The 72,089-nt window shown below is 43.4% G+C and overlaps 1 protein-coding gene and 1 non-coding gene across 2 annotated transcripts; one reads left to right on the top strand and one right to left on the bottom strand.

Annotated features, from left to right (window-relative positions):
* Nucleotides 1-7,382: 7,382 nt before the first annotated feature.
* On the top strand, nt 7,383-9,662 carry LOC121567052 (somatostatin-1A). Its single transcript, XM_041876992.2, has 2 exons — nt 7,383-7,717; nt 9,154-9,662. Exons 1-2 carry the CDS (start codon nt 7,580-7,582, stop codon nt 9,358-9,360), a joined length of 345 nt encoding a protein of 114 aa, XP_041732926.1. The 5' UTR covers nt 7,383-7,579; the 3' UTR covers nt 9,361-9,662.
* Nucleotides 9,663-49,321: 39,659 nt separating this feature from the next.
* Nucleotides 49,322-49,475, bottom strand: LOC121567224. The gene has a single exon (XR_006001075.1). It is a non-coding gene; the product is annotated as a 5.8S ribosomal RNA (ribosomal RNA).
* Between the last annotated feature and the right edge of the window lie 22,614 nt (nt 49,476-72,089).

The following is a 72,089-nucleotide window of genomic DNA, read 5'->3' as shown; positions in this document are numbered from 1 at the left end:
GTGCGCCTCCCATAGTTTGTTCTAGACTTGGGGATTATGAAGAGACCTCTGGTTGCATGTCTTGTGGAGTATGTATGGGTGTCCGAGCAGTGTGCTAGTAGTTTAAACAGACAGCTCGGTGCATTCAACATGTCAATACAAGTTGTGATGAAGTCAATCTCTCCTCTATTTTGAGCCATGAGATATTGACATGCATATTATTAAGGTTATCTCTCCATGTACATTTAAGGGCCAGTCGTGCTGCCCTGTTCTGAGCCAATTGTAATTTTCCTAAAGCCCTCTTTGTGGCACCTGTCCACGACTGTACAGTAGTCCAGGTGTGACAAAACTAGGGTCTGTAGGACCTGCCTTGTTGATAGTGCTGTTAAGAAGGCAGAGTAGCGCTTTATTATGGACAGACTTCATCCCATCTTAGCAATTTTTACATCAACATGTTTTGACCATGACAGTATACAATCCAGGGTTACTCCAAGCAGTTTAGTCACCTCAACTTGCTCAGTTTCCATATTATTCATTACAAGATTTAGTTAAGGTTTAGGGTTTAGTGAATAATTTGTCCCAAAAACAATGCTATCATCAATTTCTATCAGCCAATCATCAGTCATTTGTGTAAGTGCCATGCATGGAAAAAATGTCCTTCCCTATTAGCATGCTGAAAGTCTTTTGTTTATTTGTTTACTGTAACATAGCATTGTATCTGGTCAAAAACTATTTTTTCCCAAAGTTTACTAAGGGTTGTTAACAGGCTGATTGGTCGGCTATTTGAGCCAGTAAAGGGGGCTTTACTATTTTTGGGTAGCGGAAAGACTTTTGCTTCACTCCAGGCATGAGGGCACACACTTTCTTGTAGGCTTAGATTGAAGATATGGCAAATAGGAGTGGCAACATCGTCCGCTTTTATCCTCAGTAATTTTCCATCCACGTTGTCAGACCCAGGTGGCTTGTCATTGTTTATAGACAACAATATTTTTTTCACCTCTTCCACACTCACTTTACCTAATTCAAAATTACAACGCTTGTCTTTCATAATTTGGTCAGTTATATTTGGATGTGTAGTGTGAGCGTTTGTTGCTGGCAAGTCATAAAAAATGATTAAAGTGGTTGGCAATATCAGTGTTGTTATGAATGAGCCATCTGATTCAATAAATGATGGAGCAGAGTTTGCCTTTTTGCCCAATATTTCATTGAAGGTGCTCCAAAGCTTTTTTACTATCATTCTTTATATCATTTCTCTTTGTTTCATAGTATAGTTCTGCAGGGGTACGAGGTAATTGAGGTAGCTATGTACTGTACACATAAGTATGGGTAAAATGACTAGTAGCAGCGTATGTGGTGAGTGTGAAAGTGTGTGTGTGTTTGTGTGTGTGTGTGCATAAAACAGTTGAAGTCTGAAGTTTACATACACCTTAGCCAAATACATTTAAACTCTGTTTTTCACAATTCCTGACATTTAATCCTAGTAAGAAATTCCCTGTCTTAGGTCAGTTAGGATCACCACTTTATTTTAAGAATGTGAAATGTCAGAATAATAGTAGAGAGAATGATTTATTTCAGTTTCATCACATTCCCAGTGGGTCAGAGGTTTACATACACTCAATTAGTATTTGGTAGCATTGCCTTTAAATTGTTTAATTTGGGTCCAACGTTTTGGGTAGCCTTCCACAAGCTTCCCACAATAAGTTGGGTGAATTTTGTCCCATTCCTCCTGACAGAGCTGGTGTAATTGAGTCAGGTTTGTAGGCCTCCTTGCACACACATGCTTTTTCAGTTCTGCCCACAAATTTTCTATAGGATTGAGGTCATGGCTTTGCGATGGCCACTCCAATACTTTGACTTTGTTGTCCTTAAGCCATTTTGCCACAACTTTGGAAGTATGCTTGGGGTCATTGTCCATTTGGAAGACCCATTTGCGACCAAGCTTTAACTTCCTGACTGATGTCTTGAGATGTTGCTTCAATATATCCACATAATTTTCCTTCCTCATGATGCCATCTATTTTGTGAAGTGCACCAGTCCCTCCTGCAGCAAAGCACCCCCACAGCATGATGCTGCCACCCCCGTGCTTCACGGTTGGGATGGTGTTCTTCGGCTTGCAAGCCTTCCCCTTTTTCCTCCAAACATAACGATGCTTATTGTGGCCAAACCGTTATATTTTGGTTTCATTAGACCAGAGGACATTTCTCCAAAAAGTACGATCTTTGTCCCCATGTCCAGTTGCAAATCGTAGTCTAGCTTTTTTATGGCGGTTTTGGAGCAGTGGCTTCTTCCTTGCTGAGTGGCCTTTCAGGTAATGTCGATATAGGACTAGTTTTCTGGGATTGATTTGCACTTTTCGCACCAAAGTACGTTCATCTCCAGGAGACAGAATGCGTCTCCTTCCTGAGCGGTATGATGGCTGTGTGGTCCCATGGTGTTTATACTTGTGCACTATTGTTTGTACAGATGAACGTTGTACCTTCAGGCGTTTGGAAATTGCTCCCAAGGATGAACCAGATTTGTGGAGGTCTACAATTTTTTTCTGAAGTCTTGGCTGATTTCTTTTGATTTTCCCATGATGTCAAGCAAAGAGGCACTGAGTTTGAAGGTAGGCCTTGAAATACATCCACAGATACACCTCCAATTGACTCAAATTATGTCAATTAGCCTATCAGAAGCTTCTAATGCCATGACATCATTTTCTGGAATTTTCAAGCTGTTTAAAGGCACAGTCAACTTAGTGTATGTAAACTTCTGACCCACTGGAATTGTGATACAGTGAATGATAAGTGAAATAATCTGTCTGTAAACAATTGTTGGAAAAATGACTTGTGTCATGCACAAAGTAGATGTCCTAACCGACTTGCCAAAACGATAGTTTGTTAACTAGAAATGTGTGGAGTGGTTGAAAAACGAGTTTTAATGTCTCCAACCTCAGTGTATGTAAACTTTTGACTTCAACTGTATATACAGCTGCGGAAAAAATTAAGAGACCACTGCAAATGTATCAGTTTTTCTGGTTTTACTATTTATAGGTACAGTGAGGAAAAAAGTATTTGATCCCCTGCTGATTTTGAACGTTTGCCCACTGACAAAGAAATGATCAGTCTATAATTTTAATGGTAGGTTTATTTGAACAGTGAGAGACAGAATAACAACAACAATATCCAGAAAAATGCATGTCAAAAATGTTATAAATTGATTTGCATTTTAATGAGGGAAATAAGTATTTGACCCCCTCTCAATCAGAAAGATTTCTGGCTCCCAGGTGTCTTTTATACAGGTAACGAGCTGAGATTAGGAGCACACTCTTAAAGGGAGTGCTCCTAATCTCAGTTTGTTACCTGTATAAAAGACACCTGTCCACAGAAGCAATCAATCAATCAGATTCCAAACTCTCCACCATGGCCAAGACCAAAGAGCTCTCCAAGGATGTCAGGGACAAGATTGTAGACCTACACAAGGCTGGAACGGGCTACAAGACCATCGCCAAGCAGCTTGGTGAGAAGGTGACAACAGTTGGTGCGATTATTCGCAAATGGAAGAAACACAAAAGACTGTCAATCACCCTCGGCCTGGGGCTCCATGCAAAATCTCACCTCGTGGAGTTGCAATGATCATGAGAACAGTGAGGAATCAGCCCAGAACTACACGGGAGGATCTTGTCAATGATCTCAAGGCAGCTGGGACCATAGTCACCAAGAAAACAATTGGTAACACACTAAGCCGTGAAGGACTGAAATCCTGCAGCTCCCGCAAGATCCCCCTGCTCAAGAAAGCACATATATAGGGACGTCTGAAGTTTGCCAATGAACATCTGAATGATTCAGAGGAGAACTGGGTGAAAGTGTTGTGGTCAGATGAGAACAAAATCGAGCTCTTTGCCATCAACTCAACTCGCCGTGTTCGGAGGAGGAGGAATGCTGCCTATGACCCAAAGAACACCATCCCCACTGTCAAACATAGAGGTGGAAACATTATGCTTTGGGGGTGTTTTTCTGCTAAGGGGACAGGACAACTTCACCGCATCAAAGGGACAATGGACGGGCCATGTACCGTCCAATCTTGGGTGAGAACCTCCTTCACTCAGCCAGGGCATTGAAAATGGGTCGTGGATGGGTATTCCAGCATGACAATGACCCAAAATACACGGCCAAGGCAACAAAGGAGTGGCTCAAGAAGAAGCACATTAAGGTCCTGGAGTGGCCTAGCCAGTCTCCAGACCTTAATCCCATAGAAAATCTGTGGAGGGAGCTGAAGGTTCGAGTTGCCAAACGTCAGCCTCGAAACCTTAATGACTTGGAGAAGATCTGCAAAGAGGAGTGGAGCAAAATCCCTCCTGAGATGTGTGCAAACCTGGTGGCCAACTACAAGAAACGTCTGACCTCTGTGATTGCCAACAAGGGTTTTGCCACCAAGTACTAAGTCATGTTTTGCAGAGGGGTCAAATACTTATTTCCCTCATTAAAATGCAAATCAATTGATAACATTTTTGACATGCGTTTTTCTGGATTTTTTGTTTTTGTTATTCTGTCTCTCACTGTTCAAATAAACCTACCATTAAAATTATAGACTGATCATGTCTTTGTCAGTGGGCAAACGTACAAAATCAGCAGGGGATCAAATACTTTTTTCCCTCACTGTATGTTTTTGGGTAAAAATAACAATTTTGTTTTATCCTATAAACTACTGACAACATTTCTCCCAAATTCCAAATAAAAATATTGTCATTTAGAGCATTTATTTGCAGAAAATCACAACTGGTCAAAATAACAAAAAATATGCAGTGTTGTCAGACCTCGAATAATGCAAAGAAAATAAGTTCATTTTTAAACAACACAATAGTAATGTTTTAACTTAGGAAGAGTTCAGAAATCAATATTTGGTGGAATAACCCTGATTTTCAATCACAGCTTTCATGCGTTTTGGCATGCTCTCCACCAGTCTTTCACATTGATTTTGGGTGACTTTATGCCACTCCTGGCGCAAAAATTCAAACAGCTCGGCTTTTTTTGATGGCTTGTGACCATCCATCTTCCTCTTCATCACATTCCAGAGGTTTTCAATGGGGTTCAGGTCTGGAGATTGGGCTGGCCATGACAGGGTCTTGATCTGGTGGTCCTCCATCCACACCTTGATTGACCTGGCTGTGTGGCATGGCACATTGTCCTGCTGGAAAAACCAATCCTCAGAGTTGGGGAACAATGTCAGAGCAAAAGGAAGCAAGTTTTCTTCCAGGACAACCTTGTATGTGGCTTGATTCATGCGTCCTTCACAAAGACAAATCTGCCCGATTCCAGCCTTGCTGAAGCACCCCCAGATCATCACCGATCCTCCACCAAATTTCACAGTGGGTGCGAGACACTGTGGCTTGTAGGCCTCTCCAGGTCTCCGTCTACCCATTAGACGACCAGGTGTTGGGCAAAGCTGAAAATTGGACTCATCAGAGAAGATGACCTTACTCCAGTCCTCTATGGTCCAATCCTTATGGTCTTTTGCAAACCTCAGCCTGGCTCTTCTTTGCTTCTCATTGATGAAGGGCTTTTTTCTAGCTTTCACGACTTCAGCCCTGCCCCTAGGAGCCTGTTTCGAACCGTCCTCGCCGTGCACTTCATCCCAGCTGCCGTTTGCCATTATTTTTGTAGGTCACTCTATGTCATCCTATGGTTGTTGAGTGACATTCGAATGAGTTGGCGGTCATCCCGGTCAGTAGAGAGTCGTTTTCGCCCTCTGCCGGTCTGTAGCTTTGTTGTCCCCAATATCTGCTGCTTGACCTTGTTCTTATGAACCGCCGTCTTTCAAATGTTAAAGATGGAAGCAACCTGACGCTCACTGTATCCCTCTGCCAGTAAAGCCAGAATTGAACCTTTCTTTCTTCACTCAAAACTTTCCTTTTCAACTCTTTTGGCATGGTCAATAGTTATTTTTTGATTAATATTACTTTTGAGGTACTATTAGCACTGTTTTTGCCATCCAGGTGGTCCTAATGCAAGAGGATAGTGATGACCACAGCAGTGGTTTTTATACTTCTCCCCGTTAAATAAGATTTGATTCAGGTGATCACCTAATCAGTACCTAATTCAGTAGAATGAGGTGTGCCTGTGTTGGAATTCAACAGACACTGGAATGGAATGGCTGTCATACATGTCTTCTCTTAATTTTTTCCAGAGCTGTATGTGTGTTTGGGTATCAGTGTATGTGTGAGTGTGTTGGTAGAATACAGCGTGTGTGCATAGAGTCAGTGCAAGAGAGTTAGTGCAAAAAGGGTAAATGCGGGTAGTCTTGGTAGCCATTTGATTAGCTATTTAGCAGTCTTCTTTCGAAGTCTTATTAGAATGGCTTAGAAGGTCAACGCTAGAAATAGAGCCTATTGCGCACCTACGACTCTTTACACATGCAGGCAAGACATCTGGAAGCTCATAAGTTTGGCAAGCAAATATAACACCAGTATTTGGTCTAATTAAGTCTCTGCATATATAGGCCACGAAATGTCAAACAGTGGTGACAGTATGTGACTATCAAAAGGGATATTACGTTGGAAAGAATGTGTGCTACAGTATTAATTGCAGTAAGTAAATGGGATAGTATATATTCTGAGGATTCCACCGGGCTTCAGAAGAACTCGTCCACGAAACGCACTCCACATCCATTGCAGGTCAACATGAGTCTTTTCTTGTAGGTGTGTGCCGATAAATAAATTAAATGAATAAGAATTAAATCCATATTTCAAATAAAAGTGTCCCTTTTATATAATACAAAAAAACTGCAGGCCTAAATTAAATCCATTTGCTTCTTCACTAGTTTTATTCCAATGTAGGCATATTTGTCTCATTTGGAGATATTCATACTGGTATTTTGTTCGATAATAATTCAATTGTTGTAAATGCAAAAGGATCATCACGACCATTGCAGGCGTGCGTAATGACGTAAATTAGCGAGTGAAAATACCTATATGAGAAGTGCTTTGAATGCGTTTAAGTGTCCTCTAAATCGGAAACATATACTGTATGTCCTATATGTAGAAACAATATTGTGGATATTTCCAACAACAGCTGTATTTATGAAGAACAAAAACAGTTCAGGCATAAGTGACGTTCAGACTCATCATGTTGTCATATAGTCATTAAAGTGGAGGCCAAGTTTGACACATTGTAGCCTATTCATGATTTATGTGTTGTTGATTTTCCATTACAGAGCCTTGAGCTCATTTCAATGGGCGAAAACACCCCAAAACGAACTTGTTGAAATTCAATAAGATCCACACGGAGCGATATTCTCTACAAATGAAACCATATTTCACTAATCGGACGATATTCAACATATGAAAGGATCATGAATTCCCTTTTCTCGAAGGATGCGCACGACTCTCTAATCGGTGGAACCTTTGTCACTTGGAATCATCACTCATACCCAAACGTTACGCGCCAGAAGGAAACCCCCCTTACCACCTGATGCCAGACGAACCGTTTAAAAGACTGGTTCGGAGGGGGGACTAGAACAACAGAAGGAGCAGCAGAACCAGAAGAGAAGCACATCTCGACGATTTTCTGCCCAATTGAACCGCCTTCATCCATCCTCTGCCTCCCCCGAGATCCAGAAGAAGATGCTCTCGACGCGTGTCCAGTGCGCACTAGCGCTGCTTTCCCTAGCCCTGGCCATCAGCAGCGTCTCTGCGGCTCCGTCCGACGTCAAAATCCGCCAGCTGCTTCAACGGTCACTCATGGCACCTGCAGGCAAACAGGTAAATACCTTCAATCAGACTTTCATTTTAAGTATTCGTTCTTAAACAATGCATATCTCCAGCTGCTGTGGCAATATAATACGATTTTTCCTGAGTTTGGTGGTACAGCTGCCAACTTAATTTTAAGTATATTTACCTCTAGAGTATAGAGACTATACCTTCTACAGATTTAAGGTTAAATATTGTGTTGCCATACATTTACCTCTGCGGTTTTACTGGCAGGCGCATGGGAAATGTATCGATCAAATTAGCACAATGCAGGGACAGCATGGTGCACATTTTCAGGGTGCCGAAGCGACCACAAAATGAAGTATTTGTATTTGTAAAAATATTTGGGGTCCAGCAAAAATCAAGCCAGTTATATACAATTAAAAAATTATTACATTACATTTCACAACAGATTAAGTGTGTGCCCTCAGGCCACAACTGTACTACCACATATCTACAATACAAAATCCATGTGTGTGTGTGTATGCGTGTGTCTGTGCCTGTGCCTGTGCCTGTGCCTGTGTGTCTCTTCACAGTCCCCACTGTTCCATAAGGTGTATTTTTATCCGTTTTTTTTATCCGATTGTACTGCTTGCATGAGTTACTTGATGTGAAATAGTTCCATGTAGTCATGGCTCTAAGTAGAACTGTGTGCCTCCAATAGTCTGTTCTGGACTTGGGGACTGTGAAGAGACCTCTGGGGGCATGTCTTGTGAGGTATGCATGGGTGTCTGAGCTGTGTGCTAGTAGTTTAAAACAGACAGCTCGGCGCATTCAACATGTCAATACTTCTCACAAATACAAGTAGTGATGAATTCAATCTCTCCTCTACATTGAGCCAGGAGATATTGACATGCATATTATTAAGTGCGGAGGAATGTGGAAATACCGATATCAGAGCAACTAACGAAATGTAAATGTGAATTGTTATATATTTTAAATCAACCTTTAAAATGAAAATGTGTAAAATAAAAACGAAAGAGGTCTTTGGAATTTGCGGTCTGCTGTAGTTAGTTGTCAATTACGCACAAGCAAAACTTGACGAGAATAGTCAAAACATAGAGTAGAATGGGTATAAACGGAACTAATGTTTATTAATGAAACGTGTTCTTCCCCCCAAAAAAAACATGTTGAAATTTTTTTTTTTACATCTAATTTTATGTGATCGGTTCATGCGTAACAGCATTGGAAAGGTCATTTAAATAGATTTGCAGCCATCTTAAATCACTAGAAATAATGCAGATCTAATAGCCTTCATCTATTTTAGCAATGTGAAGGAAGAGAAAACAACATTCAAACACTGATTTCCTTCCTAAATGTGTAGGCTACATTTTATTAAGGCATGTTGATTTGTTTCTATTTCAGTGGATCTTGTTGCTAAAATGTGCAATTTTCTGTCTCCACAAAACAGAAGAAATAACAATGTAATCTTATTTATCTATTTTCAGGCGCTTGCTAGGTATACACTCGCAGAGCTGCTCTCAGAGCTCGCACAAGCAGAGAACGAGGCGATTGAGTCAGATGACATGTCTCGTGGCATGGAGCAGGAGGATGTGCGTCTCGAGCTGGAGCGTGCAGCCGGCCCAGTACTGGCGCCGCGTGAACGCAAGGCTGGATGCAAGAACTTCTTCTGGAAAACCTTTACATCATGTTAATTCATATACACCCGGGCCCTTTACTGCGTATACTACATCTCATCTCTTTTGTTTCAATCATTCACTGCTGAAACCAATGCACCATGGTCTAACCCGCCTCTCCAAAAAAATGTAAATAAACATTGCTATAACTTTAACAGCAATCATTCTGATGTCTTTATCGATCATTTGGATTTTTCCGAAAAAACACATGAAAGAATGTCCTACAGAATGTATGCAATTCTGCTTTTGACTGTGGTTTCTGTATTCTGGCAGATAAACTATTTTTTATTGTTTGTTTGAATAAAATCTATGTTTCAGAACCAATGTGTTGATTCATACATTGTTATCTTGCTCCTCCTCTCAAATTGGTTGTTTTATTCAGGAATGGCTATTATAGTCTATTCCTATTTGATGTTAGCGCACATGTTTCCAGGATAAGCATGCTAATTTCCTCCATTTGGAGTGATGTTTTGAATGCTTTGGTTACAGGATGTAGTTTTATTTTAGGCGGTAAATCCATTGTTGGATAAACTGACTTTGTTGTGTTGTGGTGGGCCATAAGAAGATATAATTTATGAAGGGTAGGCATAATGTAAACATTGACCCGATGAACCTCCAGCAACAACATGTATACATACCAAACATTAGGAACACCTTCCTAATATTGAGTTGCACTCCGCACCTTTTGCCCTCAGAACAGCCTCAATTCATCGGGGCATGGACTCTACAAGATGTCGAAAACGTTGAACAGGGATGCTGGCCCATGTTGACTCCAATGCTTCCCACAGTTGTGTCACGTTAGCTGTATGTCCTTTGGGTGGTAGACCATTCTTGATACACACGAGAAACTGTTGAGTGTGAAATACCCAGCAGCATTGCAGTTCTTGACACACTCAAACAGGTGCGCCTGGCACCTAATACCATACCCCATTCAAAGGCACTTAAATCTTTTGTCTTGCCCATTCACTCTCTGAATGGCGCACATACACAATCCATGTCTCAATTGTCTCAAGGCTTAAAAATAATTGTTTAACCTGTCTCCTCCCATTCATCTACACAGATTGAAGTGGATTTAACAAGTGACATCAATAAGGGATCATAGCTTTCACTTGGATTCATCTGGTCAGCCTGTCATGGAAAGAGCAGGTATTCTTAATGTTTTTTTTTATAGGCGGTGTAGGCGGTGTAGGCTACTGTAATATATATTTTTTACAACAATGATTACTCAAGTAAACATTTAAGAACAACACAAAAAAGAGAGGGTCAAATCATAGCATGTTGACTAAAGACGTTTCCAAAAATGCATTCCATAGTTCAGTATGGTCCATGTGAAACACAAGTTAAGCTTACCATAATGTATGTTTCCAAATTGAAACAGTTTGTGCATATATTATGACAACATTTTGTGATGTTTTTGTTCGTTTTTGTCTTCGGCAGGTTTTTTTTTTTTTTTTCTTGAGGCAAGTCCAAGTTCAGTAGCCAAAGTTTATGCCCCTTCGTTGGTGATTGGTCAACAGTACTACTCCTAGTAGGAGTGGGAACAATGAAGTATTTGTTGTAATTCAACAAGAGATTAGTAGTTTTCATGCAAAAAAATTCAGTTGAGAAATACAGCAACAAACATCTTAGATGTCAAATCTCCATGGCAAAAACTAAAATTAATTACAGATTTCTTGATTTATCTTAGATTAATTCTGACTATTTTGAGGAAGTGTTACTGGCGATGTTGTTGCTACGGCATCTCAAAAGGGACAAAGAGTAATATTGCTGCTTTTTATTTAATTTTTTAAGCAAAGGTCTTTTAAAGGAGTATGAGAGCACAGATGTTCGCTTACGCCTAGCCGAGTTCTGCTAGGAGCAGTTAGAACCTAGTCTGCGGGGCCTTTAGCCTACCTGTCCTCAACCAGTCTTGCAGTGCAGGGAAATAAAAGTGAAGAGCCACTTTCTGTGGTGTGTGTGTGCGTGTGTTTGTGTATGCGCGTGTGGTTAAACGCTACCTCGGAAGTGAGTGTGCGTCTGCGTGTGTGTGAAAAACAAGTTGCTAAAATGTAAAATGTGTGTGCACACGTTTCTACATGCACATGTGTGCCCGTAAGTGTACGTCTCTGCATGTGTGTGTGCATATGGGTAGACTCCACGCTGACGACTCAGAATGTGCAGGAGGAGAAACACCGGGCTGCTTAGTGAGATTAGGAAACAATGCCAAATGGGAAGTGCACTTAATAACCCCTGACTCATTAATGGGCTTCGGTTAAGAAAGCTCTCAAACAATTAGTATTAAAGAGCAAGACACTGACAGTCAGAGCGGAAAGGGCTGCATGTGCCTATCCTGATTCCTGACAGCCTGTCAGAGTGTGTGGGTGGGGAGAGTGTGGACAGGGAGGTGATGTCGGAGAGGGGACACTTCAATCCCTATACCCCCCCTTAGCCCTCCCCCTCTTTTTCAAGTGTCCCTCGGTGGTGGAGTATCCCTCGAAAACGGAGCAACTAGTGGTAGGGAGATATATTGTAAATACAACCTATGGAATGGGACATTAGTACATCATTCGCGAACAGAAGAAGGGGCCAACGGATAGGCTATCATGAAATTCACTGACGACATGCCTTGTGTTTTTCATAATGCCTGTAATGGCGCCAGTAATAGCTGTCCTTATATTCCTCATGCAACAAATACACAGTTACCATATGAGCAACATAGGAGAATTGAAAAACAACAATGTGCCTGTAATGTACCCATCCTCTGTGGAGTAGTACTGAAACAGGCCTTTCCATAATAGCTGTTTGACATGTAACATTAGCATTTCCTCTACTCAGTCATTTTCTGAATTTTCTTGAGGATTAATGATTAACCAGTGGAGGCAATTAAAAATGAAATCTACTGTTCTGAACTAATATTTATACCAAACATATTAGGGTCCATACACAGCTCGGCTACATATTTTATCCTTCACTACACAATAAGCAAGAAAAGAGTTAGCTACCAAACTACGTTACTTCAGCTGCATTGCATTGCATGACAAAGATCTTCAATCTCTAATGTTAACGTTACGACAATATAGAAGAATGACAAGTCAGGCTTTTAATTTTTTATTTATTTGTATTTTGTATTTATTATGGTTCCCCATTAGCTGCTGCAAAGGCAGCAGCTACTCTTTCTGGGATCCAGTAAAATTAAGGCAGTTATACCATTTAAAAAATATTACAATACATTCACAACAGATTTCACAACACATGAAGTGTGTGACCTCAGGACCCTACCCTACTACCACATATCTACAACACAAAATCCATGTGTACATGTGTGTATAGTAGTTCGTATGTTATCATGCGTTTGTATGCATGTGTCTGTGCCTATGTCTATGTTGCTTCACAGTCCCCGCTGTTCCATAAAGTGTATTTTTATCTGTTTTTTAAATCTAATTTTACTGCTTACATGAGTTGCCTGATGTGGAATAGAGTTCCATGTAGTCATGGCTCTATGTAGTACTGTGCACCTCCCATAGTCTGTTCTGGACTTGGGGATTATGAAGAGACCTCTGGTGGCATGTCTTGTGGGGTATGCATGGGTGTCCAAGCTGTGTGTTAGTAGTTTAAACAGACAGATCGGTGAATTCAACATGCCAATACCTCTCACAAATACAAGAAGTCATGAAGTCAATCTCTCCTCCACTTTGAGCCAGGAGAGATTGACATTAATGTTAGCTCTCTGTATACATCTAAGGGCCAGCCGTGCCGCCCTGTTCTGAGCCAATTGCAATCCCTCTTTGTGGCACCTGACCATACGACTGAACAGTAGTCCAGGTGCGACAAAACTAGCGACTGTAGGAACTGCCTTGTTGATAGTGTTGTTAAGAAGGCAGAGCAGTGCTTTATTATGGACAGATGTCCCCATGTTAGCTACTGTTGTATGAATATGTTTTGACTATGAGAGTTTGCAATCCAGGGTTACTCCAAGCAGTTTAGTCACCTCAACTTGCTCAATTTCCACATTATTCATTACAAGATTTAGTTGAGGTTTAGGGTTTAGTGAATGACTGGTCCCAAATACAATGCTTTTTGTTTTTGAAATATTTAGGACTAACTTATTTCTTGCCACCCATTCTGAAACTAACTGTAACTCTTTGTTAAGTGTTGCAGTAATTTTAGTCGCTGTAGTAGCTGACGTGTATAGTGTTGAGTCATCCACATACATAGACACACTGGCTTTACTCAAAGCCAGTGGCACGTCATTTGTAAAGATTGAAAAATGTAATGGGCCTAGACAGCTGCCCTGGGGAATTCCTGATTCTACCTGGATTATGTTGGAGAGGCTTCCTTTATAGAACACCCTCTTTGTTCTTTTAGACAGGTAACTGTTTATCCACAATATAACAGTGGGTGTAAAGCCATAACACACGTTTTTCCAGCAGCAGACTATGATCGATAATGCCAAAAGCCGCACTGAAGTCTAACAAAACAGCCCCCACAATCTTTTTATCATCAATTTCTCCCTGCCAATCATCAGTCATTTGTGTAAGTGCTGTGTTTGTTTAAAGTCCTTTCCTATAAGCGTGCTGAAAGTCTGTTGTCAATTTGTTTACTGTAAAATAGCATTGTATCTGGTCAAACACAACTTTTTTCCTAAAGTTTACTAAGGGTTGGTAACAGGCTGACTGGTCCGGTATTTGAGCCAGTAAAGGGGGCTTTAATATTCTTAGGTAGAGAATTACTTTTTGCTTCCCTCGAGGCCTGAGAGTACACACTTTCTAATAGGTTTAAATTGAAGATATGGCAAAAAGGAGTGGCAATATCTTCCATTTTTATCCTAAGTAATTTTCCATCCAAGTTGTCAGACACTGGTGGCTTGTCAAGGTTGATTGACAACAATACTTTTTTCACCTCTTCCGCAATCACTTTACGGAATTCAAAATTACAACGCTAGTCTTTCATAATTTGGTCAGATAAACTTCGATGTGTAGTGTCAGTGTTTGTTGCTGGCATCTCATGCCTAAAGTTGCTAATCTTGCCAATTAAAAAATTATTGAAGTAGTTGGCAATATCAGTGGGTTTTGTGATGAATGAGCCATCTGACTCAATGAATGATGGGTGGAGTTTGCCTTTTTGCCCAAAATTTCATTTAAGGTGCTTCAAACTTTGTTTCATTGTGTAGTTTCTTCTTCTTTTTATTCAGTTTTGTCAAATGATTTCTCAATTTGCAGTACGCTTGCCAATCGGTTGTGCAGCCAGACTTATTTGCCATTTATTTTGCCTCGTCCCTCTCAACTGTACCATTTTTCAATTCTTCATCAATCCACTGGAATTTAACTGTTTTTAAACTATTTTTCTTAATGATTGCATGCTTATTAGTAACTAGGATATGCAATTTCATAAATGTGTCAAGTGCAGTGTCTGGTTGCTTCTCAGTACACACCACGGACCAACAAATATTCTTTATCAACAACATAGGAATCACTACATAGCTTCTTGTATGACCTCTTATACACTATATTAGGCCCAGCCTTTCAAACTTTGGTTATCCTAGATATGGCTACTATATTGTGATCACTACATCCAATGGATTTGGATACTGTTTTCATGCAAATGTCTGCAGCATTAGTAAAGATGTGATCAATAAATGTTGATGATTTCATTCCTGTGCTGTTTGTAACTACCCTGGTGGGTTGACTGATAAACTGAACCAGGTTACAGGCAGTAGTTACAGTTTGAAGCTTTCTCTTGAGTGGGCAGCCTGATGAAAGCAAGTTAATATTTAAATCACCCAGAAAATATACCTTTCTGTGGATACAGCGGTTGCGAAAGTATTCACCCCCCTTGGCATTTTTCCTATTTTGTTGCCTTACAACCTGGAATTAAAATGGATTGTTTGAGGGTTTGTATCATTTGATTTACACAACATGCTTACCACTTTGAAGATGCAAATAAAAAAATTTGTGAAACCAACAAGAAATAATACAAAAAAACAGAAAACTTGAGCGTGCATAACTATTCACCCCCCCAAAGTCAATAGTTTGTAGAGCCACCTTTTGCAGCAATTACAGCTGCAAGTCTCTTGCGGTATGTCTCTCTAAGCTTGGCACATCTAGCCACTGGGATTTTTGCCCATTCTTCAAGGAAAAACTGCTCCAGCTCCTTCAAGTTGGATGGGTTCTGCTGGTGTACAGCAATCTTTAAGTCATACCACAGATTCTCAATTGGATTGAGGTCTGGGCTTTGACCAGGCCATTCCAAGACATTTAAATGTTTTCCCTTCAACCACTTGAGTGTTGCTTTAGCAGTATTCTTAGGGTCATTGTCCTGCTGGAAGGTGAACCTCCATCCCAGTCTCAAATCTCTGGAAGACTGAAACAGGTTTCCCTCAATAATTTCCTTGTATTTAGCACCATCCATCATTCCTTCAATTCTGACCAGTTTCCCAGTCCGTGCCGATGAAAAAAATCCCCACAGCATGATGCTGCCACCACCATGCTTCACTGTGGGGATGGTGTTCTCGGGGTGATGAGAGGTGTTGGGTTTGCGCCAGACATAACGTTTTCCTTGATGGCCAAAAAGCTGAATTTTAGTCTCATCTGACTACAGTACCTTCTTCCATAGGTTTGGGGAGTCTCCCACATGGCTTTTGGTGAACACCAAACGTGTTTTCTTATTTTGTTCTTTAAGCATTGGCTTTTTTCTGACCACTCTTCCGTAAAGCCCAGCTCTGTGGAGTGTATGTCTTAAAGTGGTCCTATGGACAGATACTCCAATCTCCGCTGTGGAGCTTTGCAGCTCCTTCAGGGTTGTCTTTTGTGTCTTTGTTGCCTCTCTGATTAATGCCCTCCTTGCCTGGTCTGTGAGTTTTGGTGGGCGGCCCTCTCTTGGCAGGTTTGTTGTGGTGCCATATTCTTTCAATCTTTTAATAATGGATTTAATGGTGCTCGGTGCGATGTTCAAAGTTTTTGATATTTTTTTAGAACCCAACCCTGATCTGTACTTCTCCACAACTTTGTCCCTGACCTGTTTGGAGAGCTCCTTGGTCTTCATGGTGCCGCTTGCCTGGTGTTGCCCCTTGCTTAGTGGTGTTGCATACTCTGGGGCCTTTCAGAACAGGTGTATATATACTGAGATCATGTGACACTTAAATAAAGTCCACCTGTGTACAATCTAACTAATTATGTGACTTCTGAAGGTAATTGGTTGCACCAGATCTTATTTTGGGGCTTCATAGCAAAGGGGGTGAATACATATGCACGCACCACTTTTCCGTTATTTATTTTTTTGAATATTTTGAAAAGAAATATTTTTTTCATTTCACTTCACCAATTTGGACTATTTTGTGTATGTCCATTACATGAAATCCAAATAAAAATCAATTTAAATTACAGGTTGTAATGCAACAAAATAGGAAAAACGCCAAGGGGGATGACTACTTTTGCAAGGCACTGAACTGAGCGTCTGGGAGGTTTCCATTGTGGCTTGCTGCCTGGTAGAAAGTCCACGGAATTGAAACACTTGTCATGGCCTTCCATCAAGGTATGGAGTCCTTCCATAATGTTCTGAAGTAGCTCCTCATGTCTTCCAATGGTGGCTCCATGCAGGGAGACAGTGTTGCGGAGCTGGTCCGAGTCTGCTCGGTCGATCATGGCCAGTTCGTACTATAACAACTCAGGATGAGACCCAGATGCAGACACAGGAGGCAGATGGTCAGAGTCTCAGAGATGTGTTATAAACAGGGATAGGCAAAAAGCAGGTCAAGGGCAGGCAGAGCTCAGTAATCCGAATCAGAGTCAGGTAGGCGTGGAACGGCAGGCAGGCTCAGGATCAGGGCAGACAGAAACAGGTCGGAACCAGGAAGACTAGAACACAAACTAGAGAGCAGGAAAAAAACACGCTGGGACGACTTGGCGAGACAAGACGAACTGGCAACAGACAAAACAGAAAACGCACGTATGAATACAAAAAGGGGATAGTGGGAGAAATGGGAGACGCTTGGAGGGGGGTGGAGACAAGCACAAGACAGTTGAAACAGATCAGGGTGTGACACCAGAGCGCTCACGACCTCAGACTGGGGCGAAGGTTCACCTTCCAACAGGACAATGACCCGAGGCACACAGCCAAGATAACTCAGGAGTGGCTTTGGGACAAATCTCTGAATGTCCTTGAGTGGCCCAGCCAGAGCCCAGACTTGAACCCGATTGAACATCTCTGGAGAGACCTGAAAATAGCTGTGCAGCGACGCTCCCCATCCAATCGAACAGAGCTTGAGAGGATCTGCAGAGAAGAATGGGAGAAACTCCCCAAATACAGGTGTGCCAAGCTTGTGGCTTCATACCCAAGAAGGCTCGAGGCTGTAATCGCTGCCAAAGGTGCTTCAACAAAGTACTGAGTAAAGGGTCTGAATACTTATGTAAATGAGATGTTTAATACATTTGCAACAATTTCTAAATACCTGTTTTTGCTTTGTCATTATGGGGTATTGTCTGTAGGTTGATGAGGGAAAAAAACAACTTAATCCATTTTAGAACAAGGCTGTAACGTAACATATTGTGGAAGAAGTCAAGGGGTCTGAATATTTTCCGAATGCACTTTAAGTACAATGAACAGTTCAAGAGGTATAAGGAAGACAAAGACATAATAAGGGCGGCAGGTAGCTTAGTGGTTAAGAGCGTTGTGCCAGTAACCGAAAGGTCGCTGGTTCTAATCCCCGAGCCGACTAGGTGAAAAATCTGTCGATGTGCCCTTGAGCAAGGCACTTAACCCTAATTGCTCCTGTAAGTCGCTCTGGATAAGAGCGTCTGCTAAATGACCAATTATATTTAATTATTATAATGAAACTAAATGAGAGGATGTAGCAGTAAGATCAGACAAGTTCAGTTAAAACAACAAAAATATATATATCAGAATGAATGAGAAAACGTATGTGACGACTGTATTAAACATTTAGCTGGAATACTGAACCATACACACACACAGAAACACAAGCACACACAGAAAAACACACACACGCCAACCTCCACCAGTTCCCTAAAAAGACCCGTTCTATCCAACAATATCAGCTGTGAGTGTTTCAATAAAAATCCCTACGCTGCTGAGGTTCCATATTCACTCTCTTAATAGAGTTTAATAAAGGAAGCTTGTGAATGTGTATACAAAATGTTAATGACTTGAAGTCGTGGTAATTTCGGTAAAAGCTGCTTGACTGATGTCGACGCTGGTGTGACGTGTGAGAAGGGAGCAGATGTGTGGCTGAGGCGTCGCAACTGAATAGCTGTTGATGGATAGGGAGAGATGTCGCACCTAAAGTTCGATTATGTGCAATAACAAAAATAACAAATTAGCGGGATTATCCTGAGTGAGAGGATGTAGACACACAACCACACACACACACACACACACACACACACACACACACACACACACACACACGCACGCACACACACAAACTTCCCTCTACTTCTCCCTCTATCATATTGGCCACATTGAGACAGCATTATCAGTACAGGACCTGTAAAAGCTTCTAGAATTATGCATTCTCTTCTCCAAAGGGTTATGCACTCAGTTCCTGTTGATGTTCTTTTTCTGCCATAAAATCTCAGAGATGAAATGTCAGAAATGATTATCCTTTTCAGTAGAGGAAGACAGACAGGCATGACTGAATGGAGGAATAATTACTGTATGTCAAATGGGAAAAAAGGTTCAAGTTTTTCTCAATCGCGTACAAGCATTTTCTGGATCTGTGTTGAAAAGTATCGATAGCAGAAGACCATATGGCATTGAGAAACCCAAAGTTCTAAAGCTTTTAGGAGTGAAAAGGAGGGGAAGAGAAAAAGCAAAGATAGAGAAAAAGAAAGAGAAAGAGAACGGATGAGACAATGATCAAATCAAATCCAGACACTTGGACTCAACACATTGACGGATAGACATTAGACCTCCTGGCTGTCACTCCATTGGGCTCCTGGTTGTCTCTCTCTCCTGACCCCATATACAGGTCAGACCATGCCTACAGCAGACTGGCAGGACACAGGGCTGAATTCTGGAGATAACCACCAAGGCTCAATCCCAATACCCCCCTAGCCCTCCCCCTCAATTTTGTGCATTTTGTGTGAGCCTTATTGTGTCGTAATGGTATTACAATTCAACATTGAGCGAGGTGTAGTGCCTTTTCAGCCCTCTAGTTGGCCCTCCAAACAAAGTGAATGGAGATGCAGACTTTCTATTGAATGTTTCCCTAGACTCCCATGAAGAGTTGCTTCAAGAATAATGGCTGACAGAATTACTAGAATGGAAACAAATGTAAGTAATTTTAACTTCATAACGTTTATGAAAATCGCTATTTAACAAGCTATCTGTCTACCTAACATTAGCCAGCTAGCTACACATTTAGCTTGCTATATGGGCGTTTGACATTTGTATCAATTGTAATTTGTGTTGTTTGATGTTTTAGGGTCTCTTTAGCAAACCAGTAAACCAGGCTGTCATCTTGTGAAACGCAGTGGATGTAAAATCTACTGCAAATTGAATGAACAATTGTGTAAGCTTGCCTTGCTGTTCATTAAAGCAGATTGACATAAGGAATAGCTTTGCTGCACTGGTGCCTGATCAACCTGCGGCTTCATCACTGGGACTGCCTGTGTCTGCGACAGCGGTGCTAACTCCAACTATGCTGACTCCAGCAGTGGCTTCGTCATCGAGTTCGGCTCCTTTCCCTCTCTCTGGATCTGACGGGGCACTGCCTGCTGTGGGAGATCTGGACCTATCGCCGGGAGCAGCGGGCGTATGCTATCCTGCTTTTTGTTGGCCGTGAAAGGCTCAACGAATTGTGTGTGGGGAATGGGCGGATTTCTCAATTCCCTTCTCCGGCCGTTATATTGGGCAGCTCAATGGTGAGATATGTCTCAGTCCGAGGAGCAAAAACGTTGCGCTATCCAGGAGCACGAGTACAGGACATCAATAAGCTGCTCCCAAACATTTTAAACCAGGGTCAGGAAATGTAGTCTACCATAGTTCATGTGGGATTCAATGACATTATGAAGGGCAGCTCAGAACAGCTGAAGATGGATTTTAAATAACTGATTGGGTCGCTGCTTGACAACAACAAACGCCCCATAATATCTGGCCCTCTGCCCTCCCTAAATTGTGGCATTGAAAGGTTAGCAGACTTTTAGACCTCCATAACTGGCTATGAGACTATTGCAGCTCTGTGGGTGTAACATTAATCAACAATTTTGATACCTTCTGGAAACAAAGCTCATATTATAAGGATGATTGGATCCACCCAAATAATTTGGGTTCCTAGATCATTTCACAGCATTATAAGGCTGCAATGAGACAATGACTTATCAATGACCCAAGCCCAGCTCATTTACAGTTTTTTTCAATTGCTTACACACTAAAATTAAAACTTTCCCACAATTAGCAAAACCTTACACTCAAGGAGCAAAACACCGGCCTAGATTTGCACAACTGTAAGCACATTGTCAGCTTCACACTTTTTGCAAAACATTACACACAGTGATTTGCAAAACACTAAACACACTTATGCATTTGACACAGAAATTGATCATGATGTCATTTCCTTGCAATTTCAAAGCAAAGGCTTTCAAATGAACACACCCATGAACCAATTGGTTAAACACAGCCACCAGGTGTGCACACACACTGGTGCTTAATTGTAGACACACCAATCAGGTTTAAGCACTATAGAAAGGCAACAGGTAAGTTCACCTGTCTTCAAAAAAAATGGACGGTGTCAGAGGAAGAGGAAGAGGAAGAGGGAGAGGGAGAGGAAGACCTGGAGGAGGGGTAGGACATGCACAAAGAAGAAGACAACCAAATCTGTGTAACGAAATGTATGCTACAATTGTGGACCATGTAATAAACCACGGACTAACACTGAGGGAAGCTGGACTGAGAGTACAGCCTAACCTAAGCAGGTACACGGTGCCATCAATAGTTCGGACATTTCGTCAAGAGTACAGGTGAGAAACATATCTTCTGTCAACAGAAAATCCATAGCTTACTGCATGTACTATATCAACAGTTTTGGAATCTATTCCTGTATCATTTTACAGTAAGCTACATGTATTTTGTTTGGCCAACATAGGATTGAACATCGAGAACACCAAGGAGGGAGGGGCCCCATATTCACACAGGAGCAAGAGAGAGTGAACCTTGTTTTGGCCAATAATGCAATCAGACTTAGAGAAATTCAAGCCGATATTGTCAATGATCACCGAATTTTCAATAATGTCCAACAGGTCTGTATAAAGTGCCATTTGAAAGAAATTCAGACAGGGTGAAAGGCCTGCGGCGTGAATATGTGGTGGTACGTTTTGTTCACTGACTGTAGTATTGTGTACTGCACACATAACCTTTTTACTGTACATGTAATTTTACTGTATAGCAGACCTACAGTAAATTGATCTACACAATGTGATCTTTTGCTGTATTTCAGAGAGTTTTGCAAATGGATGCGGAGGAAGTTCCGCATGAGTTTATATACATTGATGAGGCTGGATTTAACCTGACAATAGTGAGAAGAAGGGGAAGAAACATCATTGGCCACAGGGCTATTGTCAATGTACCAGGGCAACGTGGGGGTAACATTACCCTTTGTGCTGCCATTACACAGAATGGGGTCCTCCACCGCTATGCCAACTTGGGTCCTTACAACACTGACCTCATTCTTACATTTTTAGACAGATTACACAATATTATCACAGCAGCAAACCAAAGGGACCAGATGCAATACATTGTCATCTGGGACAATGTAGCTTTCCATCGTTCTGCTCTGGTCCAAAACTGGTTTCATCAACACCCACAATTTACAGTTCAATACCTTCCACCATACTCCCCCCTTCCTAAACCCCATTGAGGAGTTCTTCTCAGCATGGTGGTGGAAGGTTTATGATCTCCGGCCCTATGTCCAGATGGCCCTCATTCAAGCTATGGTGGAAGCATGTGATCAAATTGAAGCAGCATCCATAAAAGGGTGGATTCGTCACTCCAAAAGATTCTTCCCACGTTGCCTTGCAAATGAAAATATAGCCTGTGATGTTGACGAGGCCCTGTGGCCAGATCCAGCTAGGCGGAGAGATGTTTAGGTTATTTTTCTTTTTTATTCGGTACTGAACTGGATATGTAATTTATGTTACAGTATTACTGTAAGCTTACAGTACAATGGTACGTTCAGTAATACTGTATGAAAACTGGAAAATGTTTTGTTATGAATGTTTTGTTGAAATGTTCAGTATTGACTGACTTGAGTACATGAAAATAAATACATATTTTCATTAGTCTGCACAATTGGTGTCATGTGGTGTTGGTGAATTTATTTTTACACTTTCTCTGTGTAAATGCTAAACGTGTTTTAGGTTGAGCACAGGAGTGTTTAACTGATTCAAACAGAATCAGACCATATGTTGGTTGGGTTTATGTTATGACAACAAAATAAGGTTTTTATAAGACATCGTATAGTTTTGACAAAAGTGTTCCATTTTGCAAATGATCTGAGGTGTTGTGCTACTTTGGTGTAGTGTTGTGCTAATTGTGTGAAGGGGTTTGAAAAACCGGGCCCTGTTTTCAAAAATATGCTTAAGCAATTGAGAAAAACTGTAATCCCTACCTTAGAGAGGATCTCATGTTAAATACTGTTGAAGTAATATGGCTACAGGTTCATCTGCCTCACCTATAGCACATTCTGGTGGGAAGTTGCTATAGACCACAAAGTGCTAACAGTCAGTATCTGGTTAACATGTGTGAAATGCTTGATAATGTATGTGATACAGTGCCTTAAAAAAGTAGTCATTTCCCTTGGCGTTTTTCCTATTTTGTTGTATTAGAACCTGTAAATTAAATTGAGTTTTATTTGGATTTAATGTAATGGACATACACAAAATAGTCCAAATTGCAACCAATTACCTTCAGAAGTCACATAATTAGTTAAATAAAGTCCACCTGTGTGCAATCTAAGTGTCACATGATCTCAGCGTATATATATATATATATATATATATATATATATATATATATATACACCTGTTCTGAAAGGCCCCAGAGTCTGCAACACCACTAAGCAAGGGGTACCACCAAGCAAGCGGCACCATGAAGACCAAGGAGCTCTCCATACATGTCAGGGACAAAGTTGTGGAGAAGTACAGATCAGGGTTGAGTTATACAAAAATAACCGAAATGTTGAACATCCCACGGAGCACCATTAAATCCATTATTAAAAAATTGATGGAATATGGCAATACAACAAACCTGCAACAAACCACCTGCCAAGAGAGGGCCGCCCACCAAAACTCACAACCAGGCAAGGAGGGCATTAATCAGAGAGGCAACAAAGACACCAAAGATAACCCTGAAGGAGCTGCAAAGCTTCACAGCGGAGATTGGAGTATCTGTCCATAGGACCATTTAAAGCTGTACACTCCACAGAGCTGGGCTTTACGGAAGAGTGGCCAGGAAAAAAACATTGCTTAAAGAAAAAAATAAGCAAACATGTTTGGTGTTCGCCAAAAGCCATGTGGGAGACTCCCCAAACCTATGGAAGAAGGTACTCTGGTCAATCAAATGAGTCTAAAATTGAGTTTTTTGGCCATCATGGAAAATGGTATGTCTGGCACAAACCCAACACCTCTCATCACCCCAAAAACACCATCCAAACAGTGAAGCATGGTGGTGGCAGCATCATGCTGTGGGGATGTTTTTCATCGGCACGGACTGGGAAACTGGTCAGAATTGAAGGAATGATGGATGGCGCTAAATACAGGGAAATTCTTGAGGGAAACCTGTTGCATCTTCAAAGTTGTAGGCATGTTGTGTAAATCAAATGATACAAACCCCCAAAATATCCATTTTAATTCCAGGTTGTAAGGCAACAAAATAGGAAAAATGCCAAGGGGGGTGAATACTTTCGCAAGCCACTGTAACCTTACTACCAGCAGTGCTTTTTTCCAGCCTACCCCGGCTTCCCGAGAACCCCGCTTACCTCCTCCGGAGCGCTATGCTGGGGATCCTGGAATTTATCCTCGAACGTTCCCTTCGGATCGTTCGAGGATAGCGTATCTCATAACGCTGATGTCTGGAAAGGCGCTCACCTGGGCTACGCCAAAGTCATCCGAGCCCCCTCAGGAATCATCGGGGACATGCGACTCATTTCCTCCAGAGGCCATGCAACTGGGCAGGGCTAGATTATCACCTAAGGAATGATTACGCAGGCTGAGCTCCAACAGTTGACTGTATTGTGGCGATACAGGGCATTATTTATCCACCTGGACAGTAAAAGACCAGGCTCATCAGTAGGTATGAGTACACTGGTGGGCCATACTGGGAGTCTTCTTACTCCTATTACTCGTACCCCCCTCCATGCTATCCTGCTGTGGGGTGACTGGCCTAAATCTCTCCGGGTGCTCATTGACTCTGGGGTTGATGAGAGCTTCATGGTATCCGAGCTGGTTATCCCCACACAAGTCCTCTCCATTCCCATGGACGCCAGATCACTGGATGGACGCTCCATTGGCAGGGTCACTCACAGTACGGTTCCCATTAACCTGCAAGTGTCGAGCAATCAAAGTGAGCCCATACAGCTTCTACTTATTGCATCTCCCCGTGTTCCTGTAGTTTTGGGATTTTCATGGCTCCAGAGGCACAATCCCCTCATCGACTGGGCCACTGGTTCTATCCTGGGTTGGAGCCCGTTCTGTCACACACATTGCCTCAAGGCGGCGCAGCCTGCCCCGGGATGTCCTCCTGCAGGCTTGGGAAAAGCTTACGATTTCTCTGCCGTTCCCACGGATTACGAGGACCTCCTGAAGGTTTTCAGCACGGCACGTGCCACATCCCTTCCTCTGCATCGTCCCTACGATTGCGCTATTGACCTCCTCCCGGGCACCATACCGCCTCGAGGGTGGCTTTATTCCCTGTTGGGCTCGAGGAGTACATTGAAGGGTCTTTGGCTGCTGGGAGTATTCGTCCGTCTTCCTCCCCTGCTGGCGCAGGTTTCTTCTTTGTGGAAAAGAAGGACAAAACCCTGCATCCATGTATCGACTACCGGGGCCTCAATGACATCACGGTAAATAATTGTTACCCTCTACCACTCCTCTCCTCGCCTTTCGAGCATCTCCAGGGGGCAACCATTTTTTCAAAGTCGGACCTTCAGAACGCCTACCACCTAGTTCAGATGCGGGAAGGAGACGAGTTCAACAGCCTTCAACACGGCTAACGGACACTACGAGTACCTGGTTATGCCTTTTGGACTGACCAACACTCCCGCAGTGTTCCAGGCCTTGGTCAACGATGTCCTCTGTGACATGTTGAACTGGTTTGTTTTTGTCTACCTCGATGGCATCCTTGTCTTTTCTCGTTCTGCTCGAGCATTTCCTCCATGTCCTCCAGCGCCTCCTGGAGAACCAGTTGTTTGTGAAAGTGGAGATGTGTGAGTTCCATCGCTCCACGATCTCCTTTCTGGGATACGTCATCGCAGCAGGGAACATTCAGATGGATCCTGACATTTAAATTTACGTAATTTTAGCAGACGTTCTTATCCAAAGCGACTTACAGTTAGTGAGTGGATACATTATTTATTTAGTTTTTCATACTGGCCCCCCGTGGGAATCGAACCCACAACCCTGGCATTGCAAACGCCATGCTCTACCAACTGAGCTACATCCCTGCCAGCCATTCCCTCCCCTACCCTGGACGACGCTGGGCCAATTGTGCGCCGCCCCATGGGTCTCCCAGTCGCGGCGAGCTACGACAGAGCCTGGATTCGAACCAGAATCTCTAGTGGCACAGCTAGGACTGCGATGCAGTGCCTTAGACCACCGGGTTATGGCCCGGAAGTGAGGTGCCAGGTGGCGCCCCTAGAGGAGAGGGTACTATCACACCTTGATCTGTTTCACCTGTCTTGTGCTTGTTTCCACCCCCCTCCAAGCGTCTCCCATTTCTCCCATTATCCCCTGTGTATTTATACCTGTGTTTTCTGTTTTGTCTGTTGCCAGTTCGTCTTGTCTCGCCAAGTCGTCCAGCGTGTTTTTTTTCCTGCTCTCTAGTTTGTGTTCTAGTCTTCCCGGTTCCGACCTGTTTCTGTCTGCCCTGACCCTGAGCCTGCCTGCCGTTCCACGCCTACCTGACTCTGATTCAGATTACTGAGCTCTGCCTGCCCTGGACCTGCTTTTTGCCTAACCCTGTTTATAACACATCTCTGAGACTCTGACCATCTGCCTCCTGTGTCTGCATCTGGGTCTCCTCCTGAGTCGTTATATCTGGAGCAGGTTTTCATCAAGAATCTCTGTACTTTGCTCCGTTCATCTTTTCCTCGATCCTGACTAGTCTCCCAGTTCCATGCTGCTGAAAATATCCCCACAGCATGATGTTGCCACCACCGTGCTTCACCATAGGGACGGTGCCAGGTTTCCTGCAGACGTGACACTTGGCATTCAGGCCAAAGAGTTCAATCTTGTTTTCATCAGACCAGAGAATCTTGTTTCTCATGTTCTGAGAGTCCTTTAGGTGCCTTTTGGCAAACTCCAAACGGCTGTCATGTGCCTTTTACTGAGGAGTGGCTTCCGTCTGGCCACTCTACCGTAAAGGCCTGATTGATGGAGTGCTGCAGAGATGGTTGTCCTTCTGGAAGGTTCTCCCATCTCCACAGAGGAACTCTGGAGCTCTGTCAGAGTGCCCATCGGGTTCTTGGTCACCTCCCTGACCAAGGCCCTTCTCCTCCGATTGCTCAGTTTGGCCAGGCGGCCAGCTCTACGAAGAGTCTTGGTGGTTCCAAACTTCTTCCATTTAAGAATGATGGAAGCCACTGTGTTCTTGGGGACCTTCAATGCTGCAGAAATGTTTTGGTCCCATTCCCCAGATCTGTGCCTCGACACAATCCTGTCTCGGAGCTCTACGGACAATTCCATAGACATCATGGCTTGGTTTTTGCTCTGACATGCACTGTCAACTTTGGGACCTTATATAGACAGGTGTGTGCCTTTCCAAATCATGTCCAATCAATTGAATTTACAACAGCTAAATCTCAAGGATGAGCAATGGAAACAGGATGCACCTAAGCTCAAATTCGAGTCTCATAGCAAAGGGTCTGAATGCTTATGTAAATAAGGTACTTCTGTTTTTAATTAGCAAAAATGTCTGAAAACCTGTTTCGCTTTGTCATTATGGGGTATTGTGTGTAGATTGATGAGGAAAACAATTTTATTTAATCAATTTTAGAATAAGGCTGTAACGTGAAAAATGTGGAAAAAGTCAAGGGGTCTGAATACTTTCTGAATGCACTGCATGTCTTGTACTTATTTCTGATTGTCTTACCTCCTTAATCCCATGTTCTTTGTTTTTGTTGCCTATTTGTCTTGCACTTCCATCGAACTCATGCAAATGGCAATTAGCTTGAACTGGTAACCTTTTGACCTTAAATGTTGCTATATTTATGTAGCCAAAGTTCGGGAGGGAAGACCACACCCAAAACATTCTCAACCCCTCCCCTCTACCTAATCATTACCTGCATTTATACTTACCTGTTCCAACACCAAATGTGTGTTTGCTTCCAGCTTTACACCAAGCGTTGCATGCTTTGCTATTGCCATTGTTATTGCTATTCAACTAGCCACTTTATCCATTTGTTTATAGTTTTCACAGTCTCTGCTTAAGTTATACAATAATTATTAGTTTAGTTTGTTACTCACCACCTCTGCCATGGAAAAGCTTGTTATTATTATTATTATTACTATTATTATTATTATTATTATTATTTATATTTATTATTATTCTCCCGGATACCCCATTATAGCGTTCAGACTGACCGTGCCAGCATTTCCAAATATCCACCGGCTCCCCCACTAATCGGAACCGAATTCAAGATCCGCGCCCTCGTCACTCCGGCAGAGACCGGGAGCCAGCAAGATCTCCATGATCTACCCGAAAACACCATGCATCCCTGGCCTCTCCCGAGCACCACCACCGGGACCCAGGCCCATATCACCAGCCAGACCTTCCAGACCCATCAGCTGGTCTCGTGAATTCCCGTCGTCTCCAGAGCGACGCCCAGCCTACTCCACTAGATCCTCTTGCCGGCGCCCATATCCCGGTCTCACCTGAAGAGCGGTGTCGGGCCACAAGACCCACCAAGCTGGCAGGAACATCTCACCCTACCCCCGGACCCTGCGAATCGCCATCGTCTCTCGAGAGGATGCCCTGCCTCAAATCATTCACCAGCTTGCTCTACCAGATCCTCAATTCGACGTCGCAGATCCCCGGTCTTGCCTGACAAGCAACGCCCGGTCATAAGGCCTGTCACACCAGTTAGCTCAGCTAGCCAATCTCGCCACTCGCGAGGGCAGGCTGTGGCTTACAGAGGCAACAAGTCCACGCCACTAGCCATCACAGACTGGCCGGTGCTGGGCCTCCAGAGGTTCTGCCGGCGAGATCCAAAAGCTGTGCTGTTTTCATTCTACGCCAGCTCCCTCGGTGGAAAGGGCCCCGCTAGCGCATCCACCATCGCCAGCACCGAACACCTGACTACCAACAATGACGTCATGCCCCGCAATCCCATTCGCTGTGACGTCATGCTACGGTCTCTAGATGACAGAGCAACCATGTCTGCTCCCTCTGCCAGCCCAGCTGTTTCCACCAACAACTGAACAGCTCCCCCTACTGGCCCAGTGATGCAGGTTGCCGCCAAATCTGGTGCTGCTCTCCATGCTAGCCCAGAGGTCACAGCCGTAACTATGTCTCAATCCCAATATCCCCTCTTAGCCCTCCACCTCCGTTTTGTGCGATCCCTTGAGCCCCATCAAGTCGTAGTGGTATCCCAATTCAACTTTGAGCAAGGTGTAGTGCCTTTTCAGCCCTCTAGATGGCCCTCCAAACAATTCAACTTCAAACTGTAACCAGTGCCTGCAACATGGATCAGGTCATCAGTCAACCTACCAGGGTAGTTGAAAAGAGTACAGGAATGAAACCATCAACATGTATCGATCATATATTTACTAATGCTGCAGAGATTCGTTTGAAAGCAGTATCCAAATCCATTGGATGTAGTGATCACAATATAGTAGCCATATCTAGGAAAACCAAAGTTCCAAAGGCTGGGCCTAATATTGTGTATAAGAGGTCATACAATAAGTTTTGTAGGGATTCCTATGTTGTTGATCTAAAGAGTATATGTTGGTCCGTGGTGTGTAAAGAGGAGCAAACAGACACTGCACTTGACACATTTATGAAATTGCTTATTCCAGTTACTAATAAGAATGCCTCCATTAAGAAAATTACTGTAGAAAACTGAATAAAAATAAGAAACTACACTATGAAACAAAGATAAATGACATAAAGAATGATAGTAAAAAGCTTGGAGGGAAGCAAAAGTCATTCCGCTACCTAAGAATAGTAAAGCCCCCTTTACTGGCTCAAATAGCCGATCAATTAGCCTGTTACCAACTCTTAGTAAACTATTGGAAAAAATCCTTGTGGATTGATGAGGAATTAAAAAATGGTATGGTTGAGAGGGACGAGGCAAAAAGAATGGCAAATAAGTCTGGCTGCACAAACGATTGGCAAACCATGTGACTAAACTGAATAAAAATAAGAAACTACACTATGAAACAAAGATAAATGACATAAAGAATGATAGTAAAAAGCTTTGGAGCGCCGTAAATGAAATTTTGGGAAAAAACGCAAACTCAGCTCCATCATTCATTGAATCAGATGGTTCATTCATCACAAAACCAACTGATATTGCTAACTACTTTCATGATTTTTTCATTGGCAAGATTAGCAAACTGAGGCATGACATGCCAGCAACAATTGCTGACACCACACATCCAAGTATATCTGTCCAAATTATGAAAGACAAGCATTGTAATTTTGAATTCCGTAAAGTGAGTGTGGAAGAGGTGAAAAATGTATTGTTGTCTATCAATAATGACAAACCACCGGGGTCTGACAACTTGGATGGAAAATTATTAAGGATAATAGAGGACGATATTGCCACTCCTATTTGCCATATTTTCAATTTAAGCCTACTAGAATGTGAGTGCCCCCAGGCTTGGAGGGAAGCAAAAGTCATTCCGCTACCTAAGAATAGTAAAGCCCCCTTTACTGGCTCAAATAGCCGATCAATTAGCCTGTTACCAACTCTTAGTAAACTATTGGAAAAAATTGTGTTTCACCAGATACAAGACTATTTTACAGTAAACAAATTGACAACAAACTTTCAGCATGCTTATAGAGAAGGACATTCAATAAGCACAGCACTTACACAAATGACTGATGATTGGCTGAGAGAAATTGATGATAATAAGATTGTGGGGGCTGTTTTGTTAGACTTCAGTGCGGCTTTTGACATTTTCGATCATAGTCTGCTGCTGGAAAAACGTATGTGTTATGGCTTTACTCCCCCTGCTATATTGTGGATAAAAAGTTACCTGTCTAACAGAATTTGACAAAAGACCAAGTCCATATTATGGCAAGAACAGCTCAAATAAGCAAAGAGAAATGACAGTCCATCATTACATTAAGACATGAAGGTCAGTCAATCTGGAAAATGTCAAGTACTTTGAACGTTTCTTCAAGTGCAGTCATAAAAACCATCAAGCGCTATGATGAAACTGGCTCTCATGAGGACCGCCACAGGAAAGGAAGACCCAGAGTTACCTCTGCTGCAGAGGACAAGTTCATTAGAGTTACCAGCCTCAGATATTGCAGCCCGAATAAATGCTTCACAGAGTTCAAGTAGCAGACACATCTCAACATCAACTGTTCAGAGGAGACTGCGTGAATAAGGCCTTCATCATCGAATTGCTGCAAATAAAACACTACTAAAGGACACCAATAAAAAGAAGAGACATGCTTGGGCCAAGAAACACAAGCAATGGACATTAGACCGGTGGAAATCTGTCCTTTGCTCTGATGAGTCCAAATTTGAGATTTTTGGTCCCAACCGTCGTGTCTTTGTGAGACACAGAGTAGGTGAAAGGATGATCTCTGCATGTGTGGATCCCACCGTGAAGCATGGAGGAGAAGGTGTGATGGTGCTTTGCTGGTGACACTGTCTGTGATTTATTTAAAATTCAAGGCACACTTAACCAGCATGGCTACCACAGCATTCTGCAGCGATATGCCATCCCGTCTGGTTTGCGCTTAGTGGGACTATCATTTTTTTTTCAACAGGACAATGACCCAACACACCTCCACGCTGTGTAAGGTCTATTTGACCAAGGAGGAGAGTGATGGAGTGCTGCATCAGATGACCTGTCCTCCACAATCACCCGACCTCAACCCAGTTGAGATGGTTTGGAATGAGTTGGACCGCAGAGTGAAGGAAAACCAGCCAACAAGTGCTCAGCATATGTGGGAACTCCTTCAAGACTGTTGGAAAGCATTACAGGTGAAGCTGGTTGAGAGAATGCCAAGCGTGTACAAAACTGTCATCAAGGCAAAGGGTGGCTACTTTGAAGAATCTAAAATCTAAAATATGTTTTGATTTGTTTAACACTTTTTTGGTTACTCCATGATTCCATATGTGTTATTTCATAGTTTTGATGTCTTCACTATTATTCTACAATGTAAACTCCTGAGTGGCGCAATGGTCTAAGGCACTGCATCTCAGTGCAAAAACTGTGCCACTAGAGATCCTGGTTCGAATCCAGGCTCTGTCGCAGCCGGCCGTGACCGGGAGACCCATGGGGCGGCGCACAATTGGCCCAGCGTCGTCCAGGGTAGGGGAGGGAATGGCCGGCAGGGATGTAGCTCAGTTGATAGAGCATGGCGTTTGCAACGCCAGGGTTGTGGGTTCGTTTCCCACGGGGGGCCAGTATAAAAAAAAAAAAATGTGTTCACTAACTGTAAGTTGCTCTGGATAAGAGCGTCTGCTAAATGACTAAAATGTAGAAAATAGTAAAAAATAAAGAAAATCTGTTGAATGAGTAGGTGTGTCCAGAATTTTGACTGGTACTGTATGTAGTACTCTAGTATGGGTATTCGGACACGGCCACAGTGTTATACTTACAGACAATACTTTCGCAGGCAGAAACAACAAGGATGGCAAGAAATGGCCTGGAGTAGGCTACATATTACTGTAATGAAATGTGGTCATTTGAACCCAATGCTTCCTCTTTCCTGTTTGGTCAGTGCTATCCGGGTTCCTTGGGATGTCCCTAACCTTAACCATAAACATAATCCTTACCTAACCCTAACCTTAACCATTTTAAATGTACATTTCAATGGGGTAGGGAAGTCCCAAGGATCCGGGATAGCACAGACCCCATTTTTCCTGTTTATAGGCACAGCACCACAGAAGAAGTACCTTAGAATAAATGCGGTTAACAAGGTGTAATGCAATAAAACGACCAGCAGATGGCACAAAGCGCATACAACATCATAATGAGAGGCAGAACAGTAGGGTATCTATTCAGGTTAAAGGGGAGTTTCACCCTGGGGAAATCTGGGCTTGTTTTCATCATTACCGAGGCATTTCTAGGTCAGTGAGATTTGTTTCACACACAATTTCCCAGGAGGAAGGCAGGTCTGGGCTTTGCACGCTGAATGATACACCCTATGACGGCTTCCGGTGTATTGATGGGAGGGGCGAGATCTGAAAATAAATGTAGTCCTGCTTTATGGCATTTCGCGAATGCTCTATGTTATATTTATCACACTATACGTTTTTGTGCGTGTAGATATGGCTGTCCTTGTTCGATAGATTCATTGGACGTCTTTCAGCGATGTTCCTATCGGCGGATTCATTGCTAAATATACAAGCGGACACATTCTTTCCAGTCTCTGAAAGACTACAACTCGTGTAGGGCGGTGCTTCGTGCTCTGGGCCCGTCCCTCCCCCAAGGTGGGCTTTTTTGAAAGGGAGGCAGACACTAACAACACAATCCTTTGGGAAAAACTGAAACAACTGACCAGACCACAATGGCTTCAAGTGATTCCTCTCATCAACACTAATTCGACAATGGAGCATTTTTTTTATGTTCTATTAGCTACATGGTGACATTCAACCAAACATGTTTCAACCGGAATATAGTGAAGAGTGATTCGAAACAAAGAGATGGATTTAACGAGAAGCTCAACTACAGCCAATGCCAGCACCATGAGGGCAGATGACAAATGCAGTGACTAGCTAAGTAAGTTATTTTTCCTGCAAGCCACTTAGCTAGCTAGCTAGCTAACTTTAGTTTATCTACTGAAACCCATATTGTGTATTGCTGGCTATCATACAGTGGGGGGAAATAAATTAATTGTTCTGTTTGCTAACTTAGGGAGCTAGCTTAGGGAGGTTTTTTTAGTCGTAGATATGGCTACTAATCAGCAAGCTACAATGTTACAACCAGCCACCTAAAGCTAGGTTTACCAGCAACCGTTAGCACATGACTGGAGTTGGCTAGCTAGTCAGCCTGGCATCTGCCAACTTGTTATGCTTCATGCCTTGCATTTGTAACTTGTTAGCAAACGTGTAACATCAGCAACTGTAAATAATTTTACTAGCTAGCTATGTAACATAATTGAAAAGTGTTGACATTGGTTATGATTATGATCGTGGATGCATTTCAATCTCACAAAAGTATAGGCATGATGCAAGACAGGATTCCAATCAGATGTAAATAACAATTATTGGCTATCCAGCTGGCTAGTTAGCTAAGTTTACTAGCTAACAGTGAGGAGAAACAATAATACAACACTTTACTGTTGTAAATAAACTGATAAGCTGGTTTTCTATACAAATATGTGCCTAAGCATGCCTGATAAACATGGCTGTAGCTAGATACTGTCTGCCTACCTACCTAGGTACATTTCTACGGTCTGGTCACTGTGCAAAAGTTGAGGGTTATGCCATTTTATTTCAATTAGGATAGATATTGTTCTGAACGTAATCTCTGTGGTTGTGCACATGTATGCATGTTAAACTATTCTACCTGAATATTGATGTTATGCTGGCACAGTTCAACTATCGTTCAAACTGTACAATAGAGTATAATCTATTACCGTGTGGTGCCTGAGCTTTTTCCTGGAGTGAATTCTAGATGGAGAAAAACAGAATTCCTTTGCCTGCGTGTGTCATTGTAGCAGAACTGTATCCCGTGAACAGTATCCCTCTCAATGGATTGGACATTATTCTAAATTTCAAGCAGAAGATGAATCAAGAAGAGGTGAATGGCAGTTTGATCATGACAACACTCCTCCCACAGCTGTACAAGTATTTCCTGAACTTTACTACACTGATCATACTGTATTTTCTTACTGTAGGTTTCTCTGTGAATGCCAATTTCATCATGACCACCTCTCCCATCATCTGCTGATCAACAGTTCTCTTAGCTACAGATTGTTAAACCAGATATTGGGATTTAACCAAAGATTAGTATTATACATTACTGGGAGTTACAGGATTGATACTGTTTGGTGTTGCACAGAGAATTTTCTACCAACCTTAGCTTGGCAATGATGTCTTCATCCTCGATTTGTGGAAACAGGAGTCTCATAAAATATCCATGTCCAGTTGCAGGGGGTCAGTTTGAATTTAGAAAATGCTCTGTTACTCCAATAAATACTTTTTTTGCTCCATGAAGTAATCCAACAATGTTTATGCCGCCATCTTGTCTAATTCAAGTCTTCTCTCATTGAGCCCTCCTCATCACCTCCCCCAGCCCACTGACTGACAGATCATTCCTGTCAATAGTAGCCCTTCGCATGGGATTTTTGTAGAGGTGTCTTTGTATTGTGTTTTGAGAATCTGCAGAGAGAAGAATAAGGTGGTTGTGTCATTACTGTTGTAGACTTAATTTTATACCTTTCAGTGTCCCTTGCTGGTTTCTGTCCCACAATCTTGTTGTGCTCCATAACCGCAAGGTGTGTCCCCTTCCTCATGCTTGTGTACCCAATATTCCCCCACTTTGGGGTATTTCTCAGCAGGGCACTATGGAAAGACTCCAGATAACCTGAGTTTCAAGGCAAGGGTTTCTTTCCAGAGAGACATCAGGATCTGTAACATACTTTGTTTCACAGAAACATGGCTCTCTCAGGATATTCTGTCGAAATCGGTCCAGCCAGATGGGTTCTCAGTTCATCGCGCAGACTGAAATAAATATCTCTCTGGAAGCAGAAGGGCGGAGGTGTTTGTTTCATGATTAACGACTTATGGTGTAATTGTAGAAAGATACAGGAACTCAAGTCCTTTTGTTCACCCGACCTAGAATACCTCACAATCAAATGCCGACCGTATTATCTCCCAAGATAATTTTCCTCGGTTATAGTCACGGCCGTTTATATCCCCCCTCAAGCCGATACCACGACGGCCCTCAAAGAACTTCACTGGACTTTATGCAAACTGGAAACCACATATCCTCAGGCTGCATTTATTGTAGCTAGGGATTTTAACAAAGCAAATTTGTGGACTAGGCTGCCGAAGTACTATCAACATATCGGCTGTTGTACTTGGGCTGCTAAAATACTCGACCATTGCTATTCGAACTTCCGGGATGCTTACAAGGCCCTCCCCCGCTCTCCTTTCGGCAAATCTGACCACAACTCCATTTTGCTCCTCCCATCCTATAGGCAGAAACTCAAACAGGAAATACCCATGCTAAGGACTATTCAATGCTGGTCTGACCAATTGGAATCCATGATTCAAGATTGTTTTGATCAAGTGGAGTGGGATATGTTCCGGGTAGCTTGAGAAAATAATTTAGACGAATACACTTAAACAGTGACTGAGTTTATAGGAGATGTTGTGCCCACTGTGACTATTAAAACCTACCCTAACCAGAAACCGTGGATAGATGGCAGCATTCATGCAAAACTGAAAGCGCGAACCACCACATTTAACCATGGCAAGATGACTGGGAATATGGCAGAATACAAACAGTGTAGGTATTCACTCCGCAAGGCAATTAACCTCTTAAGGATCGGACCTTTTAAATGTAAAAAAAAAAAAATGACATACCCAAATCTAACTGCCTGTAGCTCAGGACCTGAAGCAAGGATATGCATATTCCTGATACCATTTGAAAGGAAACACTTCAGTTTGTGGAAATGTGAAAATGAATATAACACATTAAATCTGGTAAAAGATAATACAAACAAAAAAACATGGTTTTCTATAATTTTTTGGTTCCATCTTCTTTGAAATGTAAGAGAAAGGCCACAATATAATATTGCAGTTTAGGCGCACTTTAGATTTTGGCCGCTAGATGGAAGCAGTGTGTGTGCAAAGTTTCAGACTGATCCAGTGAAGCATTGCAATACTGGACTATTTTGTATCAAGTCATCCCAAATGTGCCGAATTGGTCAATTGATACATTTTCAAGTACATAACTATAGAGAACATACAAAAATGATATGGTAATACAAAATGTAACTTTACCCACTCCCAGTAATGTAATTCATGATGGATCATTAGTTTATACACTAACTTTCACACATCTAGATGGCCGGGCGGGGTGGGTGTGGAGCCAGAGACAGCAGGGGTTCAAACTGTAGAACCCAGTTCCTACATTTGAATATAAAAATGGATTTTATCAAACAAAACAATGCTACATTTTCATCTCTGGGACCCTTAGGATGACAAATCAGAGGAAGACTACTGAATGTAAGTACATTATTTACCTTCAGAGGTGAATGTTTCGAACCAGTTGCCGTGATAATTTTGTTGTTGTTGTGCACTCCTCAAACAATAGCATGGTATTTTTTCACTGTAATAGCTACTGTAAATTGGACAGTGCAGTTAGATTAACACTGCCCATGTAAGACATGTCTATGTCCCGAAAAGTTTGCTGTTACTTACAACAGTCATGCTAATAACATTAGGGCAAGTTAGCTCAACCGTCCCGTATACGGGACACCGATCCTGTAGAGGTTAAACAGGCAAAACGTCAGTATAGAGATAAAGTGGAGTCGCAATTCAACGGCTCAGACACGAAACGTATGTTGCAGGGTATACAGACAATCACAGACTACAAAAGGAAAACCAGCAACGTCGCCGAAACTGACGTCTTGCTTCCGGACAAGCTAAACACCTTCTTCGCCCGCTTTGAGGATAACACAGTGCCACCGACGCGGCCAGCTACCAAGGACTGTGGGTTCTCCTTCTCCGTGGCTGATGTGAGTAAGACATTTAAGTGTGCTAACCCTCGCAAGGCTGCCGGCCCAGACGGCATCCCTAGCCGCGTCCTCAGAGCATGCGCAGACCAGCTGGCTGGTGTGTTTACGGACATATTCAAGCTCTCCCTTATCCCAGTCTGCTGTCCCCACATGCTTCAAGATGGTCACCAATGTTCCTGTACACAAGAAAGCAAAGGTAACTGAACTAAATGACTATCGCCCCGTAGCGCTCACCTCTGTCATCATGAAGTGCTTTGTGAGACAACACCATAGTACCCTCCAAGCTCATCATTAAGCTTGAGGCCCTGGGTCTGAACCCCGTCCTGTGCAACTGGGTCCTGGACTTCCTGACGGGCCGCCCCCAGGTGGTGAAGGTAGGAAACAACACCTCCACTTCGCTGATCCTCAAAACTGGTGCCCCACAAGGGTGCGTGCTCGGCCCACTCCTGTAATCCCTGTTCACCCATGACTGCGTGGCCAAGCATGCCTCCAACTCAATCATCAAGTTTGCAGACGACACAACAGTAGCAGGCTTGATTACCAACAATGACGAGACAGCCTAGAGGGAGGAGGTGAGGGCTCTGGGAGTGTGGTGCCAGGAAAATAACCCCTCACTCAACGTCAACAAAACAAAGGAGATGATCGTGGAATTCAGGAAACAGCAGAGGGTGCACCCCCCTATCCACATCGATGGGACCGCAGTGGAGAAGGTGGAAACCTTCAAGTTCCTTGGCGTACACATCACTGACAAACTGAAATGGTCAACCCACGCAGACAGTGTGGTGAAGAAGGCGCAACAGAGCCTCTTCAACCTCAGGAGGCTGAAGAAATGTGGCTTCGCACCTACAACCCTCACAAACTTTTACAGATGCACAATTGAGAGCATCCTGTCGGGCTGTATCACCGCCTGGTACGGCAACTGCACTGCCCGCAACCGCAGGGCTCTCCAGAGGGTGGTGCAGTCTGCCCAACGCATTACCGGGGGCAAACTACCAGCCCTCCAGGACACCTACAGCACCTGATGTCACAGGAAGGCCAAAAAGATCATCAAGGACATCAACCACCCGAGCCACTGCCTGTTCACCCCTCTCTCATCCAGAAGGCGAGGTCAGTACAGGTGCATCAAAGCTGGGACCAAGAGACTGAAAAACAGATTCTATCTCAAGGCCATCAGACTGTTAAATAGCCATCACTAGCACATTAGAGGCTGCTGCATATAGACATAGACTAGAAATTACTGGCCACTTTAAGAAATGGAACACTAGTCCCTTTAATAATGTTTACGTCTCTTGCATTACTCATCTCATATGTATATACTGTATTCTACAATATTCTACTGTATCTTAGTCCATGCCGCTCTGTCATTGCACGTCCATATATGTATATATTCTTAATTCCATTCCTTACTTAGATTTGTGTGTATTGGGTATATGTTGTGAAATTGTTAGATATTACTTGTTAGATATTACTGCACTGTCGGAGCTAGAAGCACAAGCATTTCGCTACACCTGCAATAACATCTGCTAAACACGTGTATGTGACAAATACAATTTTATTTTAGAAAAGGTAAAAAGAGAAAAGGGGTAGACTAAATTGATTACATGGTCTGGAAGGTACTCTGTGGTCCTCAGGCTACATCTAACCACCTGTAACCCCATAACACAAACCAATACAATCACTACTCAATTCATGTTTATGCCATGCTTACTGTAAGTTGAGCTATCTTAACCGTCAGCTTGAAAATATGTTTGCCAATTTACCTTCACCTTGCGCAGAGCTAGGTGGAAGCACATGCTGGCGGAATCAGATGATGTTCCACCTACAACAAAACACACACGAATACCCCACTAATTATATTTACCTCTATTAGACTGGCTAGCTTAGCACACCTAACATGGACATTTCAATATTGTCAGCTTGCTGTTAGCTAGCGTCACTAAATTGGCAGCAAGATTGATAGCCAGCTGAGAACCAGCTAACCAACCATAGACAATTTATACACATTCATCATTGTTACCAACACACAGAGCGTGAGTTAGCTATATTGACAATTCTGTTTTTAGTAACAGAGTGTTTTCCAGACAAGGGTGGAATAGATAGCTACCATATTGAACTACTCTTATTTGCTAACGTTAGCTAGCTTATGTTAGCTAATGTTAGTTAAAGATAGAATGAACAAACAAACATGTTTACTCTGCTGAAAGTGCAGGGACTATCATGGCATAGGCGAAATTGATTGACAGTGTTTATCCAAAAGATAGTTAGCTAGCTATATGGTTTAGCTGATGGCTTTCAGAGTTCAAAACAGGACTGTAACGTTAGCTAGCTAAATTACCTAGTCCAGCTAGGCTAACATGCTAGATAACGTTACCTCTAATCGAGATACTCCCATTTTGTTGTGAAGGAAAAAAGTGATGGTATCGCGTCACTTCTCAGCTGTCATCGAAATGGATTCCCCATCAGTTCAGCCTGAAAATCCCTCTGATAATCTTTGGTCACTGTAAGCATAGTTTTTGATAGCTACTGGCAGCATCGGTGTAAATCTCTGGGAGGTAGAATGGTGAAAGATAACTAGCTCATTTTCACACTTGTTTGTAATTATCACATCCAGACACAGAAGACCACACAGGCATGATGACAAACGTTAGTGAAAAACATCTTGCCTAGAGAAGTTCTGAGATTACTGCGTATCGGTCATTTAAAGTAAACATCGCTATTATCCAAATTTGTGGGCACGCCCCATGTACCTAGTGAGGTGGTATATGCACTCGCTATGAATGCCGGACATTGTGGTTCACTATGAGCAGCCGAATAAACAGGAATTAGACACTTCCCGATTCTACCAGTGAAATGAAAATGCGCTTATTCTAGCTTGTTTGGATAATTTTGATTTTTATGATAAAAACTTAATGTTGTTAATATAGTATTGACTGTATTCCGTGGCAAAGCCAGGATGAAATTTTCCTTTAAGGTGTTAGTTATTAGATTAAGATTAGATTAAACCAGGTTGTTGGTTAGATGGCCCATGTTGTTTAAATGTGCTAAAAACAAATGAGATATTTACAGTATCTGGCTAAATCATTTGAAAACACGTAAAAAAACACAATCAGAGGTTTGATGCACTTTCCGAAAAGAAATTAACAAAGTCGCACAGTCTATACACTATATTACTCCCAATAATTTATTGCTGAACCAAGGTTTTAGCACACAGTGCCATCTTCATGGTCTCATCAGTGAAATTATTTTTTAAAGTGCCAACTGTATGTTTGAAAAATTCCAGTCTGGTTTCCGTGCCCACCACAGCACAGAGACAGCCTTAGTTAAAGTGATACATTATCTTAGAACCAACACAGATGCCAGTGCTCTGTCCTTGTACTCTTAGATTTAAGTTTTGCAATCGACACTGTTGACAATAATGTCCTTCTGGACAGACTGGAGAGGTGGGTTGGCCTCTCTGGTCCAGTTCTACATTTTTAACTCACGGGCAATAAAGATAAAACACCAGGTAAAAATTGTGCATCCCAATAAATGTCAGCTTGATTTGATTTGATCAGTGAGCACCATAGTCTTTGAGAGTCTCTCTCAGCTCAGGCATGTATTAGCACTATAAAAACCATGCTCTGCTACTTCAACAGCCTGTAATTAATTGAACCACTGAACAGCAGAATATATGACGGACTGTGGCTTTAAAGGGAAGTTACACTAATCAAATTTTGTTAGGTGTGGAAAGTAATCTAATGCCAAGATGAGTCCACGTCCTTCGCCATCGGTTATGTTTACCAAGCTATATGCCTCAACACCATATTAATGGAAAAGAAAAGCACCACAAATTTGGAAAATACATGCTGCTAGTTTTCACATTCATTTTGAATTGTGTCATATAGCTGGATCTTCAAAACAGATAGTCAAGGACGTGGATTTGTCTCAACAGAGCACTATTTTCAACGTAAAAACATTGGACAAAGTTTGATTTTGAAGTGCAATGTCCCTTTAATTCTCTATTCCCATGGATCGGCCAGACTAGTTGGTTCTCAGATGGGGAAGCAGCTAGGAGATTAATTCTGTCCTACATCTGTCTCAGCAGTCCAGTTAGAGGAGGACAAACAATTTATCACTCTCCTGATGTTAAAGACGGGAGGACGGGAGGACGGGGGGAAGGAACGCGGTGGGGATGTTGCTGCTTGCTGTGAGCAGTCCTTCAGAGTGTTTGATTGGAACATTAGAGGTTAATGGCTTGGCATCTCAGGGAATAAGAAATAACCACCTCCAGACTGGATATATAGCCTCCTCTGTCAAGCACCACCATTAAGTGACGAGACCAGAAATAGAGAGCGTTCTCAAAATGGTTATGTGATGGTTGACTCTACTCTGCAGTACATTAGCATACAGAGTAAGGAGAGTGTATGAAGATGTAATGGTATTCATAAGATAGGGAAAGTTAAGGAGGAGTAATTATATGTATAAAAAAAAAGAGGTAGTTAAATACAATTGGTTTTGCAAGAGATTATATTTACATATACATTACATTATTTTTGTTTCTCTGTTTTCATCCATTCAATTTTAAATGAAAGGCATGGATAGTTTCATCCATTTCAACCTCCAATTCAGAATGACAAGTTCACTGGGAGATCCACTCCAGATGGGATCCAATAACTATTTATTTTCTTTCAAACGCCTACAGTAGAGTCTCAAAGACATGACCCTCAAGAGTTACGGACTGACCAGTAAACCGAACTGACATTATCAAACCGGGACATGTATTCAATAAAATAAAATAACTTCAGGAGGTTACAGATGAACGTAAATATTGTTTACATGTGCTAAAAACACATTCGATATTTACAGTATCTGGCTAAATAATTTGAAAACACATGTAAAAACACAATCAAAGGTTTTTAAGTAAATTTCAAAGATGGAGTCAGGGAAGGGTTCTAAACAACCTTCATTGCTGACAAATCTCTGATCTGTGCTTGATTGAGCTTGCCTAGCGCAATGGAACCAATGGAATACAGTCCCAAAAGTGCAAACCCTGGCCACCTGGCACTCTAGGCAGACTAATCAAATGCTCAAAGTATTTGAAAAAACTAACAAATACTACACCAGGTGTGCCACAAATACATCAGGTCAGCATTTCTGAGCAGTACGATTTGAGGATCATTCTAGACCACACTGTAACTATGCCTGTCTGGCCCACAGATGGACATTCCCATTCAAGTCAATGTTCTGTGATAGGTGGACAGGCGCCCATTATATTTCTATGGTCTAGCTACATGAGGTCACAGCAGGATATACTGATGGGATGGGGAAGACTGGAGAAGGCAATCCTCACCTACAGATGGGATGGCTGTGTCTGTGTGTGTCTGGGGTCAAAATCCTGGGAGGGGGAAAATGCAGAGCCCACACAACCATCTAATGACCAGCTCCCTACAGAGAAAATATAGTACTCTCAATGGGCTAGTGCAGCGTTCCTGCAGAGAAACTCTAGTGATAGAACGAAAGTAGAACAAATACCATTAGGAAATCAGACTATACCGCAGATGTATATTTTGGGGAAGAAAGAAAAGTTTAGAAAAATGAAAAATTGGAATGGAAAACTGTTCTAGTGTTGTTACCTTCATGCTTCCAATTTGAAGTCATCTCTCTCAAGCACAAACACACACACGCACACGCGCACACACACACGCACACACACACACATACACACACACACACACACACACACACTGACCAACATGAATATGCATGTCCAGGCCTGCCATGGTAGCTGGTAATGAGGTTATCGCTACAGAGGACTTGGAGCTCAATCAGAGTCCCGCACGTCTCAGTGATGTTTGGAAATGGCTAGCAGAAACGTCAGTCTCCGTTTATTTCCATCATTATCACATCCCGGGCTGCAGTGGGCCGGGGCTGCAGCTGATGAACCCCCTCCGGTGAACTGCAGGGGGCGCAGCGTCGGGAGGCCAGCCTCTCAGGGTCCGTGGCCACGATTCCCCTTCAGCAGATTAGGCCTGCCAGGAAACAAGAGGAGACTGTACTGTTGTACTGCCCACACGAACACACACAAACATATCCATGTAGACAGTGACGACACACACATACATGCCATATAAACATGAAGGACACAGACACACACACCACAGGCAGCTGGAGGCACCTTAATTGGGGAGGACGGGCTCATAGTAATGGCTGGAATGGAATGGTGTCGAACACATCAAACGCATGGTTTCCATGTGTTTGATACAATTCCATTTACTCCATTCCAGCCATAATTATGAGCCATCCTCCCCTCAGCAGCCTCCTGTGACACACACACACAGCTATTTCTTACTATACTTGTGAGGACTTTTTGGGGACCAACAATTGATTCCCATTCAAAATCCTATTTTCCCTAACCCTAAACCTAACCGTAACCCTAAACCTAACCCTTACCCTAACTCAATTTACCTTTATTTAACAAGGACCTGATAGGCCCCAGCTGTGGGCCCAGCTGGGACTAATTGTGCTGGAGGGAACACTGCTCGCTGGGTCAACATTTAGAGCCTGATCATCCCCCGAGGCAGGTTTGAGCCCCAGTAAGGAAGCACCAGTATTTTTTTATCCAGTGCCTAATAACCGTAGAATCCCAGGTCCCAAATGTCCACATGCGCCCAAGCTGGGACGCCGGGCCACACTTACGTACTCACCCGATGGAGGGACACTCGTGTCGTAGCTTACCTCGGTGCACTCTGCATTCAGCATGGCTTGCTGGGTCAACAGGTAGAGCGTTAGCCTAATCAGCCACGAAGACCAGTTCGAGCCCTGCTTAGGAAGGCCCAGTATTTTCTATCCAGGACATGGGAACCGATAATCCCAGGTCCCAAATGTTTGCAGGCGCCCATGCTGGGACGCCCATCCCAGCCCAAATGTCTGTCCACTGCACCACAGCCTGAGAGCCAGACCGACCTAAAGGTCGCCAAAGGGTTGGCTGTCTTTATGTGGTGAGAACCGGGTGTGTGAAGGACCCAGCACCCTCAAAATTGTCAGTTTCCTAATATCTGCACACGGCTAACATAACCTGATCCCCCCGGGAGTCTAGGCCATGGATCTTTGTTTGTCAAAACCCAGGTTTCTGAAATCGCGCCGGTACCTGTCTAGTCGACCTGGAACAGAGTGGGGCTACTACGGGAGAGGCTGCAATATCGACATAAGCCCCGCCCCTCACAGGACTTAGGTGTCACTCCACCAGAGGGTGTCAAATCCCCCCCAAGTACATATTTAACCGTTTATAACTCGAAAGCTAAAAGTCCAATCTGGATGGGGGTTTTTTGGCGCACAATGGCATGCCTAGATGAGCATTTCCATGTAATGAAATCTGGTTTTGGATAAGGTTTAATATAGGATAATCATGTTAGGGGTGGCTAGGGGGCATCTTAAGAGAGGGTACCAGTCCAAATTTGGGACCTTTAGCCCCTCGGGAAGTATTTTTAATGATTTTTTGAAAAATTGGAAAAGTTGTCCAAGAAAGCTGTTCCACAGGGTGAACGAATGGGTTACCAGGTATAGATGGGGGGATGGCTCCAGGGGCCTCCGGGGATGGGCTAGGGGTACATGGCCGGGATCGGCCACAAGGGGGCGCCACTGGTTATTTTAAGCCGTTTTTAACTGTGGGCACCTGGGAACCCAATGATAATCAATCAGAGAGCTCGGCTAAAAAACGACAAGAGTACAGCTTTCGCTCCAGAGACTAAGTCCAACCGCACACCTGTTCACCCAAACGGGTTACTAGGTGTTGACAAGGTCCGTCCCCCTGCCCTTATAGCATGTACCTGGTAACCCATGTTTTAGCCAAAAAGTTACAACCCATGACCAGGGGCCGAGGCCATTGAATGAAGTGGACCTGAAGGTGATAAAAACCTCAGACACACAACAGTGTCAAGTACCTAAACTTTGGTTTTAGCCGAAGCTAAGGCCCAAAGTGAGCCATGCATTTCAGGTCAGTGTTTTAGTTTTATAGGGCGGCAGTAGATCCGTTTGGAGCCCAACCTTCTCATTTTGAATCAGGTCGGCAGTTACAGCTGAGTTGACCAACTGCCCCCCAATCCACTTCCACACGGCCATGAAGCCACGCGTACTGGAGACAGATGGACACAGCCAGTCTTTTGTTATTACGCAGAGGCTCAGTGGCTAGGCGGGGTTGGGGTGGTTGCCCTCCTTTACCCCGCCCGCCCCTTCACCAGAGAGAGAGGCCACAGTTCACGGAGCAAAAAGGTTTGAGGTTGAAACGAAAGCGTCTGGGACCTCCGCCGCTGCCGTGCATGGGGTGGGAAGGAAGGGCTTCAGAGAGGGCTCGGTAACTGTAGCCCATCACGAGAGAAGGTTCCAGTCCAAATTTGGGACCTTTAGCCCCTTGGGAAGTATTTTAAATAATTATTTGAGAAATTATCCAAAAAATGTCAAAGTGCCCAGTGCCAAGTCCAACTTTCGCTCCAAAGACAAAATCCAGCCGTGTGCCTGGTCACCCAAACGGGTTACCAGGTGCTCATGGGGGGAGGGCTCTGGTGGCCGGGTTGGTTGAGACCCCCTAGGCGGGTCCGACACCCCGCCACTGGTCGTTTTAACCACGGGCACCTGAGACACCAATGTAAAGCAATGAGTCCCACTTCTCGCCAGCTTTCACTCCACAGACTAAGTCCAGCCATGCAGCTGGAATCTTGGTTAAAGTTCATTGTAGCAATGCTTTGTCGAAGTGTGGTAAACGTCACTTTACTTCCAATGCCAAACTCAGCAAATATCTGGCCCACATAGTCCCAGAGATTATCGTACGTTTTGCCTGCAGGACGTGAAAAATAATTGCTCCGTGTCTCCACGGAAGCCGCTCAGATGAGGCCTGAGCTGATGGAACTGCTTAAGCCTAGTGTACTCCTCATCCGACATTACAATTTGACACTCATCGAAGCTATAGTTCGTTTTGTGGCTTGCAACACACAACTGATGACCCCCACTTTACTGGGTTACTTCCATAAATTCCCTTTCACTGAACATGGTGACTGGGGACCGCCTCGTCCCGTTATATATTGCTAACCAGCAAGTTATGAGAGCTGCAAACCTACGCCTGTCAGAGCAGGTGGCTCGGACTTCCAGTCTTTTGAGAACCGAAGGAATAGCCTGTGAACTCAGCTCGAAGAACCGGCCTAACTCAACGCTGAGCACCTCGTCTCTACAGCGCTTGCGCTCTACAATATTGTGCCCTGTGCGTTGCCAGGGTAACACATTCCTAATTCCATTGGCTTTGGCCCGCAGAGTCTTCGGTCGGAACTGTAGAAGATACTACAAAAAATGTCTAATATCGGCCGATAGATTTTCTACGTGGATGGTGCTAAACCCCGGGCTTCACACTGGCTATACCACTCAGACACACGCCTGTAATTAGTCGTGGAACACAGTCCTTCATCGGCATTCCCCTCTGACATTACCTGGAGGAATTCCCGCACTCGGGATAAGCTGGAGCGAGTATTTTCAATGTGTTTTGCTGAAGGGTTGTTACTCAGAATAAAGCCTTCACATACTGTCAAAATGTCATGTTTTTCACCTCGCTTCCTGGTAGGCCCTCGAGATTCACTAGTGGATGAAACAGTGTCAACCTCATCACTCTCGCTGCCCGTCGAAGTCCCCCCCACGCAGCCTTGCTCCCTCGGCTCCGACCATGTTCCACCACCGCTCTGAGTGGTTGGATGCACCGCCGCCGACCGCTCACCCATGTCCCCCAGCTGCTGCTCCGCCGACCGCTCGCTCTCGCCCCCCGGCAAAGTCCCAGTGCTCTCTCTAGGCCCCGGCTGCGTTCCACCACTATCGTTCCGCTGCATTGGCTGCTCTAGTCCAGCCTGCTGTATCGCAAGCATAGCATGCCTCCATTCGATAGTACCAGACTTAAGTTGGTGGGCGACTTTGAAATGTCGGTCTATCCGCCCGATGTTCTGCTTGGGAAAAAGCCCATAGTCACATTTTGGTCTGCTGTCCATAGCTTCTCTCTCCTGCCTGCATGCCTATTTGCTCCACCGACCAACGAAATAAACCTAATAAGGACCTAATGAGCCCCAGCTGCGGACCGATAATTTGTCCCCAGCTAGGAGTAATTGGTACGCACGTGGTGGAGGGACTCTGGAATCATAGCGCACCTCGGTGTCCTTCACTTTCAACATAGCTTGCTGGGTCAATGGGTGGAGCACTCCCCTTGTCAGCAACAAAGGCCTGTTCGAGCCCCGCTCAGGACGGCCCTGTAATTTTATCCCGGACCTGGTAACCCAGCGCCCCAGGTCCCAAATGGCCACCCGCTGGCATTTAAATTAGCCTTAGTCTCTGGGCCAGGACACACGTACGTACGTACCCACCCACCCTCGAAGGACCCAGCACCTTTGAAATAGTCTGTTTCCTAATATCTGCACATAACTAACATAACCTAACTCTCCCCGGGAGTCTAGGCCATGGATCTCTGGTTGTCGAAAACCAGGTTTCTGAAATCGCGTCAGTACCTGTCTGGTCAATCTGGAACTAAGTGGGGCTACTACGTGAGATGCCGTAATATCGACATAAGCACTAGCACCCGTGGGGCTTCGGTGTTGCCCCATCATCGGTGGTTCCAACCCCCAAGTACAGCTTTCGCCAGCCATGCACAGGGTAAGCTGTATGGGTTACCACATGCAGATTTGGGGGATGGCTCCAGGGACCCTCAGGGGTGGTCTGGGGGTTCATGGCCGAGTTGGGTGAGACCCCCTAGAGATCAAGTCCAGCCTTCCACAAACCAGAGGCCCAGTAGGCCAAAAAAAAGGGGGACAGAGCAGCCAACCTCCACAGAAGGACAGAGTCACTCACACCCCTATTCACATGGGCCTTCTCCCTGGGGCCTACCTGACCTCCAGGCAGGCCCCCAATGACCTGGTGACCTCTGACTCGTGCCTCACCCTCTCTGAAAATCCAGAACTCCAGGCTTCTAGGCCTACATGCCCTGCCTTGCCTCCCTGCCTACCTGCCTGCCTTCTACCTGGGCCTAAGAGTTCAGCTTACTCCCACCCCTGGAGCTCCACCTTTTTTATTATCCACAGCCTAATTCCAGACCTCCAGGCTCCTAGGCCTACACTCCCTGCCCTACCTACCTGCCTGCCTGCCCTCTCCCTGGGCCTGTCACTTCAGGTTACTTCCTGGACCTCCAGACCTCCAGGCCTCCACACCCGGCCAACACCCCTCTCTCTGGGCATCAGCCATCACCACATCCCGGCCAGGGATCAGGTGAACCGGGGCACCCACCAGCTGAACCGGGGAACCCACACTTAAGCATTCCTCTCCCAGCCACTACGACTTCTATAGCCCCGCTGCTAGGAAACACGTGCACCTGGTGACCCAAACACACTCTGTGCACCTTGTAACCTTATTCAACCAGCTAGGTAAGAAATATAACACTAGTAACGTTAATATTGTTTACATATCTTGCATTACTTATCTCATATGTACACAACCAGTCAAAAGTTTGGACACACCTAATCATTCAAAGGTTCTTCTTTATTTTTATAATTTTTTACATTGTAGAATAATAGTGAAGACATCTAAACTATGAAATAACACATACACAATCATATAGCAACCAAAAAAGTGTTAAACAAATCAAAATATACTTTATATTTGAGATTATTCAAATAGCCACCCTTTGCCTTGATGACAGCTTTGCACACTCTTGGCATTCTCTCAACCAGCTTCATTTTGCTTCCCCCTTCCTATAGGGAGGGAAAAGAAGGGAAAAGAAGAAAAGAAGGGAAAAGAAGAATGCACGGGGAGAGGAGAGAGAGCCGAGACCCCCTCTCCCTCCTACCAAGCCGTCGTGACTGCCCCAGCTGCAGAAACCAGAGGATTCCGAATTATGACAAAGCGACCGTCAGACAGGCGTAGCCCCAGGAGGAGCCTGGGGCCAAAATGAGCGTTCGAAGTGTCGATGATCAATGTGTCCTGCAATTCACATTTGTTCTCGCAGCTAGCTGCATTCTTCATTGACGCACGAGCCGAGTGATCCACCGCTAAGAGTACTCTTTTTGTTTTTTGTTTTTATGCAGAGGCTAGTGGCTAGGCAGGGTTGGGGAGGTTACCCTCCTTTTCCTCACCCGCCCTTTGCCAGAGCGAGAGGCCACAGTTCATGGAGCAAAAAGGTTTGAGGTTGAAACAACAGTGTCCACTGTCTTGCCCAGGCATAATTCACCATCTTCTCACACACACACTCACACACCACCTCCCCGACAGAGAAGGCGAGACGGGTGGGTGGTGCGCCCAGCCCCGGAGGGCCAGGATTCCACCTCAGTCAGTGCGCACCGGCTCTCACTTTCATTCCGCTTTGGGGTATGAAAACCCTCTGACTCACGCGTGTGTTAGACATTGCTCCGTGTTTAAAAATGGGCCAGGTGAGGCACAGAGTGGTTTGCTAGGTAGCCGGAGCCGCGTGAGGGTCTAGGGTGAGACCCAAGTGCTGGATATGGGAGACTGAGGCGGGAAGACCCGGTTCACCACAACCCCAATCCCCCTCGGACACGGCCTATGCATTTACCCACAGTTGCGCCGTGCGGCCGTGCATAAACGGGGAAAGGGGAGAGCCAGTCAGGCGCAACCCAGGCGACATGGAAGAGATGCGTGGACCAAGCTCGGACGAGAGCTGAAGACCCCTCCCGGCAAAGAACCCCACGTAGAGTGAAAAAGAGGTAGGGGCGTGAGCCCCCTACCGTACCCAGCTCAATGCACTCGGTCGGATATGACTGTTTAGAAGCACAACCCCTCACCGCCGGCAACCCCTCACCTACGGAAATCTTGTTACGACAATCCATCACCTACGGAAACCTTGTTACGACCTTTACTTCCTCTAGATAGTCAAGTTTGATCTTCTTCTCGGCGCTCCGCCAGGGCTGTGACCGACTCCGTAGGACCCAATCCTAGGACCTCACTAAACCATCCAATCGGTACTAGCAACAGACGGTGTGTACAAAGGGCGGGGCCTTAATCAACATAAGCTTATGACCTGCACTTACTGGGAATTCCTCACTTATGTGAAATAATTGCAATCCTCAATCTCTATCATAAGTGGGGTTCAGCGGGTTACCCACGCCTCTCGGTGAAGGGTAGACACACACTGATCAGCTGAGTGTGGCATGCGTGCAGCCCTGGATATCTAAGGGTATCACAGACCTGTTATTGCTCAATCTCGTGTGGCTGAACGCAACTTGTCCCTCTAAAAAGGTTGACGCCGACCGCTCGGGGCCGCATAACTAGTTAGCATGCCAGATCTTGTTCGTTATTGGAATTAACCAGACAAATTGCTCGACCAACTAGGAACGGCCATGCACCACCACCCAAAGAATCGAAAAAGAGCTATCAATATGTCAATCCTTTCCATGTCCGGGCCGGGTGAGGTTTCCTGTGTTGAGTCAAATTAAGCTGCAATCATGGCCCCAGTTCAGAAGAAAAACCCTTAAAATTGAACCACAGTCCTATTCCATTATTCCTGTCTGTACGGGTTACCGGGTGCAGATTGGGGGATGACTCCAGGGGCACTCGGGGGTGGGCTGGGGTCCATGGCCGGGTTGGGTGAGACCACCTAGGGGGGGCCGACACCCCCCACCCGGGATCCACCACCAGAGAGTGCCACCAGTCATTTTAGACAACAAAACATTTACCACAGGAACCTGGGAACCCAATGCAAATCAACGAGGGAGCTCTGCTGAAAAATGACAGTCCCACAGCTTTCAAATCAAAAACATTTTTTAAAAATCATATGCGCCGAATTCAACAGTTGTAGACCTTACCGTGAAATGGCCTTACTTACAAGGCCTTAACATTGTAATTAAGAAAATATAGTTTTTTAAAGTAACACAATATAATTTCAATATTTAGGCTATATGCAGTATACAGGGGGTACCGGTACCGAGTCAATGTGTGGGGGTACAGGTTAGTCGAGGTAATTTGTACATTTAGGTAGGGGTAAAGTGCCTATGCATAGATAATAAACAGCGGGAGTGGCCATTTGATTAATTGTTCAGCAATCTTATGGCTTGGGGGTAGAAGCTGTCGAGGAGCCTTTTGGAACTAGACTTGGTGCTCTGGTACCGCTTGCCGTGTGGTAGCAGAGAGAACAGTCTATGACTTGGGTGACTGGAGTCTTAGACAAATTTTCGCTCCACAGACTTAGTCCAGACCTCCAGGACTACAATCTCTCCCCTAGCTGCCCGCCTGCCCTCTGCCTCGGCCTATCACTTCAGCTTACTCCCTGGACTTCCAGACCTACACACATATTCTACCGTCCCAGTCCAACACCCCTCTCTCTGGACATCACAGATGACAAATAACACACACAAGGATTCATTTCAAAGTAATCAACTTTATTTATCGAACAGTGGATGAACTGATTTATTGCTCCCTCAATCAGAGAAGGATTTATTGCTGCCTCAATCAGAGATCTGGCCTGGCTGGCATTATAGGCAGGTGATGGAAGCGTAGTAATCAAGTGATTCATGTGATCCATAACAGAATCTTGATTAAAGTTCATTGTCGCAATCCTTCGACGAAGTGGGCTGAACGTCACGAGTTCCCAAGCCAAACTCGTCAAATATCTGGCCGACATAGTACCCGAGATTACTGTACATTTTTCCACAGGATGTAAAAAATAAACGCTCGATCTCTACGCTGAAGCCGCTCAGAGCAGGCCTGAGCGCATGGAACCGCCTCAACCAAGCGTACTCTTCGGCCGACATTACAATTCGATCCAGCTTTGCCAAGCAGAGTAAAACCTTTTGAATCCCACCAGCTTTAGCCCGCAGAGTCTTCAATCGGAATTGCAGAAGTTAACGGAGAAAACTTATAATATCGTCCCGATAGATTTACAATGTGGAAGCTGCAAAACTGCGCTTTTGACACTGGCTATACCATTCAGACACATGCCTGTAATTAGCCGTGGAACACAGTCCTTCATCGGCATTGCCCCCGAACATTATTTGTAGGAATTCGGGCTGGAGCGAGTATTGTCCAAACTTTTTGCGGAAGGGTTTTTACCCATGAGAAGCCCTTCGTATTCTGTCAAAATGTTATGTTTTTTGCTTCTCTTCCTGTGAGGTCCTGGAGCCTCAGTAGTGGATGAAACGGTGTCAGCCTGCTCACCCGGCAGCAGCCCAGCACTCTCCCTCGGTTCTGGCTACGTTTTACCACCGCTCTGATGCATCGCCGCCAATTGCTCACTTTTTGAGCCAGGTGTTTGAGTAGGCTAAACTAGCTAGCTGCATTTGCTAGCTAAGTGAACGTAAAAAAAAAAAATACAACCAAATATAGCTCTCTCGCTCTCGCATTTTTTATAAATTACATTTGTTCAAAACTCCGGTTACATCATGGGGCTACCCTACAGTGCTGCTGAGGCTACTATAGACCTTCATTTCAAAACAGTGTGTTTTAATCAATTATTTGGTGGCATGAATATATTTAGCATAGTTTTATCTAAAAAGGATAACTTTTTTAATGTTTCACCATTTTTATTTTTATGAAATTCACTGAGGAGGATTGTCCTCCCCTTCCTCCTCTGAGGAGCCTCCACTGCTGTGAACACATACACATAGCCACTGTTATATTGCCAATGGCAGTTAGAATAGGTGATATCTGACACACAAACATACTAAACATACACGACCGTTGGTGAGCAGGCAGGAGGTGAGGCTGGAGGTGAGGTCTTTGCCAGAGCGTAGATCAGCTCCTGGCCCCTCATCGGTCACACACAAACAAACAAACACACACACACACACACAGCACTGATTACATTATCAATCAATAGTGGTTATGATTAGCCTGGTGGAACCAACCTGATCGCTGCGTTCACCTTTCTATTTACATCAGATATCATAACATGTGATGTGAAATAGAATGGTGAACACAGCGACCAGGCTGGTTCCACCAGGCTAGGTTATGCCCTGGGCAATATATGCATCTTAAACATAAATTATGTTTCACAATTGGGTTATCAAATGTATCAAAGTAATGAAGTGGATTACAGTACCTTCTTTATTTGTACAAATGATGAGCCTGTGAAAGATATTGCCACTGACAGGTGAAGGTTGGTAGCCGGATACTTGCCAACACGTGGCTGACTGTTCTATTCATAGGAATGCTAACAGTGAGGGCATGTCTGCATGATGCAGATGAGGGCCCCCCTGGTCCTCTGTAGCTCAATTGGTAGAGCATGGCGCTTGTAATGCCAGGGTAGTGGGTTCGATCCCCGGGACCACCCATACGTAAAAATGTATGCACGCATGACTGTAAGTCGCTTTGGATAAAAGCGTCTGCTAAATGGCATTATTATTCTATGCTGCATGTTCGGCTGCACACTGGACATCTCTCGAACAACTGCAGCAGGCAATCTTAAGCTTTTTTCTAATGCACTTCACAACCAAAATGACTCTACTTGTATCTGCTTGGCTGGGGAATTAGCCTACTCATTTTTCAAGACGGGTATTTTTGAATACAACTTTTCACATAACACACATTATGTCTGTGTCATCAGGGCAGTAACTCGGGTCACTATCAGAGGCCTTATGATGGCGTGTCCTTTTCATATGACGGCGACTCTGGCCACAACGGAGGTGTCACAAGTGTACTAGCAGAATTGAGATAGAGCCCATGTGTGGTGATGTGAACTCTGCACCTTCCCCACGATATCTCGAAAGCACTTCTCTTATTATTTTTCTCACCTCCTTCGACCATATTGGAGGAGAAGATACAATGTCCTTCCCCTCAGACCCTTTCCTCCAATACGTTTGGAGGAGGCAAGGAGAGGAGATGCAAGCAATTGAGGAGATATTAATTGAAATCCACACATACTCAAAATACTCAATCTGTCTAACCCCCTGAACTGAAATACATCCATTAACTACTATTTACATATCATTTACATAAACCATTATCATCCTAGATTACAACGGCATTATGCAGCATTCAAAGAAATCAAAGAAAATGTGGAGAAGTGAAAGGATCATTTCTGCGCAGTGTGTGTTTAAGTGGTAAGAATAACTATTATGGGACTGTAATGAAGTCTCTGTTTACCTATCGCCTCTCAGAAATCATTATGAGAACTCATTAAGATCATTCTCTCTCTCCCTCTCTCTCTAAGATAGACAGATAATGATATTAATAATAACAAAAATGACATACCTTATTACTGTAGACTTCTGCTTTACAATATATGCCACAATACCCATATATAGGTCCTGTGTAGCTCAGTTGGTAGAGCATGGCGCTTGCAATGCCAGGGTTGTGGGTTAGTTTCCCACGGGGGGCCAGTATGAAAATGTATGCACTCACTAACTGTAAGTCGCTCTGGATAAGAGCGTCTGCTAAATGACTCAAATGTAAAATGTAAATATTACCCATATAAATATCTGATGATTTCTTCTACGTATAAGGATACTGAAACTGTGAGATTGTATACAATGTAAAGTTTGGAGGATGTCAAACAAATAAAGAAAGGTTGAAGGAATTGTCCGTAGAGCTGCATGTCTGCAGCATTGAAGCTCCTCAAGAACACAATGGCCTCCATCATTCTTAAATGGAAGAAGTTTGGAACCACCAAGACTCTTCCTAGAGCTGGCCGCCTGGCCAAACTGAGCAATCGGGGGAGAAGGGCCTTGGTCAGGGAGCAGACCAAGAACCCGATAGTCACTCTGCTAGAGCTCCAGAGTTCCTCTGTGGAGATGGGAGAACCTTCCAGAAGGGCAACCATCTCTGCAGCACTCCACCAATCAGGCCTTTATGGTAGAGTGGCCAGACGGAAGCCACTCCTCAGTAAAAGGCACATGCCCGCTTGGAGTTTGCCAAAAGGCACCTAAAGACTCTCAGACCATGAGAAACAAGATTCTCCGGTCTGATGAAACCAAGATTGAACTCTTTGGCTTGAATGCCAAGCGTCACATCTGGAGGAAACCTGGCACCATCCCTACGGTGAAGCATGGTGGTGGCAGCATCATGCTGTGGGGATGTTTTTCAGCGGCAGGGACTGGGAGACTAGTCAGGATCGAGGCAAAGATGAACGGAGCAAAGTACAGAGAGATCCTTGATGAAAACCTACTCTAGAGCGCTCAGGACCTCAGACTGGGGCGAAGGTCCAGCTTCCAACAGGACAACACTAAGCACACAGCCAAGACAACGCAGGAGTGGCTTCAGGACAAGTCTCTGAATGTCCTTGAGTGGCCCAGACAGAGCCCGGACTTGAACCCAATCGAACATCTCTGGAGAGACCTGAAAATAACTGTGCAGCAACTGTCCCCATCCAACCTGACAGAGCTTGAGAGGATCTGCAGAGAAGAATGGGAGAAACTCCCCAATAAAGGTATACCAAGCTTGTAGCATCATACCCAAGAAGACTCAAGGCTGTAATCGCTGCCAAAGGTGCTTCAACAAAGTACTGCGTAAAGGGTCTGAATACTTATGTAAAGGTAAAATTTCAGTTTTGTATTTTTAATCAAATTAGCAAAACGTTTTTTTTAAACTGCTTTTTGCTTTGTCATTATGCGGTATTGTTTGTAGATTGATGAAGAAAAAAATTATGTCATCAATTTTAGAATAAGGCTGTAACCTTAAAAAAAGTCAAGGGGTCTGAATACTTTCCGAAGGGACTGTATGTTCCGAAAAAAGTCTAAATGTCCCCCCCTACATTTTCTGATATAAATGCCTATCATACCCATATGTTAAGAACAGACAATGGAATGGTGTGAAATATGTTTTTTGATTGATGTTATCTTGTTATGAAAGAATGAGACGGTTTTGTTATGTCCTCCTACTCCTAAGTAGAAGCATTATTCTGAGACAGCGTAATGTATTATTTTTGTTAGACGGCTGTCTATCCTGTCTTTCTGTTTATAATCTAATGCTAAATTGTAGGTTTTGCTGAATATAGTTGTCTGCTGTTGGCACTCTCTTTTTTCAAGCGTTATTCTGATTTAAAATGTTCTATATTTTCTGGTTGGATTCATAGTCTCTCCCCTTTAACTGTCCTAATTGCCCCATTTTTATAACCTCAGGGATTGAGTCTGTTGGAGAGGATCACCTTGAGCAAAGTGAGGTGTTGAATCACTGATCTACAAATAGTATTCCCTGCCAAATAATAGGCTTTGTGCAGTTAAGATCTGTATGCTACGCCTCCCCTGGTTTAGGTGATTCCCCCTACCAAACACTCACGCACAACCAGACATTGAATGATTGGAGAAGCTTGTGTCAATTAAAGAGCATTTCCTAGGATTTTCTGCTTGCAGAAACCCAGTGGATAATGCTGGAAATACTGGTAAAAACTAAAAAACGCCTGGCCCTAGCTCTGGTAGTTCCATGTTGGAATGCAAGCCCTAGTGTGCATTGGTGGTGAGCAGTCAACCCCATTCAATGTTGAGGTTGGAGTGAAACAAGGTTGTGTCCTGGCTGCTGTCATCTTCAACATATTCCTCACCTCAGTCACTCACCTCTCACACAAGTCCCTGGGAGAAGATGATGGAGTGAGCATACAGTTCCATCTGGATGGCAATCTTTTCAACCTCTGACGCCTCCAAGCCACCACCAAGACCTCAACTCAACACATCTTCAAACTACAATATGCAGACGACTGTGCTCTCCTCTCCCACTCACCAGAATCCATGCAGCACTCACTGAACGTGGTCTCCTCCATCTACAACTCCTTCGGCCACAGCATCAACATCAAAAAGGTTCAAATCATTTTGCAACAACTCACCCCCCATCAAGAATTACCCACCTTCCAACGGTCAACAGCTCAAAGATGTCCCTCGCTTCGCCTACCTCGTCAGTGTCCTGTCTCCAACCTGCAGCATCGACAACGATGTCTAGGTCCGCGTTGGACTCGCCTAGGCAGCCTTTGGTCGACTCAAGTCCACGGCATTCCAGAACAGGAAATTGACAATACCCTCCAAGACTGCAGTATACAAGGCAGTGTGTGTATCAACCCAAACAGAAGGCACATCAAAATCTTGAGGCCTTTAACATCTGATGTCCACAACGGATTATGGGCCTAACATGGGCGGACAGGGTACCCTACACCGAAAGCTACAGCCGAACACAATCCATCAGCATTGATGCACTTCTCCCCAAAGAAACCTGCGGTGGCTGGGGCATGTGGTGCGCATGCCTCCTCACCGCCTCCCTCGGCAGATCCTTTATGGCCAGCTGAAGAATGGACAGAGGTCTGCTGGGGGACAACAGAAGCACTTCAAGGACCACAGCAAGACCCTGCTGAAGTGGTGTGACATCCAGCCTTTAAACCTGGAGAGCCTGGCAACCACCGCTATACCTGGCGTTCCACCTGCCACTTGGGTGTCACACACCTCCAGGACACAATCACAGAGAGGAGAATCAAACTGTGTGCGCAACGACACCAGCGTGCAGCAGGGGCACCCCTCTATGGTGGAGAATTCACCTGCGCCTCATGTGGCAAACATGCGGGTCTCGCATTGGTCTGCATAGCCACATGCAATGGCATAAATTCAACCACCCACAATAACCACAATTGGGAGCAACGTCATCATCGACATCGACGGACAGCCATATAAAATGTATGTGCGTATGTGTGTGCGTTTTAGAGCGTTAATAGAGAGAGAGTCGCCACCCTACTTTCAGGTGACGAGATTCATTGAAGAACCTCTATTTACATTATTTACCATTCACCTCCCACAGCGCATCCTTCTTTATTATACTATCTACTCACATCAGGGAGCAGGTGCTATTAACACTGCTATAAATCAACAACTTTTAATAAGCCAACTGTTAGACACATGGTGTTTTCCAGACTCCCTCTCCTCCTCCCCTGTCCCATTCCATCTCCTCCTCCCCTTCTTTCTCCTCTTTCTCTTCCTCCTCCTCTGCATTCTCTTCCACCCCTCTTCTCCCCTTCCTCCTCCTCCTCTGTAAGAATGACATTCCTTTCCCAAGTTGACCCCTCGGCACCGCCCGATAATGTCACTCATTCAAAACCCTTGATGAGAGAGGAGCCAATCGATCACTCGCCTAGGCTTATCCCTCCCCGCCTGAAGATGCTTGTCTCAGATCGTCACGACAACAAAAACCCTGGCGGTGAGGATGAACTGAATGATGAGACTGTGATAGGCATCACATTGGACGCCACGTCCCCCCGAAGGGATTTATCATCAGATGCTCGTGTGAGATTACCTGGCCCTCCTTTTCTCCCACCTCTGTTCCAATCAACACTCGTAAGGTGCTAAAGGACACCAGGTCACACACACAGGCCGCTTTTGACTTTGGTCTCCTGTTAAAATCCCAAAGAGATGTGAAGAGGCCACAAGTGCGAAGGGTTCAATTGCCTTGGGGGACAAGGGCATAGGAGGATGAGGAGTCAAAATGCAAGAGAGGGAGTCCTTACTGTCCAGTAATGTCTAGTAGTATACCCTGATGGAGAGAGCAGGCAGAAGAAGAAAGAATAAAGGATTCATCCCCTCAGGCTTACGCTTTCTGGTTTATTGTTGGCCTGTCCGTTTGAAGGGGGCCATTACCAACACAAAGGACACAAAGTCCCTTAATTCTGTCATTCAGGAAAACAAAGTGCCGAGGGAATACGGTCTGTGTAGATAACGGACCCCCCTCAAACCCCGGCCTACGCAGTAAGAACCCCCCCACCCCCGGCCTGACAATCCCTCTACAATAACCCCCAACAACTCCCCTGAGCCTTCAGCCTGCACGCAAACACACACAGCCCAATACACTGGCCACACAGCCGTGATACAGTACAACAGTGATAGCCACAGCACAAATACACAGTATTCAATGTCCCAGCATTACCTTTCCTCTCAAACGGTGAGCCTCCCCAAATCAATGCCACTTAATGTGCACTGAGACAACACTGATAAATTCAACAATGATCACATGTTAAAGGGGCTATCTGCAGTAGCTACATCAATTTTTGGACTTATTAATTAATTATATGTACCCATTGATTCTTGGAGAATATAACTCATGAGTTTAGTTCAACTGTCGTACCCCATCAGAACCCAAAATCTAAGCTTGTTTTACTCCAGTGTTTGTAAAGTAAATGTAAACAAGCCTGAAAACATGATTAAAACTATAATTTTGATATCATGGATGGTCAGTCCTTGGAGCCATAATTCTGTCTGTCTATGAATTTGAGAGTGGTTACATTTCTCCAGCCCTATCCCTAAGTTTTTAGCGAAACAGTGGCAGGCAAATGCATTGTTGTTTCAACTGCGGATTGTTGCTTTATGGACTAGTTGCATAGACTGCTGTGATGACACATTTTGAGAATTGAGAATGTATAGAATTGGCCCATTATACAACCAGACACTGTTACATGCTCCAAGACCACTCTAAGGCACCCTATAATTGGGCTACAATTTCAGGTGAATGGTAAGGAATCAGGTTGTGTAGCCTAGCAGTGACAATAGGAAACTCAAGACACAGACAGCTGTACAGAGGATGAACAGCACCCCCTAGTGATTCAAACACATATGTACTCTGTGTCTGCGAAGGTGCAGACATATGTTCTCTCTCGTTACTATAATAATCATGGACCTTTTCCAATTGGAATGTACACAATCATTCACAGGGTAATATTTCGTTCATAGGATTAACTTTTTTTAATCGCTGCCTCTCACAAGAGATCTATGCTGTTTACACACACAGCTCAAACCTAACAGGAAGCTGTTTTGGCAGACAGTCCTGTTTCCAAAAATTCGAGAAAATGCTTTTTGAACAACGTGCTGTATATCCACACACAGTCTTGCACAGCTGACCTTGTGGGGAACACACAATTCAGTCCCATTCAAAATCCTATTTTCCCTAACCCTAAACCTAACCCTAGCTCCTAACCCTAACTCCTAACCCTTAACGTAATTCTAACCCTAACACTAATTCTAACCTTAACCCTAAACCCCCTAGAAATAGCATTTTACCTTGTGGGGACTAACAAAATGTCCCCAGTTGGTCAAAATGTTGTTTGTTTGCTATTCTTGTGGGGACTTCTGGTTCCCACAAGAATAGTTAAACACGTACACACACAATATCACGTTTCAGGAGAAGACCCAGATGCAGACAGTGTCAAGTAACAAAAGTTTATTACAAAAACAGGGGACAGGCAAACAACAGGTCAAGGACAGTCAGAGGTCAGTAATCCAGATCAGAGTCCAAAAGGTACAGAACGGCAGGCAGTCTCAGGGTCAGGGCAGGCAGAATGGTTGAAACAGGAACTTGAGAAAGACAGGAGCAAGGGGAAAACCACTGGTAGGCTTGACGAAACAAAACGAACTGGCAACAGACAAACAGAGAACACTGGTATAAATACACTGGGGATAAAGGGCGACACCTGGAGGGGGGTGGAGACAATCACAAAGAGAGGTGAAACAGATCAGGGGTTGACATACACACACACACACACACACAGTCAAAAAATAATGCAGAGCACTGATTAGGCTCTTTCAGAAGTACAATCTGCCTTTTTTGCTTTGCAGAAAGCCTTTGTTTAACTGAAATTGGTACTTAATGCAGGTCAAACAAGTACAGTGGTTCCTCAATTAAATGTTTTGAGCTTATGCCGCGACCGTTTGTGGTAGATGGTGGCAGATTGTGGTAAATTGCATCATTCTGTCATTGCACCACACTATCACAAGGGGGAGTTAGAATGCTGATCTATCGGTAGTCTAAACTCTGGCACAAATTGACTATCTTTTCGTAAATTAATGGAGGTGTGAATGTTTGAGTCCGAGAGTCTCTCTTCTCAGGCACTAGAGTCCTCCATCAGGCAAAACATGTTTTGCTGGCAGTTGTTCCAGGAGTTGGGTAAATACAACAGTGTAATTACACTTGACATGTGGACTGACAATTTTCTAAAAATAGGCACGGTGGGCTTTTGGTTTCTCTCACTCTAAAAACTGAAATAAATAATTATAAATAACAAACTGCCTTTATTTACCACAGTGTGAAAGAGTGATAGCCCCTCTATATAAAGTGAGTTTCTAAATCACGGAGTCCTTCTTTGCTGATGTGAAGAACAAACTGAATGAAAGAGAGTGGTCCTCTGTAGCTCAGCTGGTAGAGCACGGCGCTTGTAACGCCAAGGTAGTGGGTTCGATCCCCGGGACCACCCATACACAAAAATGTATGCACGAATGACTGTAAGTCGCTTTGGATAAAAGCGTCTGCTAAATGGCATATTATTATTTATTATTAGAGTCCACCGAGGATAGGGAGGGGAAAAAGGTTGCCCATATTTTCAAGACCTGAGCTACTTCATTTATTTATGAAATGTACTAATTTATTTAGGCAATTTAATATATTCGTTTAGGCTTGGCCTATTTAATAGGCTATTTAATATATTTGTTTAGGCTTGGCCTATTTAATAGGCTATTTAATATATTCGTTTAGGCTTGGCCTATTTAATAGGCTATTTCTCAGCATAACGTTATACTTGTCAGCATAAAGCTGAGTGACTCACTCATTCGTGGCTTTGGATCAAAATATATTAGTACCAACATTCTTTCTGATAGTCTTTAATAAATACTTTTTTGGACCAAGTTAATCTGCTCATGTTGTGTGTGTTCAATTATTTGTGACATTGTGGTTACAATGAAATGTAAATGAAATAAATCCTATTCATAATGAATAATCAGATTCGTGTTGCAAGCCTGGCATTTTGGCATTTTGGCATTTAGAGGTTGAAATAGCAGGTGCGGTAGAGAGAGAGAGTTGAAAACTGCAGGTCTGGGACAAGGTAGCACGTCCGGTGAACAGGTCAGGGTTCCATAGCCACAGGCAGAAGAGTGGAAACTGGAGCAGCAGCATGACCAGGTGGACTGGGGACAGCAAGGTGTCATCAGGCCAGGTAGTCCTGTGGCATGGTCCTAGGGCTCAGGTCCTCTGTGATGGGACAGAGAGAGGGAGAGAGAGAGAGAATTAGAGGGAGCATACTTAAATTCACACAGGACATCGGATAAGACAGGAGAATAACACCAGATATAACAGACTGACCCTAGCCCCCCGGCACATAGACTATTGCAGCATAGATACTGGAGGCTGAGGAGACATTGTGGCCCCATCCGACAATATCCCCAGACATATGGATAGGCAGATCATTCCATAAAAATTGAGCTCTATAGGAGAAAGCCCTGCCTCCAGCTGTTTGCTTAGACATTCTAGGGACAATAAGGAGGCCTACGTCTTGTGACCGTAGCGAATGTGTAGGTATGTACGGCAGGACCAAATCGGAAAGATAGGTAGGAGCAAGCCCATGTAATGCTTTGTAGGTTAGCAGTAAAACCTTGAAATCAGCATGAAGCCAGTGTAGAGAGGCTAGCACTGGAGTAATATGATCACATTTTTTGTTTGTAGTCCAGATTCTAGCAGCCGTGTTTAGCACTAACTGAAGTTTATTTAGTGCTTTATCCGGGTAGCCGGAGAGTAGAACATTGCAGTAGTCTAATCTAGAAATGACAAAAGCATGGATTAGCTTTTCTGCATAATTTTTGGACAAAAAGTTTCTGATTTTTGCAATGTTACGAAGAAGGAAAAAAGCTGTCCTTTAAATATTCTTGATATGTTCGTCAAAAGAGAGATCAGGGTCCAGAGTAACGCAGAGGTCCTTCACAGTTTTTTTTTTAGACGATGGTAAAACCATCAAGATGAATTGTCAGATCCAACTTTGTTTCTTGGTACCTAGAACTAGCATCTCTGTTTTGTCCGAGTATAAAAACAAAACATTTGCCTCCATCCACTTCCTTATGTCTGAAACACATGCTTCCAGGGTAGGCAATTTTGGGGCTTCACCATGTTTAATCGAAATGTAGAGCTGTGTGTCATCCTCATAGCAATGAAAGTTAACATTGTGTTTCCGAATGACATCACCAAGAGGTAAAATATATAGTGAAAACAATAGTGGTCCTAAAACGGAACCTTGAGGAACACCGAAACGTACAATTGATTTGTCAGAGGACAAACCATCCACAGAGACGAACTGATATCTTTCTGACAGATAAGATCTAAACCAGGCAAGAACTTGTCCGTGTCGACCAATTAAGGTTTCCAATCTCTCCAAAAGAATGTGGTGATCGATTGTGTCAAAAGCAGCACTAAGGTCTAGGAGCATGAGGACAGATGCAGAGACTTGGTCTGACGCCATTAAAAGGTAATTTACCACATTCATAAGTGCATTCTCAGTGCTATGATGGGGACTAAAACCAGACTGAAGCGTTTCGTATACATCATTTGTCTTCAGGAAGGCAGTGAGTTGCTGCACAAAAGCTTTTTCTAAAATGTTTGAGAGGAATGGGAGATTCGATATAGGCCGATAGTTTTTTACATTTTCTGGGTCAAGGTTTGGCTTTTTCAAGAGAGGCTTTATTACTGCCACTTTTAGTGAGTTTGGTACACATCCAGTGGATAGGGAGTCATTTATTATGTTCAACATAGGAGGGCCAAGCACAGGAAGTAGTTATTTCAGTAGAATAGGGTCCAGTATGCAGCTTGAAGGTTTAGAGCCCATTACTATTTTAATGAATGTGTCAAGAGATATAGGATAAAAAAACTTGAGTGTCTCCATTAATCCTAGGTCCTGGCAGTTTTTTGCAGATTCAGGACAGCTGAGCTTTGGAGAAATACGCAGATTCAAAGAGGAGTCCGTAATTTGCTTTCTAATGATCATAATCTTTTCGTTGAAGAAGTTCATGAATTCATCACTGCTGAAGTGAATGGCATCCTCTCTTGGGGAATGCTGCTTTTTAGTTAGCTTTGCGACAGTATGAAATAGACATTTTGGATTGTTCTTATTCTCCTCAATTAGGTTGAAAAAAATAGGATGATCGAGCAGCAGTGAGGACTCTTCGATATTGCTCTGTACTTTCTTTCCAAGCTAGTAGGAAGACTTCCAGTTTGGTGGAGCGCCGTTTCCATTCCAATTTTCAGGAGGCTTGCTTCAGCACTCAGGTATTTTCTATATACCAGGGAGCAAGTTTCTTGTTTTTAGGGGTGCGACTGCATCTAGGGTATTATGCAAGGTTACATTTAGATCCTCATTTAGGTCGTTAACTGATTTTTGTACTCCGACGTCATTGTGTAAGTGGAGGGAGTCTGGAAGGGCCTCTAGGAATCTTTGGGTTGTCTGAGAATTTATAGCACGGCTTTTGATGGTCCTTGGTTGAGGTCTGAGCAGATTATTTGTTGCGATTGCAAACATAATAAGATGGTGGTCCGATAGTCCAGGGTTATGAGGAAAAACATTTAGATCCACAATATTTATTCCACGGGACAAAACTAGATCCAGGGTAAGACTGTGGCAATGAGTAGGTCCGGAGACATGTTGGACAAAACCCACTGAGTCGATGATGGCTCCGAAAGCCTTTTGGAGTGGGTCTGTGGACTTTTCCATGTGATTATTAAAGTCACCAAAAATGTGAATATCATCTGCCATGACTACAAGGTCCGAAAGAAATTCAGGGAACTCAGTGAGGAACTCTGTATATGGCCCAGGAGGCCTGTAAACAGTAGCTATAAAAAGTGATTGAGTAGGCTGCATAGATTTCATGACTAGATTCTCAAAAGACGAAAACGCAGTCATTTTTGGGGGTGAAGTTGACATTTGCTATCGTAAATGTTAGCATCACCTCCGTTTCTTTGGGATGCGTGGGGGATATGGTTACTAGTGTAACCAGGAGGAGAGGCCTCATTTAACACAGTAAATTCATCAGGCTTAAGCCATGTTTCAGTCAGGCCAATCACATCAAGATTATGATCAGTGATTAGTTCATTGACCATAACTGCCTTGGAAGTGAAGGATCTAACATTAAGTAGCCCTATTTTGAGATGTGAGATATCACAATCTCTTTCAATAATGACAGGAATGGAGGAGGTCTTTATTCCAGTGAGATTGCTAAGGCAAACACCGCCATGTTTAGTTTTGCTCAATCTAGATCGAGGCACAGACACGGTCTTAATGGGGATGGATGAACTGACTGTGCTAGTGGCAGACTCCACTATGTTGGCAGGCTGGCTAAAAGCCTGCTGCCTGGCCTGCACCCTGTCTCATTGTGGAGCTAGAGGAGTTAGAGCCCTGTCTATGTTGGTAAATAAGATGAGAGCACCCCTCCAGCTAGAATGGAGCCCGTCACTCCTCAGCAGGCCAGGCTTGGTCCTGTTTGTGGGTGAATCCCAGAAAGAGGGCCAATTATCTACTAATTCTATATTTTTTCTATCAGTTTTCAACCAGCGATTTAGTTGTGAGACTCTGCTGTAGAGCTCATCGCTCATCAGCCGGAGACAATTACTCGATGCCGACACATCTTTCTAGCTAATTTACACGCTGAAGCTATGTTGCTCTTGGTGACCTCTGACTGTTTCATCCTAACATCGTTGGTGCCGACGTGGATAACAATATCCCTATACTCTCTACACTCTGCAGTTTTTGCCTTAGCCAGCACCATCTTCAGATAAGCCTTTACGTCAGTAGCCCTGCCCCCTGGTAAACAGTGTATGATCGCTGGATTATTATTTTTAAGTCTAATATTGCGGGTAATGGAGTCGCCAATGACTAGGGTTTTCAATTAGTCAGAGCTAATGGTGGGAGGCTTCAGTGGCTCAGACCCCGTAATGGGTGGAGGAGAGACCTGAGAAGGCTCGGCCTCTGACTCCGACTCTTTGCTTAATGGGGAGAACCGGTTGAAAGTTTGTCGGCTGAATGAGCGACACCGGTTGAGCATGCCGACAGCATTTCTTTCCAGAAGCCTTGAGAAAATTGTCCGGCTGCAGGGACTGTGCGGGGGGATTTATACCACTATCTGTACTTACTGGTGGCACAGACACTGTTTCATCCTTTCCTACACTTACATTGCCCTTGCCTAACGATTGCGTCTGAAGCTATACTTGCAGCACGGCTATCCTCACCATAAGGCGATAGTTCTCATGTATATTATGAGTACAGCGACTGCAATTAGATGGCATAGTGTAAATGTTACTATTTAGCTTCGGCTGGTGGAGGTCCTGTAGAACCTTGTCCAGATAAAGCATCCGGGGTGAAAAAGTTGAATGGAAAAAGTCGAGCGAGTAAAAAATATAAAAATAACTAAGACGTTGGTAAAATCTGTTAAATGAAGAAAGATTAAATAGTTAAACAAAAGTAAAAACCCGTCAAGTTTGGCAGGTAGCAAAGCAGCAACAAACAGCGTAGCACAGAGACAAGTGACGCGCTCAAAACAGAAGTGACAAAACGGAAGAGACACCAACTGTACCAATCATTCCTCTTTACCTGCATTAATTAATTTGTCTGCATGTCTATTCAGCATTTGGCTAAAAAGAAACCATGCCATGAATTAACAGATATATTCTCTTTTCACAAATGCATTGCCGAACATTGACAACGTAAATCACTTTAAAGAGCCTTCTAATATTAAACAACAAATAAATATACTAAAACAATCACTTCAAAAACACTCCGTTCATCACTGGATTTCTTCAAATTGCTGTGCAGGAAAAGGATGTCATCCACTGTCCCTGGTCGGGAAAAGGATGTCATCCACTGTCCCTGGTCACAGGCTCGCAGCTGGCTTCTCTCTGAAACCACACATCCATCTGAAGGTGACGCTTTATCCTTTGGAACCACACAATTACCAGGTGGACAGTAGGCCTCTTGAAGCGATAGAGGAAATCAACAAGATCCACAAGTATTCTTTCACAATAGCTAGTCTTATGTTATCTGCAGTTTTGAGCTGCACTGTCCCACTCCGTGGTGGATAACATCCACTCTTCGTTTATGTAATGGGCTGTAAGGCACAAGTATCCTACTTTTCGAAAATCGTCAGTCCACATGTCAAGTATAATTGCGCAATTGTATTTACCCAAGTTCTCTCTCAACTTATTTTTTTGCCTGATGCAGGACTCTAGTGCGATAGGAGAGAGACTGACTGAAACATTCACACCTCCATTAATTTACAAAAGGATAGTCTAATAGCTTGGCTAGGTGTGAAAAATCCCCCAATTTGTGCCACAGTTTAGACTACCGATAGATGCTGCGGTCAGTCTAAATTGAGTCCTATTGTAAAGTGTAGCCTAATAGCCAAAAAAAGGGCAAACTTGCAATGTATTCGAAGCTTAAGTACTCTAAAGATTTACATTTCTAACTCAATATCACAGACCAGATTTGCCCTAACGAAAAATGCATCAACCCCTACAAATATATTAATTTATTATAATCCACATAATAATTCAAACAAAATTAGCTGTAGCGAGAGGAGAGACTACATGCTAAAGACAATCAGAAAGAATGTGTCTTTAACCCTGCATTATAAAATAGCTTATTTTGAATGGAAGCCAGGAATGAGTGAGTCACTCAGCCCTATGCTGTTCCTGCATCTGTTGCCTATTTGAGTGTTTGTTTAATATCCTACTGATTCTGTGCTCACCAAGCCTCATGCAACCACAAAATGTTGGATAAAGCAATTAAACAAACGTTTCTATGCTCTATTAAAGGCTTTATTTTTTTTTCTCATTAGAACAGACCGTCTGGTATTTCTTATACTTTATTTAGTATTGTTTACACTGTCCCAAACTGGCAGACAAATTATATTGTAATCTAACAGCACCTGTTTGTCATTTCCTTTCGATTATTTAATGAACCTATATCATGTAATTTCAAGTTATCCCTTTGGAGCACATGCAAAAGTGATTTGGAGTTGTTGAACGGGAGTGACAAAATGTATTACAATTGAATTTGAATGAACTGAATGATGAGGATGAAGAAGAAGAGAGTGATTAAATTTAGAACAATAGTGTAAGAATTGCTCTTCCTCTGTCCCGCGCGCACTCAAAAACACACTTTTTTTGTTTCTACTTTGTCAGAAGAAACTGTACCTGGACAGTAGCTTATTACTTACTAAAACTGTTGTTACATTGTAAGGTTTTTATTCTAAGAGAAACGAAAATGGTCTGTTATATTCCATTATATTCTTAAAATATATGTGTTGACTGAATATACGCAAGTGATGTCAGCTAAATTAACAAGTTGATGGCGAAGCCATAAAGCCTCCGCTACTAAGCACAGATTTAAAAAAAAGTTTCACATATTTTCAAGACCTGAGCTAGTTAATGTAGGTGTTTTATTTATTACATTTACTTGTGGAATGTTACCGAATAGATAAAGAACAATATGGTGATATTGGTAGAGAGTCAGGCGGAAAATGGAGTGAAAGTACACTGTACTCTAAGTACGCAACAAAACTGGGGGCCAGGTTTAAATGGTTTAGCAGCCTTTCCAATAAATTGGAATACAAAAGAAGCCATCCACCCTTGATAGGCTATCAGCAGGACAATAGACTCTTTCCATGTTTAGGGACTTAAAATGTAGTAATGGTGTTTGCGAGGCATGTCAACTCACCCATCTCTTTGCATAGCCCACCACATGCACTGTTTTCTAACCACATCTGGATGGATCCATAACGAATTACTATGGGAATAAATATCACTGAATGACAGAAATATTGGAATAAAATAGGCTAATGCAATTGAAGGCAACAAATTGTTGCTTACTGAAACACCCAAAGTCATCCAGTTGTTATAATAGGATTTTAAGCAGTAGCCTACCCGCTGTTGTCAACCATTTCGCACTGCTTTGAGACAAGCATGGGGACTGGTCTTGATAAATCAATCAGATTTTTATTTTCACTGAATCTCCGTTTGGGTATTGGTTAGCCTACAATTAGGGTGTGGAAATGTTAGGATTATTTTGCTCTTCACTCGCAGTCGCTTAGTAGCCTAGACCTACTCCTGACCGGTCACGTTGTACAGAGCCATATTTTCCTAACGGAAACCCTGATGCTTACATATTTTTTTATTTTTAATAAAAACACCATAATATTAATCAATTTAATGAAGCTACATTTCTAACAGTATAAACAAATACAATAATAATTTATAAACAAATTATAATAAATCCCATATAGTCTGTTCTAACAAAAAAAGGGTTTAAAGTACAGTGGGGAAAAAAAGTATTTAGTCAGAATTGGTGGCTGACTAAATACTTTTTTTCCCCACTGTATCTAGTACAGCCAATATTAAAAACGGTCAAATGCATTCGTGAATTTGTGAATTTAGCCAACATGTTGCGGTTTATTCACTGTTGAAATTATTCAAGGCTCCCTTTGTTATTTCGTTTTGTAACTGAAATGCTTGACTGTATTTAAAGACATGGATTACTTGTATGCTGTGTGATGACATGCACAAATGAATGAATGATTGATTGATATACTGTATATTGAAGTAGGCCTTTATGCCAATAAGTAAGTTACGCTAAAACAGCTACAGTAAACAGGACTTAGCTTCTCAAAGACACCCTCTGATGGTCGAACTAGCATTAATGGCAACAACTGACAGTAAAATACTATGATGTCATTCACTCCAACGGGCCATAACATTCCGTAGCATCGTGCAAGCTATGCTGCAGTATGGCGCAACTTTTAAAGGAAGAACCACTGTACATGTTAATTTCCAAAAAGCTTATAAATGTATCTGATGATTTATGCACATGTATTTGGATGGTGCCCACATTGATCGTATCCCTGTTTATGAATGTCTCGGTATCTGGATTGACAAAAAGCTATCTTTCAAAAAGCATATTGATGAGTTAGTTACAGAGATGTTCCGGAACATTTGTATACTTTTTAACCAGTAATTGTAAAAGTTGCGCTCACAAGACAAAAGTGTTACCCGAAAATTGCATACTGCAACACATATGTGCAGATACAGTGCCTTCGGAAAGTATTCAGACCCCTTGAATCTTTCCACATTTTGTTAAGTTACAGCCTAATTCTAAAATTGATTAAATATTTTTTTCCCCTCATAAATCTACACACAATACCCCATAATGCAAAGCAAAAAGAGGATTTTTATAAATTTGTGCAAATATATTACAAATAAAAAACTGAAATATCACATCACATAAGTATTCAGACCCTTTATTCAGTACTTTGTTGAAGCACCTTGGGCAGCGATTACAGCATCGAGTCTTCTTCGGTATGACCCTACAAGTTTGGCACACCTGTATTTGGGGAGTTTCTCCCATTCTTCTCTGCAGATCCTCTCAAGCTCTGTCAGGTTGGATGGGGAGCGTTGCTGCACAGCTATTTTCAGGTCTCTCCAGAGATGATCGATCAGGTTCAAGTCAAGGCTTGGCCACTCAAGGACATTCAGAGACTTGGCCCGAAGCCACTCCTGCATTGTCTTGGTTGTGTGCTTAGGGTCATTGTCCTGTTGGAAGATGAACCTTCGAACCAGTCTTAGGTCCTGAGCGCTCTGTTTTCATCAAGGATCTCTCTGTACTTTGCTCCGTTCATCTTTGCCTCGATCCTGACTAGTCTCCTAGTCCCTGCCGCTGAAAAACATCCCCACAGCATGATGCTGCCCCCAATCGACTCTAGGGGGTTAATTACGTCACTTTTGTCAACAATCACTAGCCTGCTATTCAGTGGAGTGGTTGTGTGGTCCCAAATCTGGGATTAAGGGTCTCGTTTCCAAGTTTAAAATGATAAACATTCAACATTGGCCATGCTGTCAATGAAGCATGATTTGTGCCGAGCTCAAAACAACTAAACTTAGAACTGGAAAACTTGACTTCGGTGAGTTCAAGACAATTGGGAACTCGGGAAAAAACTAGCTCCAACTGGGATGTCCGTTTTGAACGGTCATCCAACTCGGAATTGTAAATCCGGAACTCTGGCCTCTTTCTAGAGCTGTGAGCTGAAGATCAATGACGTCATCATGATTCAACCTTGTTTTTGTCAGAGTTCCCAGTTGTCTTGACATCACCATAAATCCAGAGAATGCCATACTTTGATGACAAGATTTGCCCACGAAGGACCGCCGCGCCACTTTCCTGTTCAGGTGAGCACAGAATAACAAAAGTCCAAAAGAGTCCAAAAATGTATTGTATGCTGCTGCATAAATGACTAAATATGCCAGGGAGATACAGTGCCTTGCAAAAGTATTCATCCCCTTTGCATTTTTCCTATTTTTTTGCATTACAACCTGTAATTTAAATTGATTTGTATTTGGATTTGATGTAATGGACATACACAAAATAGTCCAAATTGGTGAAGTGAAATGAAAAAAATAACTTGTTTCAAAACATTCTAAAAAACAAAGAACGGAAAAGTGGTGCGTGCATGAAGCCCTTATGCTATGAAGCCCCTAAGTAAGATCTGGTGCAACCAATTACCTTCAGAAGTCACATAATTAGTTAAAGTCACCTGTGTGTCACATGATCTGTCACATGATCTCAGTATATATACACACCTGTTCTGAAAGTTCCCAGAGTCTGCAACACCACTAATCAAGAGGTACCACCAAGCAAGCGGCACCATGAAGACCAAGGTGCTCTCCAAACAGGTCAGGGACAAAGTTGTGGCGAAGTACAGATCAGGGTTGGTTATAAAAAAAATATCTGAAACTTTGAACATCCAACGGAGCACCATTAAATCCATTATTAAAAAATTTAAAGAATATGGCACGACAACAAACCTGCCAAGTGAGGGCCGTACACCAAAACTCACGGGCCAGGCAAAGAGGGCATTAATCAGAGGCAACAAAGAGACCAAAGAAGCCTGAATACAGAGGTTTACAGAGATTAC

The sequence above is a fragment of the Coregonus clupeaformis genome, chromosome 19 (genome assembly GCF_020615455.1).
Source record: "Coregonus clupeaformis isolate EN_2021a chromosome 19, ASM2061545v1, whole genome shotgun sequence".
NCBI lineage: Eukaryota > Metazoa > Chordata > Actinopteri > Salmoniformes > Salmonidae > Coregonus > Coregonus clupeaformis.
The sequence above is the reverse complement of the archived record's forward strand: the minus strand, read 5'-3'. Positions and strand labels throughout refer to the sequence as shown.

Excerpts from the sequence above, each read along its gene's own strand:
- LOC121567052 (XM_041876992.2), top strand. The coding sequence starts at position 7,580 with ATGCTCTCGACGCGTGTCCAGTGCGCACTAGCGCTGCTTTCCCTAGCC. Across the intron at positions 7,718-9,153 it reads TGGCACCTGCAGGCAAACAG|GCGCTTGCTAGGTATACACT; the intron begins GTAAATACCTTC and ends ATCTATTTTCAG.